At 33.4% G+C, this 72,089-nt stretch overlaps 1 protein-coding gene and 1 pseudogene across 1 annotated transcript; one reads left to right on the top strand and one right to left on the bottom strand.

The window, feature by feature from the left end:
• The first annotated feature begins 42,140 nt into the window (after nucleotides 1-42,140).
• Nucleotides 42,141-44,608, top strand: LOC139859391 (uncharacterized TPR repeat-containing protein At1g05150-like; annotated as a pseudogene).
• Nucleotides 44,609-49,094: 4,486 nt separating this feature from the next.
• Nucleotides 49,095-53,782, bottom strand: LOC139857905 (probable 1-acylglycerol-3-phosphate O-acyltransferase). Its single transcript, XM_071846756.1, has 9 exons — nucleotides 53,387-53,782; nucleotides 52,673-52,909; nucleotides 52,245-52,291; nucleotides 51,732-51,850; nucleotides 51,453-51,613; nucleotides 51,043-51,152; nucleotides 50,558-50,657; nucleotides 49,449-49,572; nucleotides 49,095-49,285 (listed from the first exon to the last, which is right to left on the bottom strand). Exons 1-9 carry the CDS (start codon nucleotides 53,626-53,628, stop codon nucleotides 49,160-49,162), a joined length of 1,266 nt encoding a protein of 421 aa, XP_071702857.1. The 5' UTR covers nucleotides 53,629-53,782; the 3' UTR covers nucleotides 49,095-49,159.
• Nucleotides 53,783-72,089: the final 18,307 nt, after the last annotated feature.

Below are 72,089 nucleotides of genomic sequence, written 5' to 3'. Positions count from 1 at the left end.
CGTGTAGTTCTCGAAAATGGAACCCGAATGGTCTTTCCCAAGCAGACCCTAAAGAACTAGTCTTCTCCCCCCATTCTGAATTTTTATTTTTTTTAGGTTTTTACGAAATGAAGACTGCCTGTGAACTAAACCATGGTCTAATGCTACACGCTTTGATCACTAAACGTAATAATGACACACTTCCGAGTGAACTAGTATCAGTAATCAGAAAAAGATTGGACGGAGTAGGAAAAGAATCCAGATGCGAAGATAATAAGTTACAATTTGGTAAAGGAAAATCAAAATCCGCAGCGAAAAGAAGAGCACGACACCTTGAAAGATGTCACAAATGCGGAAAATGGTCACATGGAGGTAAATGTTCAAATAATCAAACCTATTCAAATACCGAATTTGTTACTTTATGCAGAGACGGACCGTTCATATGTTTAGAAGAAAAAACACTGAATGCTCGAGGTTACGCCTATGTAGCTATGGAAAACCAATTAAACCGACTATCTTATGAATGGGATAGATCATATAACTAAGAATACTATCTCACAGGTAAGTCTGTACAGTTTTTATTTTTTATTTTTATTTTTAACCTTTTGATAATAAACGCTAATTTGTTCGCTATAAAGTATTAAATTGGTATTGAATAAAATTAGGTTTGGCGACCGAAATTATTGATATCATTCAAAAATTTATTACATCACTGCGAAATTTAACGTTTATTCTTAAGGTATAAATATCTTTAATCAATCAACCCAAAATATTTCAAAAATTCGTCATGAGTTAAATTAGGTCATGGAACTGAAATTACTTTACCGAAAAGAGGGGCGCATATTTTTGATAATATTTGATTGATTAAAGTGGAATAAAAGACCAAAAAGATTTTTAATTTTATTTTTACCATGTTTTAAAAATTAATATATAAAAATTAAAATAATATTGTAAACTTTTTAAAATTAATATATTTAAAATTGTAAATATTTAAAAAATTAATCTTTTTAATATAAGTTTGTATGTATAAAAACAAAAATATAATATAAGTTTGGTGTGAATTTATAATATATCAAATTAATCAAAAATTTACTTTATAATATAAATTTTTAATTAATTTTGGTGTGAATTTTTAATTTTATGCATATTTTAAATTTAATTTGTGTGAATTTAAAAACAAAAATTTACTTTATTTCGCTAAGTTAAAAATATGATTTTTAAAATTTGTCGTGAGTTGAAGACTAGGTCATTGAACCGAAATTGCTTTACCCGAGGGAGGGACGAGAACTTTTATTATCATTATTTTTAATCTTATTGAATTAAAGTATGCCAAAAACATTAAAAAATTCAAAAATCTTTACTTTTAAAACCGCGCTTTGATTTGACAAATTTTAAAATTTTTGTCAAGGGACAGACTAGGACAACGATCCGAAACGCCCTCGCTCCTAAAGGAAAACAAAATTTTTAGAATTTTATTAATTATATGTTTTAGAAGTTATAAGGTTTTGTAAAAAAAAAAAAAAAAAAAAAAAAAAGGGCCAAAACACTGTAGCCGGGTACCCATGCGATCGCATGGGAATCACCCTATTCCTCCATGCGATCGCATGGAGGCAAATTCCAGGCCTGATACATACAGACAGCGAGTCTGTCTTCCTCACACCAACACACATACAAACACGAAACTCTCTCAAATCTTCACCAAATTTCATCATTTTTCCACCGTAATTCATCATTTTTCTTGCTCTAATCATGCCTAGATTCTCATTCTTCAGTAAAATGGTAAAAATTACACCCCTAAACTCTATAAATTCCTAGTTTTGTGATAATTCCAATTTTTTACCTAATGCAATTTTGTTAATTTCTAGTGTAATTAGTGTTAAATTGTTAGTATTTTATGCATGTATAACCTAGATTGATGCTATTTAACATGATTTGAAGCCAAAAACTTCAAAATTTTTAGAAATCTAGGGTTTGTGTTCTTGAGCAATTTGGGGCTTTTTGATATAAACAGGTTATGGCCGATTTTCGTCATGAATTATTGCTAAATTGAGTAGTGTAACATGTTTAGATACTTAAATGATCCAAACATTGATCCTAAACATGATTTTTGGAGATTAAAGTGGATTTTTTAAGTCCAAAATTCATGAACTTGATTAATTTGATATATTTGCCATTTGAGACTTGTTTAATTATTAGTAATGACTATTTTGACATGTTATTTGAGTTAAATGCTTATGAACTTTGTATACATTTTCATATGTGCTTATTTGAAAAGTGTAGAATTGTGAAAAATTGTGAAAATGTGTATAAGTTTAATTTTGATTTAACATGTTATAGTGATTGTTTTAAGTTGTTATTTTGCTAACACTAATGCATATTTGGATGCACAAATTTTATGTTTAATGTGTTTTGCAGAAAGCCGATACTGGAGGTTCAGGAGCATCATCATCTAGACGACCAGCACCAGAACCAGAAATGCAACACGAACAAGAACCACAACAAGAACCACAACAACAGCCTGATCAGCACATACCTTATTATGATCTGGTACACTTTGTTGATGAATTCATAGTATTCCCAATGAGGCCGCCGGTAGAATTCCCAACGATTCCTGAGCACACTCTGCATCCTAATCTAAGATTTGATAGGAGATGGAGAGATTACGAGACATATCAAAGGAACAAATTCAAATTGGTAAAAAAAAATGTAGAGGTGCCAAGGGTAATCGATTGGGCCCCTTTGGAAACGGTCCATCTAGTTGACCGTGTTAGACAGCTTTTAGTTCAATGGTATGGCAGTTCTTCTTTTACAGATTGGGAACGTCTTTTCACCATTCGTAGACCTGTATATAAGGAATGGTGTGTTGAGTTGATGAGTACTGTATCACTTGATACAAATATAGTTAGATTAGATGATAGAAGATTTCTTAGGTTTATCCTTGGCGGTAGGATGTACAGAATGTCCATGCTGGACATGGCCAGGGCTTTACAGATATATACTCCTGGTGAGTTGCTACTACCCGATTGTACAAACTTGATTCATTATGGTGAAAGGGTAGATAGCAACTTTGACGCCGACGCCATTTGGAGGCGTATGTCACATTTTGATGTTTTTACACGAGCAGGAGGACACTCCTATACACATATTGACAGAGCCGAGCTTCGTATTATTCATAGATTTTTGGCTAACTCGATTACACAGTGAGGTCACAATAAAGCAAAAATTACCTTACATGATTTATTCTACCTAAAGTGTATTCGAGATCCTAGAAGCTTTGTCAATATCCCTTACTGTGTTGCTTTTTATTTATCTAAAATGGTAGAGGGAATGCAGAAAAGGAGTATAATAGGAGGAGGTATTTTTGTTACTCTCATTGGAGAGTATTTAGGTGTTGATAGGAACCAAGGGGGTCCATTATAGCTTTGTAGAGAACAGGTTGAGCCCTTAGGATTGAAAGTTTATGTGGGTGCTAAGGTATTGAAAAGTAGACGTAACTAGGCAGTACCCTATGAGGGATCTCATTCTCAGGTAGAGAGAGGCTCAGACGAGGAAATGGAGGAGGCGGAAGACATTAGGGATGTCTTTCGAGATGCTATTCTTGACGTCCACGTTCGTATAGATGAGGAAGCAATGACGAACGCGGCCAGACATAGTATGTATGAGCAGTGGAACTCCGAGCGAGTATACGAGGATTATAGGCGACGCCAACACGATAGCTGGTTAGTTCATCAGCACCAAATCATGAGCCAGCTATCATATCAGGTACCAAATAACTATGTACCTACTCGACCTGCTCATTTTTCGCCAAACAGCCCCGATATCCGACCACCCTTTAACCGGTATGACTATAACCAAGCCTATCAAAACACCTATAACCAACAATAGAACCCACCTGACGAGATGAATTGGAACCCATATCCAGACTGATTTAGTTCCATTTGGTTATTTATATGATTTTTATGTTTTTATCTTTTTACTTATTCATGTTTAAACTTATGTTATTGAATATACTTATGTAATCTTTATCATTTTTATTATTATTGTGTACTAATATTTCACATTTAGGATTTGAAAGTGGGATATTAAGTCCCATTTCAAATTGCCATGCATGTTTATATTTGTATGTATGTATATTGTAAATTGTACAAAACAGGGTAAAACAACGCATTTTCAAAGACTGGCATTAAGTTCAGCAAAAGCTACTAATTTTGACGACAAGATGACAAATAAATGTGATGTAACAACAGACGGAATGAACAAATGATATGCACCATTTATCATTCAGCAAACAAACGCCAATATGTTTGAAAACTTTGGTAAAATTTAATCATTTCTACGCTAATCACCCTCAATAATTTAAATTGTTACTGATTTCTTGCAAATGAGGGCATTGCAAGATCTTAAGTGTGGGAAGGGGTTAAATTCTTTCGGATTTTTTTTTTTTTTTACTTTAAACACTTGGTTACCATTAGAAATACTAGTAAAGTAGTAGTTGTATTAGAATCTAGTGCTCTCTGATAATAAAGAACAGCCCTAGTCTTATATACTGACTATCCAATTCTAGGAAAATTTTTCAAAATTTTCAATTAAATGAACTCAAAATCATGTTTATACATATTTATGAACGATAAAACTAGGTGTTACCACCGAAATTTTTGTTACCTCGGAAAGGACATAAATTGAGAAACAAACCAAAATGTTAGAATTCATTTAAAATGGAATAGAGGACAATAAAAAGGAAAATAAAATCCAAGTGTGGGAAAAATTACCAAGTTATCTTAAACATATGTCACATATTTCTGTAACAAATAATTGAAGATACTTTTGCTTTGGACTAAACTAAACTGTTTTACCCGATGAAAGAAAAGAAGAGATGGATCTACACGATGAATCAATTCCATCGTTAAAAGGAAGTAAAGTCTTTCGAAAAAGAAACGCGCTTCTTGATTTAGGTCATGAAGTTGTCGTCCAGACCAGCTGTAGGTTGATGAAAAATCTAGAAAAGTCATCTCTAAAATCAGTAGGAAATCCACGGACCTCAGCATCAAACAGGGTCGCCAAGTGGTCAGACTTATCCTAACCATGAGAGGATCTGTCTTGTAAAATGGGGAGGACACCGTGCAAATTAGCTTGATAAGACTAATAAATCAGACCTCCAGAAAGGATAATCTCCTTAAAGATTAAAAATCAGCTTTTAAGCCTGATATTACTCAATCCTTGAGATTGACCTTAAAGATTGAGAATTACAAACTCATGGAATTCAATGATATCTAAACTCGAGCTTGAACGAGAAAATATTTTGATCAAAATTACAAACCGATTTGTTTTCTGAAAACCCATTTTCATTGCGTTCATTACCATTGAACGTAAAATCCTAAGAATTCACCTGGAATCCATTAGGTCACCTGAACCAAATCGGGTATCAACCGTAAGAACGGTGGTTGCATAGCATTGTTAAAGACAGGACCTTGTGCCAGACCGAAAAATCATAAGGGTGAGCTTTACTATTGCTCCTACCAAGGATAGTAATTGCGTCCGACACGTTATAGACCATAATTAAAAGCATGTCAGGGGACATTGCCTTAACAGTTGCTTGTTCATCGCTTTTCTTTACAACCGGACGGTAGTTTACCGAAAGGTAATATACGGAGCAAAGTATACTGGACATGTTGCTTTCCTAATACAAGGTTAGCAAGTGGGTGACACAAAACCATAAGTTTTGAGCTAAAATTTTCAAATCTAAAACCCACCAAACCCACAAAAAGAATTTGCAAACACCGGTGAAGGGTTATTCCGGAAAACTTATCTAGGGTAAAAGCTAGATTTAATTTTCAAAAAAAAATCAAATGTTTTCATAAAGATCCAATTTCCTAAAGGATCTAAATTTTCATAAGTCGTGTGGGACTGTAAACCATATCGTTACTACCATTGTTTATACCACCGTATTGAAATCACTGATGTACAAAGTGTGAAGAATAAAGAAGTGATTCTAGTATTTCAAGACTATATTGCTTGAGGACAAGCAAAGCTCAAGTGTGGGAATATTTGATAATGCTAAAAACGAACATATATTTCATAGCATTATCCCTCAAGAAAGACAAGCTTTTAGTTGCAACTGTTCTATTTACAAGTGATATTCGTTTAAATAATAAAAGGTGAATACAAAAGACAGATTCGACGAATTGAAGACACAAACGACCAAAAAGATCAAAAGTACAAAATACAATCAATGAGGTTCCAATTATTGATAAGAAACGTCTCAAAATTACAAGAGTACAAGATTCAAAACACAAAGTACAAGATATTAAATTGTACGCAAGGACGTTTGAAAATCCGGAACCGGGACCAGAGTCAACTCTCAACGCTCGACGCAACGGACTAAAAATTACAAGTCAACTATGCACATGAATATAATATAATATATAATTAATAAAATTAATATATATATTATATTATATTTAAAAACCGTCGGCATAAAAAAACAAAGACTTTTGAGTCTCCCAAGCTGGCCATGCGATCGCATGGCCTGGAGGAAGAAACTCCATGCGATCGCATGGTGCACAGTTCCAGCCCACATGCCTATAAAAATCGAGCTTTGGTGTAACACAAAACACATCTTTTTCTTCTCCTCATTCAACGTATAATATTTATATTTATATTATAATTTTAATTTTAATTTTAATTTATAATAATAAGGGTGTGTTAGCGAATGTTGTAAGGGTGTAAGTCGAAATTCTGCCCGTGTAACACTACGCTATTTTTAATCATTGTAAGTTATGTTCAACCTTTTTAATTTAATGTCTCGTAGATAAGTTATTATTATGCTTATTTAATCCGAAGTAATCATGATGTTGGGCTAAAAATATTAAAATTGGGTAATTGGGCTTTGTACCATAATTGGGGTTTGGACAAAAGAACGACACTTGTGGAAATTAGACTATGGGCTATTAATGGGCTTTATATTTGTTTAACTAAATGATAGTTTGTTAATGTTAATATAAAGATTTACAATTGGGCGTCCCTATAAATAACCATATACACACGATCGGACACGATGGGCGGGGTATTTATATGTACGAATAATCGTTCATTTAACCGGACACTGGAATGGATTAATAGCCACTAGAATTATTAAAATAGGGGTGAAATTATGTACAAGGACACTTGGCATAATTGATAACAAAGTATTAAAACCTTGGGTTACACTCAGTCGACATCCTGGTGTAATTATTAAACAAAGTATTAAAATCTTGTTACATTTTAAGTCCCCAATTAGTTGGAATATTTAACTTCGGGTATAAGGATAATTTGACGAGGACACTCGCACTTTATATTTATGACTGATGGACTGTTATGGACAAAAACCAGACGGACATATTAAATAATCCAGGACAAAGGACAATTAACCCATGGGCATAAAACTAAAATCAACACGTCAAACATCATGATTACGGAAGTTTAAATAAGCATAATTCTTTTATTTCATATTTAATTTCCTTTATTTTATATTTAATTGCACTTCTAATTATCGCACTTTTATTTTTTGTTATTGTATTTAATTGCACTTTTCATTATCGTACTTTTTAATTATCGCAAGTTTATTTTATCGCACTTTTATTTATCGCAATTTCATTATCGTTATTTACTTTACGCTTTAAATTAAGTCTTTTATTTATTTAATATTTTACATTTGGTTTTAACTGCGACTAAAGTTTTAAAATCGACAAACCGATCATTAAACGGTAAAAACCCCCTTAAAAATAATAATATTACTTATATATATATTCGTATTTTTATAAATTAGACTAATATAGCGTTAAGCTTTGATTAAAAGATTTTCCTTGTGGAACGAACCGGACTTACTAAAAACTACACTACTGTACGATTAGGTACACTGCCTATAAGTGTTGTAGCAAGGTTTAAGTATATCCATTCTATAAATAAATAAATATCTTGTGTAAAATTGTATCGTATTTAATAGTATTTCCTGCTAAAATTTAATAGTATTTTATAACCCTTAGCTTTAACTATCACAACCAAATCTTGTTTTGATTCGTTAGAATAAAATAATCCTAAATCAGTAGTTCCTCGAAGGTATCAAAATATGTGTTTGATCTCATTCCAGTGTCTTTTGGTAGGAGCAGAGCTGAACCTTGCCAACAAATTAACTGCAAAAGAAATGTCAGGTCTTGTACAATTTGTAAGATACAAAAGAGCTCCAATTGCACTAAGATATGGTACTTCTAGTCCAAGAATATCTTCATGATCTTTACATGGACGAAATGGATCAGCTTCAACATTGAGTGATCTAACAACCATATGAGTACTTAATGGTTTTGCCTTGTCCATATTGAAACGTTTCAAAATCTTTTCAGTATATGTTGTTTGATGTACAAGTAAACCATTAGGCATATGATCAATTTGTAAACCAAGGCAATACTTGGTTTTTCCGAGATCTTTCATTTCAAATTCTTTCTTTAGAAGTTGAATGGCTTCACGGATCTCTTTATTTGTACCTATGATGTTAAGATCATCAACATAAACAGCTATGATCACATATCCGGATGTTGTTTTTTTAATGAAAACACAAGGGCAAGTAAGGTTATTTGTATACCCTTTGCTTATCAAGTAATCACTTAATCAGTTATACCACATACGTCCCGATTGTTTTAACCCATATAAAGATCTTTGTAATTTAATCGAATACATTTCTTTGGGTTTGCATTTGATGTTTCTGGTACCTTAAATCCTTCAGGTATCTTTATATATATATATATCACTATCAAGTGATCCATATAGATAAGCAGTCACAACATCCATGAGATGCATTTCTAAATTTTTAGAAAATGCCAGGCTGATTAAGTATCTAAAAGTAATTGCATCCATAACAGGGGAATAAGTTTCTTCATAATCAATTCCTGGTCTTTGAGAAAAACCTTGAGCTACAAGTCTAGCTTTATACCTTGTAACTTCATTTTTCTCATTTCTTTTTTGGACAAAAATCCATCTGTATCCTACAGGTTTCACATCTTTAGGAGTGAGAATGATGGATCCGAAAACTTTTCTTTTATTGAGTGATTCTAATTCAGCTCGTATTGCTTCTTTCCATTGAGCCCAATCATGTCTATTTTGACATTCAACCATAGATGTTGGTTCTGGATCATCATCATTATTCATGATGTCATATGCAACATTAAATGAAAATTTCTCATCAAGATTTTTCATTTCATTTCGGTTCCATAATATTTTTGAATATGCATAATTGATTGCAATTTCTGTATTGACATCATCAATCTCCTCTGCAGTAGGAGGACTGATTTGTGGTTCTTCTTGAACACTTTCTTTTACTTCATTATCAGCTGATTTTCTTTTTCGAGGATTTTTATCCTTTGAACCAATTGGTCTTCCATGTTTCTGACGTGGCAAAGATTCATGAGTGACGTTATTGCCAGCTTTTGGAATTTCAATTCGAGCTGGAGTATTTACTGCTGGTATATATGATTTTGTCACCATTTTTATATCTGTAAATGCATCAGGCAATTGATTTACAAGTTCTTGTATATGCATTATCTTTTGAACTTCTGTCTCGCATTGTTTTGTGCGAGGATCAAGATACTTTAATTGAGGTTCACACCATGAAACATCATTTTCTTTATTTTTCATTTCTCTCCCTAATCTAGGGAACAATGTTTCATTAAAATGACAATCAGCAAAACGTGTTGTAAAAACGTCACCTATCATAGGTTCAATATACCTTAAGATTGAAGATGTTTCATATCCAACATATATTCCCAACTATGATGACCCGAAAAATTTCGACTAATTTAAACCAATTCTCTATATGATTTAATATTATATAAATATACATATATGTATGTATATATATATATATATATATTATAAGATGTACAAGTAAAAACGACTTTCCTACAGTAAAACACTATTTGCTACAGTAAAAATGACTTTGCTACAGTAAAACACTATTTGCTACAGTGAAACCGTATTTTGCTACAGTGCTACAGTGAAAACCGTATTTGACTCAAAAGGGAAAGAAGTATGATTGGTCCACGGAACAGGAATCCTCATTCCAGTTATTAAAGAAGAAGTTAACGTCTGCACCCATTTTGTCATTACCGGAAGGAAATGATGATTTCGTGATCTATTGTGACGCTTCGCGCCAAGGTTTAGGATGTGTATTAATGCAACACACAAAAGTTATCGCATATGCCTCATGACAACTAAAAATTCATGAAAAGAACTATACGACGCATGATTTAGAACTTGGAGCAGTAGTTTTTGCACTCAAAATATGGAGACACTATCTATATGGCACCAAGTGTACAGTGTACACTGACCATAAGAGTCTTCAGCACATTTTTGATCAAAAACAACTCAATATGAGGCAACGTCGCTGGGTAGAGTTGTTAAACGATTACGATTGTGAAATCCGTTACCACCCCGGAAAGGCTAATGTTGTAGCTGATGCCTTAAGTCGAAAAGAAAGAGTAAAACCTCTTAGGGTCCGAGCTTTGAATATTACAATTCGTACTGATCTCACAAAGCAAATTCAAGCAGCACAGTTAGAAGCTTTAAAAGAAGAAAACGAAAAAGGTGAAATGAGCAAAGGGTTAGAAAAATAACTTGAAGTAAAAGCCGATGGAACCCTGTATTTTGCTGGTAGGATATGGGTACCAAAACATGGTAACCTAAGGCAACTAGTACTGGATGAAGCACACAAAACGAGGTACTCAATTCACCCAGGAAACGGGAAAATGTACCACGATCTCAAGAAGTTTTATTGATGGCCTAATATGAAGACAGAAATTGCTACTTATGTAAGCAAATGTTTGACGTGTGCAAAGGTCAAAGCTGAGCACCAAAAGCCGTCAGGATTACTGCAACAACCGGAAATTCCGCAGTGAAAATGGGAAAGAATAACCATGGATTTCATTACGAAATTTCCAAGGACTACAAGTAATCATGATACTATTTGGGTGATAGTTGATCGTCTAACTAAATCAGCTCACTTTCTGCCAATAAAGGAGACAGACAGTATGGAGAAATTAGCACGCCTATATTTGAAGGAAGTAGTTTCCAGGCATGGTGTACCTATCTCCATCATATCTGATCGCGACACCCGATTCACATCACGTTTCTGGCAGTCATTACAAAAAGCATTGGGAACTCGATTAGATATGAGCACCGCTTATCACCCACAGACAGATGGTCAAAGTGAAAAATAATACAAACATTGGAAGACATGTTACGGGCATGCGTGATTGACTTTGGAACCAGTTGGGATCGACACTTACCGTTGGCAGAATTTTCATACAATAACAGCTATCATACGAGCATCAACGCAACGCCATTTGAAGCACTTTACGGTAGAAAGTGCAGATCTCCTATCTATTGGAGTGAAGTAGGAGAAAGACAACTTACTGGACCAGAAATTATTCATGAAACCACTGACAAGATCATTCAAATACAACAGCGATTGAAAACGTCCATGAGTCGCCAAAAGAGTTATGCTGATGTAAGAAGAAAACCACTAGAATTTCAAGTAGGCGACAAAGTCATGTTGAAAGTGTCACCCTGGAAAGGTGTTGTATGATTCGGTAAACGAGGAAAGCTAAGTCCTAGGTATGTAGGACCCTTTGAAATCACCGAAAGAATTGGAGCAGTTGCTTATCGATTAAAGCTACCACAAGAACTTAGTAGTGTTCATGACACATTTCACGTATCAAATTTAAAGAAATGTTTAGCTGAAGAGGATGTCATAATTCCTCTTGATGAAATACGAATCAATGATAAACTCCATTTTATCGAAGAACCTGTTGAAATCATGGACCGTGAGGTCAAACAATTAAAACAAAGCAAAATACCAATAGTTAGAGTTCGTTGGAAAGCAAGACGAGGACCCGAGTTTACTTGGGAACGTGAAGATCAAATGAAGAAAAAGTATCCACATTTGTTCACTGATATCGCTCATGAAACAGGTACTACTCAAAATTTCGGGACGAAATTTTCTTTAACGGGGAGGTACTATGATGACCCGAAAAATTTCGACTAATTTAAACCAATTCTCTATATGATTTAATATTATGTAAATATACATATATGTATGTATGTATGTGTATATATATATATATATATATATATATATATATATATATATATATATATATATATATATATATATTATAAGATGTACAAGTAAAAACTACTTTCCTACAGTAAAACACTATTTGCTACAGTAAAAATGACTTTGTTACAGTAAAACACTATTTGCTACAGTGAAATCGTATTTTGCTACAGTGCTACAGTGAAAACGACTTTTCTGCAGTGATTTGCTACAGTAAAACACTATTTGCTACAGTACACTATTTGATGTCGACGAACTAGCAAACAAAAACGGAAAAGACGGCCATGCGATCGCATGGCAAAAACACTGAAAACCCATGCGATCGCATGGGTTACAGTAAACACTATTTGATGTCGACAAACTAGCAAACAAAAGGGGTTCAGGCGGCCATGCGATCGCATGGCAAAAGCACTGAAAACCCATGCGATCGCATGGGGACCAAAATCAGGAAACATGCCTATAAAAGGCCAGTTTACTCGACGTATTAATTACATTTTTTTTTCTTTAATCAATATTTATATTTATATTATAATTATAATTTTAAATTTAAGTTTAATAATAATAAGGTATATACAAGGGTGTTTTTAATTCGGGTTTCAAACCGCTTTAAGCTAAGGAAGTATTGGGTATTGTTCGGGGTATTGTTCTTGAATCCAAGGCCAACCATACAGTCGTCTACCATCATTACGTCTACACAATTTGCCTACAATATTGAGTCTCAATATTGAACAGTGAGTTTATAGTCTCCCTTTTTAAATACTTTAAATATTTTTGGGCCGAGAATACATGCAATTTATTTTAAACGCGATAAGACACAAGTACATACTAAATTCTACACTGAGTTAAACCGAAAATCCCTTAGCTTTGGTAACTAGTAGCTGCCAGTACATAGGATATGGACTGGTGGGCGTGAATAATTGTATATGGATCCATAGGGCTTGACATCCCCGTCCGAGCTAGAGCGCTAGCCTTTTAACGGACGTATGTTATTTGAGTTTAAGACACGTTGGTTTGCGTGTATTAAAATGAATGGGGTAATTATCACTATAGCGTTAAGTTTAGTTACCAGGGTGCTCTGTTACATAGAATATATTGATAAACTTTTGATGAAATCTTGTGGTCTATCTTTATATATGTTTATGACTCGAGCAATTAAACCTATAACTCACCAACATTCGTGTTGACTTTTTAGCATGTTTTATTCTCAGGTCCTTAGAATGCTTCCGTTGTGATGTGCTTGTTGCATGCATGGAGTCTCTCATGCTTTGTACAAAGTTTATTGCATTCAAAATAAAACTGCGTTGTGTAATAAATAATTGGACTGTGATGTCAACCTGTAAATTAAAGACTTATGTATTTCGGGGTTTTGCTTATACCTAAGCACTCGCCCACATGTTTATAACTTTCTATATTTAGAAAGTCACTTATTTTAATGAATGCAATATTTTATCAAAACGTATCATATAGAGGTCAAAACCTCACTGTGGAATCAATGATTAACGTGCCGCGTCAATAGCGATTTTGACGGGTCGTTACAGTTGGTATCCGAGCTTGAGGTCATAGGGAACCAGAAATTACATTAGTGTGTTTAACTGGTAATTGTTAGGATGCATTAGTGAGTCTGGACTATGACCATATCTGTTTTTACTGATTTTTGCTTATCATTTGGTCAAAAACATTATATGTGATATATTTATATGCTAACGTAATTGTTGTTTCAATTATGTGATAGATGACTTCTTCTAATCCTATCATTTTGTACGACTTGGAATCGGACACTGAATCTATTCTATCCACAACTGAAAAGGGCGTTACAATACCTATTAAAGAAGAAATTGTGTTAGCCGGGGAATCTCAACTCCCGGTAAACCCAGAGGAGGTTCCAGCTCCACCTAGCTTTAGTTTTCCGGAGCCACAGTATCGTTGGCATGGACCCATGATCCCTGGAGTAAACGAGGATCGTCCATTTCTAAACAAATATGGACATTGGTCCACATATACCACCGACGGGCGGGTTGTGCCGATTACGCCTGGCAGATTTTGGTTCATGACCACCGGTACATATTCTCGCAGTTCGTCATCATATTCTCCTACGCATGACTCAGACAGTTCGTCATCAGACGAAATCAGTAAGGAGGAGGATTTCGCTAATGAAATAAAAGAGGTCACTAAGGAGAAATTCCAACTTGCTATAGATAATAAAAACAACCACAATAATAAAAAATCCTTAATTATTAAAAAGGAACATGACCATTCGATCCGTAACCACCCTTATTGTATTAAACAAACTGAGGCAACGGGTACCTCAAAACCCCAACCAAAAATAAAATACACTGCCAGAATGTCTGTTGGACCATGTGCACACAAACAATTGGCAGAGAGAACTAAATGGGAAGAAGTTTCTGATAGTTCTGAATAAACGACCTCGCAACCATAAATCTTCCATGCGCTATTTTATTGCTTATGTGTGCTACTCTATCTTGTTATGTAAAATAAGCATATGTAAAATATCAGTATTGTATGGTATTGTATTATTTTGGTTTATTAATAATAAATGCATGGAATGATTATTTGTATTATTACTACTTCTTATTATTATTATTACATAATAATGTAGTAACTCGCTATAATTTTTCATAGTGGAATATTATTAGGATTTTAGTAGTTAATTCCTTGTACTAGCTATTATGTATGAACTTAACGGGTAGGTAATACCCTAGAAATAATTATAAAATGCTAATAAGAAGAAAAGGCTTTTATAATAATTGGTTCATATTATTAATATGCTACAATTAACTATTGACAACTCATTTTACCTGTAATATTCTATATGATTAAATTATCTCTGTTGTGTTTATTGAAGAAATATGTCTCAAATGTCGGATGCTGAGTTCGAGGAACTAGTCGAGAAACGTGTGAATGAAAGAATTGCTGCAGCCGAGGCAGCAAAAGCAACAGCCGAAGCAGCAGTCAAAGCAGCAGCCGTAAACACAAACTCACGAAACGGATGCTCATACAAAACTTTTCAAGGATGCAAACCACAGACGTTTAGTGGAACCGAGGGACCAGTCGGTCTAACCCGATGGTTTAAAAAGATGGAGTCCGTTTTCAAAATCAGTAATTGTGCGAATGGAGACAAGTCAAAGTATGCTTCGTGCACATTGCAAGACAGTGCACTTACTTGGTGGAACAATTATGCTAAAGCAGAAGGAATAGATACGGCATATGATATCTCTTGGGAAGAACTGAAAAAGATGCTAATCGAGGAGTACTGCCCTCGAAACGAGATCAGAAAAATGAAATCTGAGTTACGTAATCTGAAGGTTATCGGCACGAATCTCAATAACTATGAAAAGCGTTTCATGGAACTAGCCTTGTTGTGTCCCGAATTGGTGCCAAACGAGAAACGAAAGATAGAAATGTATATTGACGGTTTATCGATCAATATCAAAGGAAATGTTACATCGTCCAAACTGAATACGATGCAGGAAGCCATGACAATGGCACACCAATTCATGGACCAGATCACAGAGAGTTCTGTTAAGGCACCAATTACCGAAGTCAAAACAACTGAAGGAAAGAGGAAATGGGAAGACTATAAGGGCAAAAGTACTCACCTGAAGAAACAAGAAACTTTTAAAGGTAAACAAGATGGGGCAACTGCAAGTCCAAACTATAAGGGACATCATCTGTTCTGCAAAAGATGTTACACACATCATGCAGGTTATTGCCAAGTGGTCTGTGATAAGTGCAACAAGAAAGGACATGTGGCGAAAGATTGTTATGCCACCGTTTCTGAAGTAAAGACAAAACTGACCGATGTCAAGAAATGTTTTGGATGCGGGAAGTCTGGTCACTTTATAAATTAATGCCCTGATAAGGAGAAGAACAAAGAACCCGCACGTGGGAGGGCATTTAATGTTAGTACCAGTGAAGCACATGAGGATCCTAATCTTGTCACGGGTACGTTTACCGTTAATAATCAGCTAGCTTCTATTATGTTTGATACGGGTGCTGATAGAAGTTATATGTGTAAAGACTTTAGTTCTAAACTAAAATGTGCATCATTACCTCTAGACGATAAATATACTATTGAATTAGCTAATGGTAAACTGATAAAAGCCGATAAAATTTGCCATGGTTGCGAAATAAATCTCGCTGGTGAAACCTTCAAAATCGATTTGATACCCATAGAATTAGGAAGTTTTGACGTAATCGTTGGCATGGACTGGATGTCCAAAACAAGAGCGGAAGTTGTTTGCGCTGAGAAAGCAATCCGCATCCCTCGTAAGGATGAAACGTCATTAATGATTTATGGGGAGAAGAGCAACTCAAAGCTGAACTTTATCAGCTGTATGAAGGCCCAGAAACTTATAAGAAAAGGTTGTTATGCTATTCTGGCACACGTAAAGAAGATCGATACTGAAGAAAGAAGCATTAATGACATGCCGGTTGTAAGAGAATATCCCGGAGTATTTCCAGAAGAATTACCGGGGCTACCTCCACACAGATGTGTAGAATTCCAGATTGATCTCATACCAGGAGCTGCACCTGTAGCCCGATCTCCATATAGACTTGCACCTTCAGAAATGCAAGAATTACAAGACCAGTTGCAAGAATTATCAGACCGTGGATTTATTCGTCCTAGTTTTTCACCTTGGGGTGCTCCTATTCTGTTCGTCAAGAAGAATGATGGATCTATGAGAATGTGCATAGATTACCGAGAATTAAACAAATTAACGATCAAGAATCGGTACCCATTACCGAGGATTGATGATTTGTTTGATCAATTGCAAGGATCAAGTGTTTATTCCAAGATTGATCTACACTCCGGATATCATCAGCTGAGAGTGAAGGAAGAAGATGTTCCTAAAACCGCGTTCAGAACCCGTTACGGTCACTATGAATTTTTAGTCATGCCTTTTGGATTGACTAATGCTCCAGCGGTATTCATGGATCTAATGAATCGCATCTGTAGACCGTATTTAGACAAATTTGTCATTGTTTTTATCGACGACATATTGATTTACTCGAAGAACAAGGAAGAACATGAGCAACACTTAAGACTGGTACTAGAGATACTTAAGAAAGAAGAATTGTACGCAAAATTTTCGAAGTGTGATTTCTAGTTACAAGAAGTACACTTTTTGGGCCATGTTGTCAGTAAACATGGAATTAAAGTTGACCCTGCCAAGATCGAAGCCATTAGTAAATGGGAAACACCGAAGACTCCAACGCAAATCCGCCAATTCTTAGGTCTTGTTGGTTACTACCGAAGATTCATTCAAGATTTCTCTAGAATCGCCAAACCCTTAACTGCATTGACTCAAAAGGGAAAGAAGTATGATTGGTCCACGGAACAGGAATCCTCATTCCAGTTATTAAAGAAGAAGTTAACGTCTGCACCCATTTTGTCATTACCAGAAGGAAATGATGATTTCGTGATCTATTGTGACGCTTCGCGCCAAGGTTTAGGATGTGTATTAATGCAACGCACAAAAGTTATCACATATGCCTCACGACAACTAAAAATTCATGAAAAGAACTATACGACGCATGATTTAGAACTTGGAACAGTAGTTTTTGCACTCAAAATATGGAGACACTATCTATATGGCACCAAGTGTACAGTGTACACTGACCATAAGAGTCTTCAGTACATTTTTGATCAAAAACAACTCAATATGAGGCAACGTCGCTGGGTAGAGTTGTTAAACAATTACGATTGTGAAATCCGTTACCACCCCGAAAAGGCTAATGTTGTAGCTGATGCCTTAAGTCGAAAAGAAAGAGTAAAACCTCTTAGGGTCCGAGCTTTGAATATTACAATTCGTACTGATCTCACAAAGCAAATTTAAGCAGCACAGTTAGAAGCTTTAAAAGAAGAAAATGAAAAAGGCGAAATGAGCAAAGGGTTAGAAAAACAACTTGAAGTAAAAGCCGATGGAACCCTGTATTTTGCTGGTAGGATATGGGTACCAAAACATGGTAACCTAAGGCAACTAGTACTGGATGAAGCACACAAAACGAGATAATCAATTCACCCAGGAAACGGGAAAATGTACCACGATCTCAAGAAGTTTTATTGGTGGCCTAATATGAAGACAGAAATTGCTATTTATGTAAGCAAATGTTTGACGTGTGCAAAGGTCAAAGCTGAGCACCAAAAGCCGTCAGGATTACTGCAACAACCGGAAATTCCGCAGTGGAAATGGGAAAGAATAACCATGGATTTCATTACGAAATTGCCAAGGACTACAAGTAATCATGATACTATTTGGGTGATAGTTGATCGTCTAACTAAATCAGCTCACTTTCTACCAATAAAGGAGACAGACAGTATGGAGAAATTAGCACGCCTATATTTGAAAGAAGTAGTTTCCAGGCATGGTGTACCTATCTCCATCATATCTGATCGCGACACCCAATTCACATCACGTTTCTGGCAGTCATTACAAAAAGCATTGGGAACTCGATTAGATATGAGCACCGCTTATCACCCACAGAAAGATGGTCAAAGTGAAAGAACAATATAAACATTGGAAGACAAGTTACGGGCATGCGTGATTGACTTTGGAACCAGTTGGGATTGACACTTACCGTTGGCAGAATTTTCATACAATAACAGCTATCATACGAGCATCAACGCAGCGCCATTTGAAGCACTTTACGGTAGAAAGTGCAGATCTCCTATCTATTGGAGTGAAGTAGGAGAAAGACAACTTACTGGACCAGAAATTATTCATGAAACCACCGACAAGATCATTCAAATACAACAGTGATTGAAAACGGCCATGAGTCGCCAAAAGAGTTATGCTGATGTAAGAAGAAAACCACTAGAATTTCAAGTAGGCGACAAAGTCATGTTGAAAGTGTCACCCTGGAAAGGTGTTGTACGATTCGGTAAATGAGGAAAGCTAAGTCCTAGGTATGTAGGACCCTTTGAAATCACCGAAAGAATTGGAGCAGTTGCTTATCGATTAAAGCTACCACAAGAACTTAGTAGTGTTCATGACACATTTCACGTATCAAATTTAAAGAAATGTTTAGCTGAAGAGGATGTCATAATTCCTCTTGATGAAATACGAATCAATGATAAACTCCATTTTATCGAAGAACCTGTTGAAATCATGGACCGTGAGGTCAAACAATTAAAACAAAGCAAAATACCAATAGTTAGAGTTCGTTGGAACGCAAGACGAGGACCCGAGTTTACTTGGGAACGTAAAGATCAAATGAAGCAAAAGTATCCACATTTGTTCACTGATATCGCTCATGAAACAGGTACTACTCAAAATTTCGGGACGAAATTTTCTTTAACGGGGAGGTACTATGATGACCCGAAAAATTTCGACTAATTTAAACCAATTCTCTATATGATTTAATATTATGTACAAGTAAAAACGACTTTCCTACAGTAAAACACTATTTGCTACAGTAAAAATGACTTTGCTACAGTAAAACACTATTTGCTACAGTGAAACCGTATTTTGCTACAGTGCTACAGTGAAAACGACTTTGCTGCAGTGATTTGCTACAGAAAAACACTATTTGCTACAGTACACTATTTGATGTCGACGAACTAGCAAACAAAAACGGAAAATACGGCCATGCGATCGCATGGCAAAAACACTGAAAACCCATGCGATCGCATGGGCTACAGTAAACACTATTTGATGTCGACAAACTAGCAAACAAAAGGGGTTCAGGCGGCCATGCGATCGCATGGCAAAAGCACTGAAAACCCATGCGATATCATGGGGACCAAAATCAGGAAACATGCCTATAAAAGGCCAGTTTACTCGACGTATTAATTACATTTTTTTTCTTTAATCAATATTTATATTTATATTATAATTATAATTTAAAATTTAAAATTTAAGTTTAATAATAATAAGGTATATACAAGGGTGTTTTTAATTCGGGTTTCAAACCGCTTTAAGTTAAGGAAGTATTGGGTATTGTTCGGGGTATTGTTCTTGAATCCAAGGCCAACCATACAGTCGTCTACCATCATTACATCTATGCAATTTGCCTACAATATTGAGTCTCAATATTGAACAGTGAGTTTATAGTCTCCCTTTTTAAATACTTTAAATATTTTTGGGCTGAGAATACATGCAATTTATTTTAAACGCGATAAGACACAAGTACATACTAAATTCTACACTAAGTTAAACCGAAAATCTCTTAGCTTTGGTAACTAGTAGCTGCCAGTACATAGGATATGGACTGGTGAGCGCGAATAATTGTATATGGATCCATAGGGCTTGACATCCCCGTCCGATCTAAAGCGCTAGCCTTTTAACGGACGTATGTTATTTGAGTTTAAGACACGTTGGTTTGCGTGTATTAAAACGAATGGGGTAATTATCACTATAGCGTTAAGTTTAGTTACCAGGGTGCTCTGTTACATAGAATCTATTGATAAACTTTTGATGAAATCTTGTGGTCTATCTTTATATATGTTTATGACTCGAGCAATTAAACCTATAACTCACCAACATTCGTGTTGACTTTTTAGCATGTTTTATTCTCAGGTCCTTAGAATGCTTCCGCTGTGATGTGCTTGTTGCCTGCATGGAGTCTCTCATGCTTTGTACAAAGTTTATTGCATTCAAAATAAAACTGCGTTGTGTAATACATAATTAGACTGTGATGTCAACCTGTAAATTAAAGGCTTATGTATTTCGGGGTTTTGCTTATACCTAAGCACTCGCCCATATGTTTATAACTTTCTATATTTAGAAAGTCACTTATTTTAATGAATGCAATATTTTATCAAAACATATCATATAGAGGTCAAAACCTCACTGTGGAATCAATGATTAACGTGCCGCGTCAATAGCGATTTTGACGGGTCGTTACACCAACCTCCTTTGAGGACCCATTTTTGTACGTTGTGGTGTCGCAATTGGAACATACACTGCACAACCAAATGTTCTAAGGTGGGAAATATTTGGATCTTGACCAAAAGCAAGTTGTAGGGGGGAATATTTATGACTTGCACTCGGTCTGATGCGAATCAATGCAGCAGCATGTAAAATTGCATGACCCCATATAGATACAGGGAGTTTTGTTCTCATTATCAATGGTCTAGCGATTAACTGTAAACGTTTAATCAGTGACTCGGCTAAACCATTTTGTGTATGCACATGAGCAACATAATGTTCAACAACAATCCCTATAGACATGCAATAGTCATTAAATGCTTGAGATGTTAATTCACCAGCATTATCAAGTCTCACCCTTTTGATGGTGTAATCAGGAAAATGTGCTCTCAATTTAATAATTTGGATAAGAAATTTTGCAAATGCCACATTACGACTTGATAACAGACAAACATGAGACCATCTGCTAGATGCGTCTATTAGAACCATGAAATATCTAAATGGTCCACATGGTGGATGAATTGGTCTACATATATCACCTTGAATTCTTTCAAGAAACATTGGTGATTCTTTCTCAACCTTAAGTGGTGAGGGTCTAGTTATCAATTTTCCAAGAGAGCAAGATGTACATGGAACCATTGTATCATGATGGATTTTTCTATCCTTTAGTGGATGTCCATGAGTACATTCAATAATCCTTTTCATCATTGTTAATCCTGGATGGCCTAATCTGTTATGCCATAAATTGAATACACCAGGATCAATATATTTTTCATTAACTATCGTATGTGTTTCTGGTACATTTATATGTGTATAATGTAATCTAGAACTAAGTCTTGACAGTTTTTCAACCACATGACTCTTGTCAGTGATACTTAAATATTTCTCATTTTCTGTTGTCACTGACTGATAATCATACCCATTAAGGTATATGTCGGAGAAACTTAATAAATTTCTGCTTGACTTGGGAGAAAATAAGGCATCATTTATTAAAAATTTTGTACCATTTGGTAGTATGAAATTTGCCTTTCCTATCCCTTTTATCAAGTTAGCAGGTCCCGATATTGTATGTATAGTTCCTTCCGTTGGTTTTAGATCAATAAAATATTTCTCGGATTTAAGTATAGTGTGTGTAGTTCCACTGTCTGCTATACAGAGATCTCCACCACTTAATTGATGTTGTATTCCAGCAAAATTCATATTGAACTTCATATATAAGAAATAAATAGTGAGTACATTAATATTACACAATATTTTACACGCAAATAGATAGTACTGAAACATTTAGCAAACATAATGACAAAGACAGACGATATTAAATCGTTTATTTTTCGAAAGACACACAACAACTTAAACATTCAAGAAATCTTCATATAAATTAGATGGTTTCTCAGTGCTGTTGGATCGAGGTTATCCACAAAGTTTACTTCCTTTTCTTTATCTTTCAGCGAATCCTGATACATCTTAACAAGATGCTTAGATGTTCGACAAGTATTAGCCCAGTGGCCCATTCTACCACATCTGTAGCATGATTCTTCAGAATTTTTAGAAGAATTTTCTTCAACATCTTGTTTAGTGGGCTTGTTTTGTGGTTGATATTTATATTTTTGTGGATTATTATTTCTTTGACCACCACAGCCACGACCACAACCACATCCACGACCATTACCATTACCATAAGGATGGTTTCTACCATAGTTATGCCTTTTGGCATGATGATGGTGATGATTATTATAACCACGACCTTGCCCGCGTCCTTGTCCCTGTTTATAATTATTCGCAGTATTTGCTTCAGGGATTGCAAGTGTACTAGTAGGACGGGATTGCTGATTTTTCATTAATAGCTCATCATTTTGCTCTGCAACTAAGAGATATGAATTAAGTTCAGGATATGTTTTGAACTTTAGCATTCTCAAATTTCTTTGCACTGTGATGTTTGCAGCATTCATTGTGGAGAAAGTTTTCTCCATCATGTCTGCATCACTTATTTCATGTCCACAGAATTTAAGTTGTGAACATGTATTATACAGAGCTGAGCTGTATTCATTTACTTTCTTAAAGTCTTGGAACCTTAATGTTCTCCATTGTTCCATAGCAGCTGGAAGTAAAATTTCTCTTTGATTATTGAATATGCTTTTGAGACCTTCCCATAAAACATGGGGATCTTCTACAATCACATAATTATTTTGTAAGCATTCATCAATATGTTGATGAATAAAGCAACATGCCGTTGCTTGTTCTTTTTCAGAACAAGTGTTGTTTTCATTTATGGTTTCAAGAATGCCCATTGATTTAAGATGCATTTTTACTTTTATAACCCATGGCATGTAGTTGTTTCCAGTTGATTCTAAAGGAGTAAATTTAAGCTTTTCCAGATTCGACATTTTCTATTATCAAAAATTAAAACAAACAACATGATAAATTAGAGTCAATTTATATTCATAAGTATATAAACACTAAACATAAATTTAAGATAACATAATGATAAGTAGGCGACAGTGTCGACCATGTGTAAGCAATCATAAATAAATGTTATATAACATAAATATAAATATTAGTAAACATAAATGATAATTAGGCGACAATGTCGACCATATAAATGTTAGATAATAGAAATATAAATGTTAGAACTACCTTTATAATTCAGTATGCTTATAACTACCTTTAGTGGTTTGATTCTTGATGTTATAATTCAGTAGGCTTATAACTACCTTTAGTGGTTTGATTCTTGATTAAGAATACTAATAATGAAGTGTAAGAACAAAGATGATAATGGAGAGAAAGAAAGAAACACTTTGTAAGTGTGAGAAATGGTGCAAGTTTAATGCTTGCATTAATGGCTATTTATAGCAAAAATATCACAAGTTTAGTTAATACAATAATATTACTTTTGTGCATCAATAATTGACTATCCATTTATATAATATATATTCTATATTATAACAAATAAAAAGTTCATGGTGGCTAACGAACTGATGAATTTTGAGATGAGATGAAGGATAGCTGTACATTCAATAATTTTTTTTCATAATTCCCATTTAGAGCAGAATTCAAGGCAGGATAGAGAAAAAGATAGCTAAGAGAATGTTAGAAATCGAGTATGAATTGACTACCGGATTCGTTCTTGAATCGTGTAATCACTGTCTCTATAAAGTATTTCGACCCTACGATTGCCTTGGTTGCACGAAATCTTTACAGGGATAAGACAAGAACGCAATCAGTGTTTTTGGCAACGAAATCACTGATCAAATTGTTAGAGAATATGTGTGTGTTTCTGTTGGTTTGATGAATGCAGAATGAATGAACAAAAACGTCCATAAACTGTTGTAGGAAAACAGTTAAAACTGAAAGGGTGTAACCCTTCATATTTGGCTGGAAAATCTGTTGAATGACACCCTTTCAATAAAACGTATAGAGCGGGACCCCAGCCAGGGGCGCTGCCCCTTGGACCCCGCAAGGGGGCACAGCCCTCTTGACCCCCGCATTTTGCGCGACAGTTAGTAGCCAACTCTTACGGGCGTGTACTCCACACTCTCCGAACCCGTTGGTAAGTATAGCTAGCTAACACCTGCATTCAAGTAAATCGCAACCAACTAAAATGTACGTTGGATGACACTAAAATCACCAACGGAGAAAAAGATACAGAAGATGATAGGGTAGAAGCAATTGACGGGCGGCACGTGACGGCCAAATAGGTATTGGGATCAACCCGTTCTTGATACCATGTTAGACAATGAACACCCCGTGAATTATTATTCATTACTCAGAGGATATTTATAATACATAACGAAACCCTAATAATCATATAAACCCTAACGGACCCAAGTGCACATATAAGACTTGGACCTAACCTATTATCTAACAACACTAAAACCGTCTCTAACGGCCGCGTGCTGAGCTTGTTTTGGAACCAACACGCCACCCAACACGGGTTAGCGCGACATGCTGGGCTGGTGGGAGGCTCGCGTGCTTCAACCCAACACCTAAACATTTTGATCCGTGTTGCATGAATTGGTGACGTGGGAGGTTATATACCTTCCATTTTCAACGGATATAAACATATATTTATATTTTAATAAATTAAAAAACTTACTTTTTATCTGTAAATACAATATCAAACACAATTTCAAACACACTTTCATTTCTCTCATTACTAAACAATTTCAAGTTCTCAACAAATTATTACTCAAAATGGATGCCTATTTAAAGCTCGTCGACGATGATTTTTCGGACGATGAAATGTTATTAAGTGTTATGCGTTCGTGCGCCAAAGAGCTAGACTGAGAAGCTGGTGAGGGCTCAAGTCAGGGACCTCGACGACCTCCACGAGCCCGAAGCTATATTCCTAGGGATCGCGAAGGTGCAGCTGAAAGTGTACACAGAGACTATTTTGCTGAATCTCCTGCTTTTCCCGATAACAAATTTAAAAGACGTTATCGAATGCAACCGCAATTATTCGAGCGTATCATATTAGGTATACGTGACTGCACTATTAATCCTTTACCAACACACTTTGCATATTTTAGGCACTCATACGGTTATCATCTCGCAGACGGTATTTATCCGGATTGAGCTACACTTATCAAAGCATATTCATCCCCAACCGACGAGCCATCTGCAAGGTTTACACTGAAATGTCCCGTTCTTATTGATTAAAAACGTTCCATATTAATTGATTTCGTTGCGAGGTTTTGACCTCTATATGAGACGTTTTTCAAAGACTGCATTCATTTTAAAACAAACCATAACCTTTATTTCATCAATAAAGGTTTAAAAAGCTTTGCGTAGATTATCAAATAATGATAATCTAAAATATCCTGTTTACACACGACCATTACATAATGGTTTACAATACAAATATGTTACAACAAAATAAGTTTCTTGAATGCAGTTTTTACACAATATCATACAAACATGGACTCCAAATCTCGTCCTTATTTAAGTATGCGACAGCGGAAGCTCTTAACAATCACCTAAGAATAAACATGCTTAAAACATCAATAAAAATGTTGGTGAGTTATAGGTTTAACCTATATATATCAAATCATAATAATAGACCACAAGATTTCATATTTCAATACACATCCCATACATAGAGATAAAAGTCATTCATATGGTGAACACCTGGTAACCGAAATTAACAAGATGCATATATAAGAATATCCCCATCATTCCGGGACACCCTTCAGATATGATATAAATTTCGAAGTACTAAAGCATCCGGTACTTTGGATGGGGCTTGTTGGGCCCGATAGATCTATCTTTAGGATTCGCGTCAATTAGGGTGTCTGTTCCCTAATTCTTAGATTACCAGACTTAATAAAAAGGGGCATATTCGATTTCGATAATTCAACCATAGAATGTAGTTTCACGTACTTGTGTCTATTTTGTAAATCATTTATAAAACCTGCATGTATTCTCATCCCAAAAATATTAGATTTTAAAAGTGGGACTATAACTCACTTTCACAGATTTTTACTTCGTCGGGAAGTAAGACTTGGCCACTGGTTGATTCACGAACCTATAACAATATATACATATATATCAAAGTATGTTCAAAATATATTTACAACACTTTTAATATATTTTGATGTTTTAAGTTTATTAAGTCAGCTGTCCTCGTTAGTAACCTACAACTAGTTGTCCACAATTAGATGTACAGAAATAAATTGATAAATATTATCTTGAATCAATCCACGACCCAGTGTATACGTATCTCAGTATTGATCACAACTCAAACTATATATATTTTGGAATCAACCTCAACCCTGTATAGCTAACTCCAACATTCACATATAGAGTGTCTATGGTTGTTCCGAAATATATATAGATGTGTCGACATGATAGGTTGAAACATTGTATACGTGTCTATGGTATCTCAAGATTACATAATATACAATACAAGTTGATTAAGTTATGGTTGGAATAGATTTGTTACCAATTTTCACGTAGCTAAAATGAGAAAAATTATCCAATCTTGTTTTACCCATAACTTCTTCATTTTAAATCCGTTTTGAGTGAATCAAATTGCTATGGTTTCATATTGAACTATATTTTATGAATCTAAACAGAAAAAGTATAGGTTTATAGTCGGAAAAATAAGTTATAAGTCGTTTTTGTAAAGGTAGTCATTTCAGTCGAAAGAACGACGTCTAGATGACCATTTTAGAAAACATACTTCCACTTTGAGTTTAACCATAATTTTTGGATATAGTTTCATGTTCATAATAAAAATCATTTTCTCAAAATAACAACTTTTAAATCAAAGTTTATCATAGTTTTTAATTAACTAACCCAAAACAGCCCGCGGTGTTACTACGACGGCGTAAATCTGGTTTTACGGTGTTTTTCGTGTTTCCAGGTTTTAAATCATTAAGTTAGCATATCATATAGATATAGAACATGTGTTTAGTTGATTTTAAAAGTCAAGTTAGAAGGATTAACTTTTGTTTGCGAACAAGTTTAGGATTAACTAAACTATGTTCTAGTGATTACAAGTTTAAACCTTCGAATAAGATAGCTTTATATGTATGAATCGAATGATGTTATGAACATAATTACTACCTTAAGTTCCTTGGATAAACCTACTGGAAAAGAGAAAAATGGATCTAGCTTCAACGGATCCTTGGATGGCTCGAAGTTCTTGAAGCAGAATCATGACACGAAAACAAGTTCAAGTAAGATCATCACTTGAAATAAGATTGTTATAGTTATAGAAATTGAACCAAAGTTTGAATATGATTATTACCTTGTATTAGAATGATAACCTACTGTAAGAAACAAAGATTTCTTGAGGTTGGATGATCACCTTACAAGATTGGAAGTGAGCTAGCAAACTTGAAAGAATTCTTGATTTTATGTAACTAGAACTTGTAAAATATATGAAGAACACTTAGAACTTGAAGATAGAACTTGAGAGAGATCAATTAGATGAAGAAAATTGAAGAATGAAAGTGTTTGTAGGTGTTTTTGGTCGTTGGTGTATGGATTAGATATAAAGGATATGTAATTTTGTTTTCATGTAAATAAGTCATGAATGATTACTCATATTTTTGTAATTTTATGAGATATTTCATGCTAGTTGCCAAATGATGGTTCCCACATGTATTAGGTGACTCACATGGGCTGCTAAGAGCTGATAATTGGAGTGTATATACCAATAGTACATACATCTAAAAGCTGTGTATTGTACGAGTACGAATACGGGTGCATACGAGTAGAATTGTTGATGAAACTGAACGAGGATGTAATTGTAAGCATTTTTGTTAAGTAGAAGTATTTTGATAAGTGTCTTGAAGTCTTTCAAAAGTGTATGAATACATATTAAAACACTACATGTATATACATTTTAACTGAGTCGTTAAGTCATCGTTAGTCGTTACATGTAAATGTTGTTTTGAAACCTTTAGGTTAACGATCTTGTTGAATGTTGTTAACCCATTGTTTATTATAACAAATGAGATGTTAAATTATTATATTATCATGATATTATGATATATAATATATCTTAGTATGATGTATATACAGTTAAATGTCATTACAACGATAATCGTTACATATATGTCTCGTTTCGAAATCATTAAGTTAGTAGTCTTATTTTTACATATGTATTTCATTGTTAATACACTTAATAATATATTTACTTATCATTTAACATAATTAACCAAGTGTATCAATATCTTAATATGATTCATATGTACCTAGTAAGACGTTGTTATAACGATAATCGTTATATATATCGTTTTCGAGTTTCTTAAATTAATAGTCTCATTTTTATGTATATAACTCATTGTTAAAATACCTAATGAGATACATACTTATAATAAAAACATGTTAACTATATATATAACCATATATATGTCATCGTATAGTTTTTACAAGTTTTAACGTTCGTGAATCACCGGTCAACTTGGGTGGTCAATTGTCTATATGAAACATATTTCAATTAATCAAGTCTTAACAAGTTTGATTGCTTAACATGTTGGAAACATTTAATCATGTAAATATCAATCTCAATTAATATATATAAACATGGAAAAGTTCGGGTCACTACAGTACCTACCAGTTAAATAAATTTCGTCCCGAAATTTTAAGCTGTTGAAGGTGTTGACGAATCTTCTGGAAATAGATGCGGGTATTTCTTCTTCATCTGATCTTCACGCTCCCAGGTGAACTCGGGTCCTCTACGAGCATTCCATCGAACCTTAACAATTGGTATCTTGTTTTGCTTAAGTCTTTTAACCTCACGATCCATTATTTCGACGGGTTCTTCGATGAATTGAAGTTTTTCGTTGATTTGGATTTCATCTAACGGAATAGTGAGATCTTCTTTAGCAAAACATTTCTTCAAATTCGAGACGTGGAAAGTGTTATGTACAGCCGCGAGTTGTTGAGGTAAATCAAGTCGGTAAGCTACTGGTCCGACACGATCAATAATCTTGAATGGTCCAATATACCTTGGATTTAATTTCCCTCGTTTACCAAATCGAACAACACCTTTCCAAGGTGCAACTTTAAGCATGACCATCTCTCCAATTTCAAATTCTATATCTTTTCTTTTAATGTCAGCGTAGCTCTTTTGTCGACTTTGGGCGGTTTTCAACCGTTGTTGAATTTGGATGATCTTCTCGGTAGTTTCTTGTATAATCTCCGGACCTGTAATCTGTCTATCCCCCACTTCACTCCAACAAATCGGAGACCTGCACTTTCTACCATAAAGTGCTTCAAACGGCGCCATCTCAATGCTTGAATGGTAGTTGTTGTTGTAGGAAAATTCTGCTAACGGTAGATGTCGATCCCAACTGTTTCCGAAATCAATAACACATGCTCGTAGCATGTCTTCAAGCGTTTGTATCGTCCTTTCGCTCTGCCCATCAGTTTGTGGATGATAGGCAGTACTCATGTCTAGACGAGTTCCTAATGCTTGCTGTAATGTCTGCCAGAATCTTGAAATAAATCTGCCATCCCTATCAGAGATAATAGAGATTGGTATTCCATGTCTGGAGACGACTTCCTTCAAATACAGTCGTGCTAACTTCTTCATCTTGTCATCTTCTCTTATTGGCAGGAAGTGTGCTGATTTGGTGAGACGATCAACTATTACCCAAATAGTATCAAAACCACTTGCAGTCCTTGGCAATTTAGTGATGAAATCCATGGTAATGTTTTCCCATTTCCATTCCGGGATTTCGGGTTGTTGAAGTAGACCTGATGGTTTCTGATGCTCAGCTTTGACCTTAGAACACGTCAAACATTCTCCTACGTATTTAGCAACATCGGCTTTCATACCCGGCCACCAAAAAATGTTTCTTGAGATCCTTGTACATCTTCCCCGTTCCAGGATGTATTGAGTATCTGGTTTTATGAGCTTCTCTAAGTACCATTTCTCTCATATCTCCAAATTTTGGTACCCAAATCCTTTCAGCCCTATACCGGGTTCCGTCTTCCTGAATATTAAGATGCTTCTCCGATCCTTTGGGTATTTCATCCTTTAAATTTCCCTCTTTTAAAACTCCTTGTTGCGCCTCCTTTATTTGAGTAGTAAGGTTATTATGAATCATTATATTCATAGATTTTACTCGAATGGGTTCTCTGTCCTTCCTGCTCAAGGCATCGGCTACCACATTTGCCTTCCCCGGGTGGTAACGAATCTCAAAGTCGTAATCATTCAACAATTCAATCCACCTACGCTGCCTCATATTCAGTTGTTTCTGATTAAATATGTGTTGAAGACTTTTGTGGTCGGTATATATAATACTTTTGACCCCATATAAGTAGTGCCTCCAAGTCTTTAATGCAAAAACAACCGCTCCTAATTCCAAATCATGCGTCGTATAATTTTGTTCGTGAATCTTCAATTGTCTAGACGCATAAGCAATCACCTTCGTTCGTTGCATTAATACACAACCGAGACCTTGCTTTGATGCGTCACAATAAATCACAAAATCATCATTCCCTTCAGGCAATGACAATATAGGTGCCGTAGTTAGCTTTTTCTTCAATAACTGAAACGCTTTCTCTTGTTCATCATTCCATTCAAATTTCTTCCCTTTATGCGTTAATGCAGTCAAGGGTTTTGCTATTCTGGAAAAGTCTTGGATGAACCTTCTGTAGTAACCAGCTAGTCCTAAAAACTGGCGTATGTGTTTCGGAGTTTTCGGGGTTTCCCACTTTTCAACAGTTTCTATCTTTGTCGGATCCACCTTAATACCTTCTTTGTTCACTATGTGACCGAGGAATTGAACTTCTTCCAACCAAAATGCACACTTTGAAAACTTAGCGTACAATTCTTCCTTCCTCAATACTTCTAACACCTTTCTCAAATGTTCACCGTGTTCTTGGTCATTCTTTGAGTAAATAAGTATGTCATCAATGAAAACAATGACAAACTTGTCAAGGTATGGTCCACACACTCGGTTCATAAGGTCCATGAACACAGCTGGTACATTAGTTAAACCAAACGGCATGACCATAAACTCGTAATGACCGTAACGTGTTCTGAAAGCAGTCTTTGGAATATCATCTTCTTTCACCCGCATTTGATGATACCCGGAACGTAAGTCAATCTTTGAATAAACAGACGAGCCTTGTAGTTGATCAAATAAGTCGTCGATTCTCGGTAGTGGGTAGCGGTTCTTGATGGTAAGTTTGTTCAACTCTCGGTAGTCGATACACAACCTGAATGTACCATATTTCTTCTTGACAAACAAAACAGGAGCTCCCCACGGTGATGTGCTTGGTCGAATGAAACCACGCTCTAAAAGTTCTTGTAATTGGCTTTGCAGTTCTTTCATCTCGCTGGGTGCGAGTCTGTAAGGAGCACGAGCTATTGGTGCAGCTCCTGGTACAAGATCTATTTGAAATTCAACAGATCGATGTGGGGGTAATCCCGGTAATTCTTTCGGAAATACATCGGGAAATTCTTTTGCAATGGGAACATCATTGATGCTCTTTTCTTCAGTTTGTACTTTCTCGACGTGTGCTAGAACAGCATAGTGTCATAACCCGTCCTTAACCATAAGAACGTGTTAGATAACGTATGATTTCATTGCGAGGTATTGACCTCTATATGCGACATTTTTAAAAGAGAAACTGCATATATTATACATTACAAACCATAACCATTATTTTTGTTACAAGCTTTAGACAATAAAAAGATGATTACCGTTTAGCGATAATCTTCGACTTACAAACTTTACATATAATGATAACAACACGATTTCGAGCATATTTTACAACACAAATCCTTGGGTATGCAGTTTTATTTTTGACACAAATATGCGTACGCAAGATCCTGCTCAAATTCAACATAATGCAGCGGAAGCTTTAGTAATCACCTGAGAATAGACATGTTTTAAAAGGTCAACATAAAGTTGGTGAGATATAGGTTTAATGCCGGCAGCAATATATATATATAGACCACAAGATTTCGTATATAAACAGTTTAATAAAAATATTCTAAGTGGTTGAGCACTTGGTAACCATACTTAACATTTAATCACGTCGCATATTCCCTTTATTATGAAATCTTACTACACCGTACCAATTGTAGTCACGAAACGAAGTACTGTGCAACCGTTGAATACTGGTCGTCCAGTCCGGTTGGGGTTGTCAGGCCCGATAGATCTATCAACAGGATTCGCGTTTACAATACCGCTGTAAATAACAGTTACCAAGCTACAGGGAAGTATGCCAGTGGTACAACTCAACGTAGAATATATTTTTCAGTTACTTGTGTCCATAACGTAAAACATAAAATACATGTATTCTCATCCCGAAATATTTAGAGTTTAAAAGTGGGACTATATACTCACTTTCGTCTTGAAGATATATATATAATTTGACTTGGTCTCCGGTTGATATCACGAACCTATCCATATATAATATATCAATACCTTTTCTTTTTAAACAAACGTCACATATATATACTTGTTATACTTTTAATACTTTGAATAATTCCTTAGTCCGTAGTTAGCAGTTCGTTGTTAGTAATTCAATTTTAATGGTTCATTTTTAGATGTTTAATATACCCGCAATGAAATAAATAAAACCCCCAACGAAATAAATAAAACCCCATCGTATATGTATTGGTCGAGATTAATCTTGACCCACGGTACCGGTGTTGTCAAATGACGTGTTGCGTACATAAAGTACCGGTGTTGTCAAATGACGTGTTGCGTACAATCATGGGATCTTATGATTAATCTTCTCGTGTTGTTTACGGGTGAACCTGAACCATATAAAATTGAATTATAAGTACATATATATAAAATATCATGTTAACTTAAAAAGATGTGATTTATTTAATTTTTCCCAATTATTTTCGTGGCTAAACTAGTCTTGGATATCCGATTTTGTTTCGGTCATAGTTTCTTCGTTACAACTCCGTTTTCGTTGATTCAACTTGCCATCTCCTTGGATCGAGTTCCTCTTTAAGACTATGAACTGTAAATACCTTAGTTTGTATTCAAAATCACACGGCATAGGTCAAACTTTAGTGAAACTTATGAAGTTAATCATTTTCCATCATGTAAACAACCTTAAATGATTATTTTTCTAAAAATACTTATACTTTGAGTTAAATCATGAAATTTTTATGTGTTATCATATTCATAGTAAAAATAATTTTTCCAGAAAATAAACCTCCAATTCAAAGTTTAAGATGGTTTTTAATTATCCAACCCAAAACAGCCCCCGGTGGCACTCCGACGTCGTAAAAACAGTTTTTAAGATAATCTTTGAAAAACCAAGTTATACCTTGTTAAATTAGCATATATTTAAGTTATATTACAGGTCTTGGAGTATTTTAAAAGTTAAGTTAGAAGGATCTATTTAGTTTGCAAACAAGTTTGAAAACATTCAAACTATGTTCTTGTTGTTAAAATTTTATACCACAAAATAAGATAGCTATATATATATGAATCGAATAAGGTTATGAACATAGATTCTACCTCAAGTTCCTTGGACAAGGTTGTTGTAAAAGAGGAGTAAGAACCTAGAACCAAAAGGGTGATGGAAGTGGATGAAAGATTGGAAGTAAGTTGGTGTTCTTGGAAGGATTTCTTGAAGTGTTTTTGTAAGGTTTTCTTATGAGGTTTAAGTGTTGTTTTTGAAGCTAAATGATGGGGAAAATGCTTGGAGATGATCAAGTATGAAGTTAAGAGTATTTTGAGAGAGAAATGGAAGTGTAAGTATGAGAAAATGGGGTGAAGAAATGGTGTGCATGCATAAAAACGTTTTTAGGTTATAAAGGAAAAAAAAGATACCTAACTTTGTTTTCTTGCTAAATAATTCATGCTACTTGACAAATGGTTGGTTCCACATGTTTCTTAATCATTTAAGGCTGCTAAGGAGTAGATTTTTATTGGTATATACCAATAGTAAATACATCTAGAAGCTGCGTATGATACGGGTACATATACCCTAGGTATACGTATAGAAATCTTTGAGAAAACGGAACGAGGATTCAAATATAGCTATCTTTTGTAAATATACTTATATTGTTTTATGTATTTAAGTCTTTAAAAGTGATTAAATACATTACTTATACGATATATGTATAAACATTATAGGTCGTAAGTATTTAAGTCAAATAACGTTACGTATGGTTATCGTTTTGAAAACTTAAGTTAGTAGTTTCAAAATATACTTATAACTTATTGTTATTAATACAAAATGAGATATTAAAACATTCTTAGGTCATGTTAAATATGTATATATACATATATATACACAAACGTATAATTATCATATATTGTATAGTTCGTGATATCATCGATCAAACTAGACGGTCAAACGTTGTGTAAAACTCTTTTCGAAAAACATAAGTCTCGACAATTTGGATTGCTTATCATGTTGGTAAGGTTTAATTTATGTAAATATTAATCTTATAAGTATAGAACGATCGAAAAAGTGCGGGTCGTTACACATAGCAACCTTTTCTTATTAGTTTTTGTGCCTTCAAATTACTAATAAGATGTAGCTTCGTGTTGCCCTTTTCTCCGTACACCATTAAGGGTTTTCCTTTTTCTCGTATAATGCGAATTGCATTTTTGTAACAGACGATCTCTGCTTTCACTTCTTTCAACCAGTCCATACCGATTATCGCATCAAAACTCCCTAACTCTACTGGTATCAAATCAATCTTAAATGTTTCGCTAACCAGTTTAATTTCTCGATTCCGACATATATTATCTGCTGAAATTAATTTACCATTTGCTAATTTGAGTAAAAATTTACTATCCAAAGGCGTCAATGGACAACTTAATTTAGCACAAAAATCTCTACTCATATAGCTTCTATCCGCACCCGAATCAAATAAAACGTAAGCAGATTTATTGTCAATAAGAAACGTACCCGTAACAAGCTCCGGGTCTTCCTGTGCCTCTGCCGCATTAATATTGAAAACTCTTCCGCGGCCTTGTCCATTCGTGTTCTCCTGGTTCGGGCAATTTCTAATAATGTGGCCCGGTTTTCCACATTTATAACAAACTACATTGGCATAACTTGCTCCGACACTACTTGCTCCGCCATTACTCGTTCCGACACCATTTGTTCTTTTCGTTCTATTAACCCCTGGTCCGTAGACCTCACACTTCGCCGCGCTATGACCATTTCTTTTACACTTGTTGCAAAATTTGGTGCAGAACCCCGAGTGATACTTTTCACACCTTTGGCATAGCTGCTTCTGATTGTTGTTGTTGTTGCGGTTATTATTGTTGATGGGATGATTGTTGTAGTTGCTATTGTTGTTGTTGTTGTTGTTGTTGTTGTTGTTGGGCCGTTTGTTGTAGTTGCGATTGATGTTGCGATTGTTGGGATAATTGTTGCGATTATTGTTGTAATTGCTGCTGTTGTTGTATTGGTGATTCTTATCACCGTTTTCCTCCCACTTTCTTTTGACTTGCTTCACATTGGCCTCTTCAGCAGTCTGTTCTTTAATTCTTTCTTCAATCTGGTTCACTAGTTTGTGAGCCATTCTACATGCCTGTTGTATGGAGGCGGGCTCGTGTGAACTTATATCTTCTTGGATTCTTTCCGGTAATCCTTTCACAAACGCGTCGATCTTCTCTTCCTCATCTTCGAATGCTCCCGGACACAATAGGCACAATTCTGTGAATCATCTTTCGTACGTGGTAATATCAAATCCTTGGGTTCGTAACCCTCTAAGTTCTGTCTTGAGCTTATTGACCTCGGTTCTGGGACGGTACTTCTCGTTCATCAAGTGCTTGAATGCTGACCACGGTAGTACGTACGCATCGTCTTGTCCCACTTGCTCTAGATAGGTATTCCACCATGTTAACGCAGAACCTGTGAAGGTATGTGTAGCGTACTTCACTTTGTCCTCTACAGTACACTTACTTATGGCAAACACCGATTCGACCTTCTCGGTCCACCGTTTCAATCCGATCGGTCCTTCGGTTCCATCAAATTCCAAAGGTTTGCAGGCAGTGAATTCTTTATAGGTGCATCCTACACGATTTCCTGTACTGCTAGATCCAAGGTTATTGTTGGTATGTAGCGCAGCCTGTACTGCGGCTATGTTTGAAGCTAGAAAAGTACGGAATTCCTCTTCATTCATATTCACGGTGTGTCGAGTAGTCGGTGCCATTTCCTTCAAAATAGTCAAATGGAACAAGTTAATCATACAGAATATTAAGAGTAGTTAATAGTATTTCGTAGCATAATATGAACTCATTTATAAAAGCTTTTTCTTCATATTAGCGTTTTATAAGTTTAAATTCGGGTAGTACCTACCCGTTAAGTTCATACTTAGTAGCTAATATACAATTCAACTACTACAATTCTATATGAAAAACTGATTATAATAATATTTCGCGTTCAAACTTTTATACAATATTTTACAAACTTACAATACCGCTTATTTTACATAAAGCATGAAATATAGCTCACAATAACTTTGATACAAGATAGTTGTGAAGATAATTCTAGCTAGTACACAAGTCGTTCAGCAAAGGCAATAAAGACACGTAATTCATACGTCCAGAAACAAGTCATGCATTCTGGTTTTACTAGGATTACTTCCCATCCTTGGTCTTGTGGAACATAACCGTTATGGCCGTTGATAAGACAGCGTGTTGTAACGACGTCAAAGGGACGAGGGTTACGTAATGTCCAACAGTCCCGTAACAATCTAAAAACCTCATTTCTTACCCCAATTACCGACTCCGTCACTTGTGGAAACGTTTTATTTAATAGTTGTAGCCCGATGTTCTTGTTCTCACTTTGGTGAGAAGCGAACATTACTAATCCGTAAGCATAACATGCTTCTTTATGTTGCATGTTAGCCGCTTTTTCTAAATCACGAAGTCCAATATTCGGATATATTGAGTCAAAATAATTTCTTAACCCGTTGCGTAAAATAGCATTTGGGTTCCCCGCAATATATGCGTCAAAGTAAACACATCGTAACTTATGGGTTTCCCAATGTGATATCCCCCATCTTTCAAACGAAAGTCTCTTATAAATCAAGACATTCTTGGAACGTTCTTCGAATGTCTTACAAACTGATCTCGCCTTAAATAGTTGTGCCGAGGAATTCTGACCGACTCTAGACAAGATTTCATCAATCATGTCTCCGGGTAGGTCTCTTAAAATATTGGGTTGTCTATCCATTTTGTGTTTTTATACTGTAAAATAGACAAGAGTTAGATTCATAAAAAAAAATATACTTATTAATACAAGCAATTTTTACATATATCATAAAGCATAAACACACTATATTACATATATTACACCACACAAATACAAATATCTTATTCCGACTCGCTCGTTTCTTCTTGTTCGGTTTTGGTTCGTTTTGCCAAGTTTCTAGGGATATATGATGTTCCCCTAATACGAGCCGTCGTTGTCCACATTGGTTTAAAAAAAACCTGGTGGTTTAGAGGTTCCCGGGTCATTGTTACAACTTAAGGACTTCGGGGGTTGACGATACATATAAAGTTCATCGGGGTTGGAATTAGATTTCTCTATTTTTATGCCCTTTCCCTTATTATTTTCTTTTGCCTTTTTAAATTCAGTTGGGGTAATTTCTATAACATCATCGGAATTCTCGTCGGAATCCGATTCATCGGAGAATTGGTAATCCTCCCAATATTTTGCTTCCTTGGCGGAAACACCATTGACCATAATTAACCTTGGTCGGTTGGTTGAGGATTCTCTTTTACTTAACCGTTTTATTATTTCCCCCACCGGTTCTATTTCTTCTTCCGGTTCCGATTCTTCTTCCGGTTCCGATTCTTCTTCCGGTTTCGACTCTTCTTCCGGTTCCTCTTCGGGAACTTGTGAATCAGTCCACGAATCATTCCAATTTACATTTGACTCTTCATTATTATTAGGTGAGTCAATGGGACTTGTTCTAGAGGTAGACATCTATCACATAATATCAAACACGTTAAGAGATTAATATATCACATAATATTCATATGTTAAAAATATATAGTTTCCAACAAAAATGTTAAGCAATCATTTTTAAAGAAAACACGGTCGAAGTCCAGACTCACTAATGCATCCTAACAAACTCGATAAGACACACTAATGCAAATTTTCTGGTTCTCTAAGACCAATGCTCGGATACCAACTGAAATGTCCCGTTCTTATTGATTAAAAACGTTCCATATTAATTGATTTCGTTGCGAGGTTTTGACCTCTATATGAGACGTTTTTCAAAGACTGCATTCATTTTAAAACAAACCATAACCTTTATTTCATCAATAAAGGTTTAAAAAGCTTTGCGTAGATTATCAAATAATGATAATCTAAAATATCCTGTTTACACACGACCATTACATAATGGTTTACAATACAAATATGTTACAACAAAATAAGTTTCTTGAATGCAGTTTTTACACAATATCATACAAACATGGACTCCAAATCTCGTCCTTATTTAAGTATGCGACAGCGGAAGCTCTTAATAATCACCTGAGAATAAACATGCTTAAAACGTCAACAAAAATGTTGGTGAGTTATAGGTTTAACCTATATATATCAAATCATAATAATAGACCACAAGATTTCATATTTCAATACACATCCCATACATAGAGATAAAAGTCATTCATATGGTGAACACCTGGTAACCGACATTAACAAGATGCATATATAAGAATATCCCCATCATTCCGGGACACCCTTTGGATATGATATAAATTTCGAAGTACTAAAGCATCCGGTACTTTGGATGGGGCTTGTTGGGCCCGATAGATCTATCTTTAGGATTCGCGTCAATTAGGGTGTCTGTTCCCTAATTCTTAGATTACCAGACTTAATAAAAAGGGGCATATTCGATTTCGATAATTCAACCATAGAATGTAGTTTCACGTACTTGTGTCTATTTTGTAAATCATTTATAAAACCTGCATGTATTCTCATCCCAAAAATATTAGATTTTAAAAGTGGGACTATAACTCACTTTCACAGATTTTTACTTCGTCGGGAAGTAAGACTTGGCCACTGGTTGATTCACGAACCTATAACAATATATACATATATATCAAAGTATGTTCAAAATATATTTACAACACTTTTAATATATTTTGATGTTTTAAGTTTATTAAGTCAGCTGTCCTCGTTAGTAACCTACAACTAGTTGTCCACAATTAGATGTACAGAAATAAATTGATAAATATTATCTTGAATCAATCCACGACCCAGTGTATACGTATCTCAGTATTGATCACAACTCAAACTATATATATTTTGGAATCAACCTCAACCCTGTATAGCTAACTCCAACATTCACATATAGAGTGTCTATGGTTGTTCCGAAATATATATAGATGTGTCGACATGATAGGTCGAAACATTGTATACGTGTCTATGGTATCTCAAGATTACATAATATACAATACAAGTTGATTAAGTTATGGTTGGAATAGATTTGTTACCAATTTTCACGTAGCTAAAATGAGAAAAATTATCCAATCTTGTTTTACCCATAACTTCTTCATTTTAAATCCGTTTTGAGTGAATCAAATTGCTATGGTTTCATATTGAACTCTATTTTATGAATCTAAACAGAAAAAGTATAGGCTTATAGTCGGAAAAATAAGTTATAAGTCGTTTTTGTAAAGGTAGTCATTTCAGTCGAAAGAACGACGTCTAGATGACCATTTTAGAAAACATACTTCCACTTTGAGTTTAACCATAATTTTTGAATATAGTTTCATGTTCATAATAAAAATCATTTTCTCAGAATAACAACTTTTAAATCAAAGTTTATCATAGTTTTTAATTAACTAACCCAAAACAGCCCGCGGTGTTACTACGACGGCGTAAATCTGGTTTTACGGTGTTTTTCGTGTTTCCAGGTTTTAAATCATTAAGTTAGCATATCATATAGATATAGAACATGTGTTTAGTTGATTTTAAAAGTCAAGTTAGAAGGATTAACTTTTGTTTGCGAACAAGTTTAGGATTAACTAAACTATGTTCTAGTGATTACAAGTTTAAACCTTCGAATAAGATAGCTTTATATGTATGAATCGAATGATGTTATGAACATCATTACTACCTTAAGTTCCTTGGATAAACCTACTGGAAAAGAGAAAAATGGATCTAGCTTCAACGGATCCTTGGATGGCTCGAAGTTCTTGAAGCAGAATCATGACACGAAAACAAGTTCAAGTAAGATCATCACTTGAAATAAGATTGTTATAGTTATAGAAATTGAACCAAAGTTTGAATATGATTATTACCTTGTATTAGAATGATAACCTACTGTAAGAAACAAAGATTTCTTGAGGTTGGATGATCACCTTACAAGATTGGAAGTGAGCTAGAAAACTTGAAAGTATTCTTGATTTTATGTAACTAGAACTTGTAAAATATATGAAGAACACTTAGAACTTGAAGATAGAACTTGAGAGAGATCAATTAGATGAAGAAAATTGAAGAATGAAAGTGTTTGTAGGTGTTTTTGGTCGTTGGTGTATGGATTAGATATAAAGGATATGTAATTTTGTTTTCATGTAAATAAGTCATGAATGATTACTCATATTTTTGTAATTTTATGAGATATTTCATGCTAGTTGCCAAATGATGGTTCCCACATGTGTTAGGTGACTCACATGGGCTGCTAAGAGCTGATCATTGGAGTGTATATACCAATAGTACATACATCTAAAAGCTGTGTATTGTACGAGTACGAATACGGGTGCATACGAGTAGAATTGTTGATGAAACTGAACGAGGATGTAATTGTAAGCATTTTTGTTAAGTAGAAGTATTTTGATAAGTGTCTTGAAGTCTTTCAAAAGTGTATGAATACATATTAAAACACTACATGTATATACATTTTAACTGAGTCGTTAAGTCATCGTTAGTCGTTACATGTAAATGTTGTTTTGAAACCTTTAGGTTAACGATCTTGTTGAATGTTGTTAACCCATTGTTTATTATAACAAATGAGATGTTAAATTATTATATTATCATGATATTATGATATATAATATATCTTAGTATGATGTATATACAGTTAAATGTCGTTACAACGATAATCGTTACATATATGTCTCGTTTCGAAATCATTAAGTTAGTAGTCTTATTTTTACATATGTATTTCATTGTTAATACACTTAATAATATATTTACTTATCATTTAACATAATTAACCAAGTGTATCAATATCTTAATATGATTCATATGTACCTAGTAAGACGTTGTTATAACGATAATCGTTATATATATCGTTTTCGAGTTTCTTAAATTAATAGTCTCATTTTTATGTATATAACTCATTGTTAAAATACCTAATGAGATACATACTTATAATAAAAACATGTTAACTATATATATAACCATATATATGTCATCGTATAGTTTTTACAAGTTTTAACGTTCGTGAATCACCGGTCAACTTGGGTGGTCAATTGTCTATATGAAACATATTTCAATTAATCAAGTCTTAACAAGTTTGATTGCTTAACATGTTGGAAACATTTAATCATGTAAATATCAATCTCAATTAATATATATAAACATGGAAAAGTTCGGGTCACTACATACACTTTATCAAGAAAGTGCATGAAAAGATGTCGAGCGAACATTTGGTGTCCTTCAAGGTAGATTCAATATATTACGTGTGCCTGGACGAGCTTATATACTAAATGTCATCCGAAATTTGGTCGTTTTATTTATCAAAGAAGCAAAAACGACAAAGGTCTTACGAAGTTTTCCATACTTACGAAGAATTCATCGATTCCGATAAAGGTCTTAGTTTTGAAGGCATGTTACGGACTTACGACGAAGGTGCCAGTGATGTTGATCGTGATTTTGAAGCCCTAGGTCTTGACCTTAAATCCGATATTAACAATAACAATAACAATTAATAATAATAATAATAATAATAATAATAATAATAATAATAATAATAATAATAATAATAATAATAATAATGATGATGACAATGACAATGATAATAGTAATGATAATGCTGTTATTGTTGATAATAATAGTAATTATAATAATAAGATGAGGCTTCGGTTAATGATGTGAAGTCGTCGCCGGAGCCGCAGAGGCAGCTCTGTACGGGGTCAACGAATGACGGTATTGTGTTTGATGACACGTGGCAGCTTGTGGATGATTTAGAGGCTTTGATTAAGAGGTTGAATATGAAGCAAATGAAGGATTTGAAAATTAAAGGGGACAGTTTAGATGTGTTTTCGGATCCTGGGTGGTCTAGGGAGCTAGGTCCATCAATGGAGATGAATAAACAGATTGTGTGGGATGATACGAAACATGATTACGCCGTTTTTGTTAAGGATTTGGGCGTTTTGAGAAGTAGGGCAGATGGTGCGAGATCGAGAGAAGAAGCGTTTGATGGACACATGGAAATTGGTCGTGTTTTGTATGATCAACAGTTGTATAAAGAAGCATTAGTTTGTTTTAAAAGAGCTTGTGAATTGCAGCCGACTGATGTTAGACCGCATTTTCGAACTGGGAATTGTTATTATGTTGTTGGGAGATATAATGAAGCTAAAGATGAGTTTATTTTAGCTTTAGATGAAGCTGAAGTAGGTTGTAATCAATGGAGTTATTTACTTCCTCAAATTCATGTGAATTTTGGGATTTCGCTTGAAGGTAAAGGATTGGTTGTTAGTGCTTGTGAACATTATCGAGAGGCTGCGATTTTGTGTCCGACTCATTTTAGGGCTTTGAAGCTTTTGGGCAGTGCTTTATTTGGTGTGGGTGAGCATAAGGCTGCTGTGAAGGCGTTAGAGGAAGCGATTTATTTGAAAAGTGATTATGCGGATGCACATTGTGACCTTGCATCGGCTTTACACGCAATGGGTAGTGATGCTAATGCGGTTAAGGAGTTTCAAAAGGCGATTGATTTGAAACCGGGTCACGTTGATGCTTTGTGTAATCTTGGTGGGTTATATATGGATATGGGTCGGTATCAACGGGCTTCTGAGGTTTACATTCATGTTTTGGGTTTATTGCCTAATCATTGGCGGGCCCAGTTGAATAAGGCGGTGTCGTTGTTAGGGGCTGGGAAAACTGATGAAGCTAAAAAGTCTTTAAAGGAAGCTTTAAAGATGACTAGCAGGGTTGAATTACATGATGCTTTATCTCACTTAAAGCAACTTCAGAAGAAGAAATTTGACATTAATGGAAATGGGGACGATTCATTTATTGTGATCGAACCATCAAAGTTCAAAACTTTTAGTGAAAAAACAACTTCAAGAGAAGAATTAGCTACAGCTCTTGATATTCGGTCTTTTCAAAGGGTAACTCGGTTGTTTAGATGTGATGTTGAGCTTCTTATGAAGGAAATGAATGAAACTGATACCCCTGTTAGTTATTCTGGTTATGATCTCCCTGAAAAATCTATTCCTAAGGCTGCTTTGGAATGCGTTTTACGAAGATTACGTGGTTTCTTGAAAGCTGAGACGTTTGTAGGGGTGTTTAAGGCGATTAATCTCAAAATTCTTTCGGTTCTTGATGAATCAGAATCCGGGAGGGTGGATTTGGGTTTGTTTTTTGCAGTTTTAGCACCAATTTATTGTGGTACACCCAATAAACGAAAAAGGGTATAGCATTTGAATCACTTTTATGGCGTCCCGTTAATGAAGAAGGAAATGGAGGAAAGATCAAAAAGGTGGATGCTTTACGTTACATAAAGTTGTTAAATTCAATCTACTTTCATTCTCATTCAGTTATCGAAAATTTGGAGATTCATGATGAAACGGATTATTCACTAATATCATTTTTTTTTTAATAAAAAAAACAAAAACAAAGAAATACTTTTATGTTTGATGGTCAAGATTGAGGTTTCGGCGTAATGTCTACTTTATCGAAGCTTGACATGAGTGACAGAAATCGACATGGAAAACATACGTGTTCGGTTTGTAAATACCCGATAATCGGGTCTCGTTTTAAGGAGATAAAATCAAGATTTAGTCTATGTAGTCAATGTTACAGTGAAGGTGAAGGTAAAGTAGCTCCTGATTTTAAGCAAGAACAGTATAATTTCAAAGAGTATATTAATGAGAATGAAGCAGTTAAAGATAAGTGTATGTGGTTTTGTTTATCACTAACCTCTAAAAGCTTATCAGGTACTACGAATTCATAGTCTTGTAAAATGAAATTATTTTATTATATCGTTTTTATTTTTTATGTGTGTTGGTTGTTAGAATGTGTGGTGAATGTATGATCAATTCCTTTTTAAGCTAATCTTGTGATTGTGATATGATCTCAATAATTATTATCTTTTTTGATGTTTCTTGCTTAAAGTATGGATTAAATGATTAGTTGCATAATGCATACCTTTATTGTTTATGCAACTGATAATGTGCATTTGATCATTGCAAATTGCAAAGTAACCATATATTGCAAAAGTTTTAAACTTTGAAGTGCTGGGGGTTTAAGCAACTGTTGGGGCATAATTTAGGGTAGTGGGGTGGGGCAATAATTTGGTACCAGGACTCCAAGAGACATAAATAATCTGTTGGCTGGTATATAGTAAAAGAAAAAGGAGTAGGGACCAATTTTATAAATAATCTGTTTTCTCTACTTTTGTGAGTGTTTCACTCTGGGTGGAGAAATGACTTGTTTTTATTCTCGGATAGGGGAAGGATTGTCTACATCTCACCTCCCCATACACCACTCGTATCGAGTTTTTTTGTTGTTGTTGTTGTTGTTGTTCTTGTATGAATGGGTTGTATGATTATATCTTTGCTTTTAGCTTTTTCACAATTCTTTAAGCTTAATTAGCACCCTTGATTAAGGAACTTGTCTATTTGTCCCCATCCTTACATTGTTAAAGTTTGTTTGATGAAAAAGCAAAACTTGACATTCGTGTGATTGAGTTTTTTTTGTTATAATATGTTATGTTTTACGATTTGTACTGTGTCGATTTAGGATTTTTTATAAAACAATTTTGTGTTTAAATCTCATGAGGGTTAACTTGTTTAATTACGAAGACTTGTAAGATAAGAAGAATGTTTGATTGTTGTTATGGTACATCTAAAAGTGATTTAATCTAAAGATAGTAGCAAACGTAACTTAACCTTTAGAGGTTGATTGATGATAAAAATAGAATCAGTCATTGTTTGTAATGATAGTAGCTTGTTTTTTTACCAACTAATTATTCATGGTTATTGCAAAATACCAATTAGTGTAAATACCCTTTAATTTAAAATTTATTTAGTGAAATTAATTAATAATATAGCTACCATGATACTGATATACAAAACTATCGAATGTATCTTGTTGTATGTGGTGAGTGTGTGTGGGACTGTGGGGTAATGCATTTCCCGAACCATCATTTACGGTGTCTGAAATATGAAGCACTTGAATTGTCAAAATCCAAAAAAGTAAATATAAATATTTTTTGGTAATATATGTGTTCTTAGTTAAAAGCACACTTTTTTCATGCTATAGATGTTTTTAACGAAAACTTATATGTTGTCGTTACTCGTTAAGGTGGTTAAATTCATTGTACATAAATGTTTATATGTTAATTTTAACAACGTTATATGTTGTCGTTAAATTAGAATAAACAATAATCCTTGGAAAAAGGTTTCTTTGGAACGGCAAATCTATACGAAAAAACGCCTGGCAAGGACCTAGGAGAAAAGAATTACAAGTGAAAAAAACAAAAAATTACAAAGGGTACATAAGCCAATCATTCCAACTCGTAGTGATTTTGCTATGGGACTTTAAACAAGAGAATGCGGATAATCTGATAGTATCATAGATCGCACATCTCTTGATCGAGTTAGCACCAAAAACAGTCTCGAACCTGAATCTCCAAATTCACCAAAAAGCAGTAGAAACAATACAATAAATATAAAATTGGGACGGGACGAGTACTCCGTAAATACAGTCTTACAAATCGGGGAGCGATCGATGAAGACGTGACACACCGTATTAAAGTAGGGTGGATGAAATGGAGGGCAGCGACTGGGGTCTTATGCGACAAGAAGATCCCTCTAAAGCTGAAAGGGAAATTTTACAAGGTGGCAATTAGACCTGCTATGCTATATGGATCAGAATGTTGGCCAATGACGAAGGCACAAGAGAGAAGGATGGAGGTGGCAGAGATGAGGATGCTGAGGTGGATATGCGGTAAAACAATGCTAGATATGATCCCAAATAGCGTTTTTAGGGAGAACCTGAAAGTCAGAAGCATCATCGACAAGCTAAGAGAAGAACGACTTCGATGGTTTGGACATGTGAAGAGGCGACCCCCTACTGCACCTGTTAGGAGAATCGAGGCACTGACGGTTGACGGAGTAAGGAGAAGGGGTAGACCTACTCGTAGGTGGGATGATAGAATTAAGCTCGACTTGAAGGAACTTTTATTGACCGAGGACATGACTTCTGATAGGCTTACGTGGAGGACTAGAATTAGAATAGACGAGTAGGTTGTTGTTTGTTTTGCGTTTGTGGGTCTGTGTGTTTGTGTGTTTACCTGGACCTCTTCTTGGTTTTGTGTATGTATGTATGTGCTGGTTCGTATGAGTTTGTTTGGTTGTAGGGTATGTATGTTTGCTTGTGTTGGTTTGTTTGCATGTTTATGTTTAGGGTTTGGGTTATGGTTGCTAGCATGTGATGTAGGTATGTTTTTGGGTATGCATGTTTATGTTTGTTGGTATGCGTGCTTTTTTGTTGGCCGTCATGTCTATGGTTGTATGCTCGTATGTTCTCGTATGTATGTATGCGTATGCAGGTATGTTGGTATGTAGTGTAGCATTTCCCGTCATCCCTTGAGCTTCGCACGGCAGTCTAAGGTACGTTCCCATATATATATATATATATATATATATATATATATATATATATATATATATATATATATATATATATATATTTATATTTTATGGCTCTACTAAGTGAGTCAACGGCAAGCATCGATTTATTGGCGACTTTACCGCCACTTAGAGCCTAAATTAAACCCCAGGCATGATGTAAAACCCATGAAGATTTGATCTCACCATTTTCATGGCGTCTCGTTTGTATCGTTTTTTTTTTTTTTTTTTTTTTTTTTTTTTTTTTTACTTTCTGGCCGGAGGTCCCTGGAAGCAATCTCTCTATCTGACGAATATAGAGAGAAAGGAATTTCTCTACTCTTGGGAGTGTTACACTCGGGGTGGAGAAATGATCGCTCTTTATTCTAGGATAGAGGAAGGATTGTCTACGATCAACCTCCCCCATACCCCACATTGGTGGGATTGGGTATTGTTGTTGTTGTTGTTGTATTTCTATAAAACAAAAAAAAAATTGAAATAAAGTTATCTACTCCTCCGTATCCTAAAAATGGAGTTTTGAAAATAAAAGAAATATTAATAATAAAAGAAAAAAATCTATAAAGCTAAAGTCTAAATTCGTGCCCTCAAATATGTTGAATAAGATGAGAAACAGGCGGATGATCGAGGGCGGACTGAGCACTGATTGCTACTATCGGCGTAGCGGAGGGCAAGAGGGCGGCCACCAAGTTTCACCGTTGTGATGGCCTTATAATACCAACGTTTTATTTTGTTTCACAAGTGTTTTTTTAGCATAAATTAGGGGATTGCCAATATTACAATACCAACGTTTGATTTTGTTTCACAAGGGTTTTTTAGCATGTGCTTATTAGGACTGTTTTTTAACAATTTTAATGTATGAATTGTATCAATCACTACCACAAAAGGCTCAAATCTCCGGCAGCTGCACAGCAGGGCCTTTTACTTGGGAATAGAGAGGGGAAACATAGCACGCGATAATAGAACACATTTAAGGGTGTTAACAAACAGCCCTAAGGACCGACATTAGTAAAATCCAAGAAATAAAAACGTAGTTAGTTGATGAGTTAATATCTAAATTTATTTGAATCGTTAGAAAATATTTAAATGATGGTTGCAGCAGCTTGTTGATCGACTCCACTGTATTCATCTAATTAGATGTAGCTTTTGATTTTTATTTGGCAACTATTTTAATTCAGAATGTAATAACATTATTGCACGATCATCTTGGGTGAACAAGAACTGGGAACCGAATGCGAGCAAAATTCCCGCTTAATCCTTATTGATGCTTAAATGGGGATTATAAGCCATCCACATATATTATGTATTGGTTTTGTAGGCATCCATTTTTTAGGTAGGTCATTCAAATTCACACGTTGTTTCACATATATCAAATTTGACTGAAATGTGGTCAGAAAAATATAAAAGAACGTATATAATATAAAAGAACGTATATACTCGTGTGTTTTGAGGGAAAAAACTAAAAAATTATGGAACATACATGAAGATTTCTGTTTTTTATTTTTTTCTAATGAGTTTTCAGACGGATTCGCTATACATGTGACATGTAGATTTGGGGATATGGGTGGCAAAAAAACAAAAAGGTGACCCTCCAAATATATAATCCCATCTTTCATCTTTTCTTTCTGGTTCGATAGCAACAAGATCAAGCAATATTTACTAATGAACTTAAATCGAATTTAATTGCAGTATATCAACCCTTGAAACATTAGCATATAAATACATATGTGTGTGCCAATAGGCATCTAATCATTGCTAAGATACAATCTACCCATTTGCAAAACAAGGGTGTTTTATTATTATTATTATTATTTATATACTAATATAAATATAAAATATAAATAGTGTAAAGGACAATTTGACATAAATTAATGTTATACCGTTGTGATGCCTTCCCCTAGAGGATAGTTAGTCGGATGTGGTGAAAGAAATCTACGGCAAGCATGCAATACCGCCGAATGGAATCCTTTAGCATTTTCTAGAAACACAAAATGACCCGCCTGCAAATCATGATTTTAGATAAGCCTATAGACTATCATCATAATCATATCATATTTCAAAATCATTTCATATCATTCATCCATATTATACAGTATAGTATCCTTGAATGTATCTATATCAGTCATTTGTGTATGTACAAAAGGATGGTTTCGAGAAACAGACCTGTGGTATCCTTATGATTTCGCAAGGGACTTTCATATTTTTTCGTGCTGCATCTGCCTCTAAGTAATCCATCCAATCATGGAAACCATATATAAAGGTTGCTGGCACTTTCCACTCACAAGATCTGCACTAGGAAGAGAAAAGAGGAGTGATGTAGTTGCCATTTGTGCCACATATATCAGCAACAGTAGAGACTGCATAATCTAGAGGTGGCAAAATGGGCGACTCGGGTAATGGATCGAAAACGAGTTAAAGTCAAAGGGTGTGTTTGGCAACATCATTTTTTGAGGGATTCTTAAAGATTGAGATTCTAAATTTTAAGAAACTCCATCTACAATCCATGTTTGAAATACATAAAAAACGGAGATTCTTGAAAAAATAGTCCCTTGAGATAGAAATTCTCGAAATTAGCATCTAAAATAATCTCCATCTCCATACAATGTTGCCAAACACGCCCAAGATGTGTAAGTACGGATAAGAATATATCGGTCAGGTTGGGACAACCCACAAGTTCACAACACCTATTTTAATTTTATGCACATTTTAAGGGAAAAAAAGTTATATATAATGTGCAACAACACCCAATCCCGCCATTGGCGGGTTATAGAAAGTTGGGATGCAGATAGTCATACCTCTTACCTCTATCCGAGTGCAAATACAAATAATGTGTTATATATAAATACATAAACTATACTGTTAAAATAATCTCAATTTTTATTTATTAAAGAGGTTTTCTGCATTTGAATACACCACGGATGAATTACAAGTTAGAAATGAAATAACCCAAATCAACCCAATTATAGGTAAATGAGACGACATTGCCATCTCTAATAACATAAAGCACACCATCTTCAATTCTACTGATGGTATCTTCCGTAGCTTGACCTTCTAGGCCAATACATATGTTCTTTTTCTAACTTTTATTCAAACTCTATATCTATCTATTGGTAGTTGAACTAATCAAATTTAGTAATGTAAAACATATGTGAAATAAAAGGGGCATGCTACTATTTGTACTAAACCAGCAACTCACAAAAACTATTCACATTCATATAATAAACCAGATTTAGAACGTGAAAAGAATTTTAATGATCTATGAAAAAACACACCTTTGTGATAGAGGACTCCGAGCAAATGCCCCAAATGAAAAAATATGCTTCAAACATAGTTCTCCACTTGCCTTCGCCACCGAAGTGTGGTACGCGTAATCTTCAATAAGAACGTCCAATATAAAAAATGTTCCTTCCGAAATATTGATATATTACAAAGCCACAAAGGTAGCAAGATGAGTGGTGAAAGGGTAACAGTTCAAAGACGTCACTTTTAGGCAAAGGTTGGAACACGCAGGGCTGGGTTAGATAGGGCTGAGCAGCTGACACTCTTTTTGTCCATTTTTATCTTTTTTATGTACGAAAATGTGATAACAATGATTAGAAAATCAGACTCTAGGCAACTTCCAACTTGTTTGACCCATTTGTGTTTAGCAAAAAGAAAAGATATCCATATGAGATAAAACACAGCACCAGATCGACCCATCCATAAGTAATGGTCAAAATTACCCATTTGATAAGTCAAATATGGTCACGTTAATCACCTGTGAGTAGCCTGGACTCTTCCTCAGACAACGCATCACCAGCTGAATATCGGCTAAATCTTGCACTTGTATACTTGTGGACAATATTTGGACCATAGGGACCTAAACCTCTGCATTATAACAGCCAAAATACAACACATTTAAATTGACTAGATATTGTTTATTGAATTAGATAGAGCATAAATTGATGTTTGTTATGCCATGATTGAAATCAGTTTCGGGTCAAATAGGAAGAACCATGTATGAAAAATTATTTTTATGAAGCATTGAATCCTATATGACAGTTCAATCCATTGTTGATTTATACACATGCAAAAAACATAGTAACAATTGGTATATTTATTTTAAACTTTACGTGCATGCAACCACACAACTGATGACTTAGTGGCATAAGATGAATATTTCATTACCTGACAACCTTCATAGGAGTAAAATTAGACTCCCATAAATGATTTAAAATGGCACCTTTCCATGTTGCTTGAAATTTTGCAAATCGCTCTGATTTATTTTCATTTTCTGATGAAACCCCAGCAGGTCCTACCAAAATCAGATGTTGTACGTGCTCCGGATGCTTCAGTATTTTCAAGAAATCATTAATGGAAAAATGGATAGTTTCACAATATTTCTCTTAGCAAAAGTACGTTAGTTTTGTTAATTATTATTAAGTAATTTATCGGCAGGAAGCTAACTTTCAGAGCGTATTTAGCTGCAATGTACCCTCCAAATGAGTGCCCAAGTAAAACAAAGTTGCTAAGGTTTTTAGCTTTGCGCCATTCCTCCAAGGAATCAACAAACCAAGCCTCAGTTTCTGCAGTACGGAATCAAACTGTTGAAATATACCATTTGATTTGAAAATTTTTGTATTCCTGGTGCAATTTATGTGTATTTTTTGGATTAGCGACCCCCTATGAACGAGCACATTGGTTTCCCGATAGAGGGTAAACCTCGGGTAATCAAGCCCCCCGAGCGCCATACCTGGTACCGGGTGAATTGTGTATTATGCGCACCCTCTGGTCACACTCCCTTTCTGAACGATTTGACATAGCCAGGAATCGAACCCGAGTGGTGTGCTTCATTGGGCAACTCGGAAATTTATGTGTTTTGTACATAAAAAAAAAAATTGAACTTCACCAAAAAAGGTACTTAAAAGCTGGAAAGAAGTAAAAGGTAACTAGCGTGCAAGTACAAGCCAAAATAACAACCTTCAGTACTTGTGCAAGTGAAGTCGGGCCTGCTAGATCCACCCCAGCTGTCAAAAAAGAAAACAATCGGAAGAAATAAGCTAAAATTTTAAAATTCAAGATTAGGATAGTAAAAGATAACGATGACCTAAAATTATATACAAGAAAAATAAGTGTTGTCATCTTTTTACTAGCACTAAATCATGACTCAAGAGACGACTTATTGTAAATGTCTTCATCGAAATTGATCTAAGGTACATGAAAGCTCATGTGATACAAGCATGGCTCTCAAGTTCTTGTATTATATCGTATAAATATACAATGACATTTCCGTTCACCTTAAACAAATGAAACGTACATAAATCTCAGGCATCATTTGTAGGGAAATTATACGAGGCATGTTACAAAATATCTAAAAATGGAAACCAAAAAATGTGTAGTGAACTCACCCAAGCTGATCGATTGCAATCACCTTAAAGTGTTCAGCAAGAGCATCAAAATTTCTGAAGAAGAAACCTTGAGAAGATGCATATCCATGCACCATTACAAGCGTAGGAGATCCCTCTTTGCTATCGAACGTAATAGTATTGATAAACCTTGGTTCATTACTGGCAGAACGAAACCAACTGACTTTAGACCCTGGTGGACCAGATCCAATATTAACTAGCTCTTGAGTATACGGCGTCCTGTTATTTAATCCGATAATAATTATAATGATCTAAAACAACAATAATCATAAACAGGTGCACAGATGCCGCTTGTCTTTGATTCAAATTGCACATTATACAATTAATATGCACAATCACTTCCACAGTTAAACTAGTCATGAGTTGTTACCTAATGCATATCACATTTCAAATTATAAAATACTGAATAATTAGTTAATTAGAGACTAATTGATTGATGTTAGACCAAAAGCTGCAGACAATAGATCTCATCTGACTCAAATTGAAACCTAAATGATTCACATACATACAACATATAACAATTAATTATTAATTTACAATTATAATTATAATTATAATTATAATTATAATTATAATTATAATTATAATTATAATTATAATTATAATTATAATTATAGATGATAGATATTGTAGCAGTTAAGTACATAATAACTAACAGAACTCAAATTGTTAAATAAAATAGAGGCAGGTGATTACTTTACAAGAGATAAAAGGCGTTTTTCAGCGGATATAATGTGATCAGCTGAAGTAGGAATCCAACGAAGAACAGACGGCCATAGCAATTTCTTCGTTGATGGAGTTGAGCTTAAACTGGAAGCTGTCGCCGTCAAAGTTGCCGTTACAGTTGCGGTTGCCGGTGCCGATGAATTAATTTCCTCCGCCATAGCTTTTACAGGAGAACTAGAAATGGAACGGCTCACGCTAATTCTAGCACTCATAGGCTAGATTCAGTAATCCTTTATTACTTATATGCTCGGAATCGGAATTGGAATTTCAACAGGTAAATATTGTCGGCGGTTAACAGCGATCGGAATTTAGACTTGAAAGAGAAGAAAAGAGAGGGGGAAACGAGTATCTGAATCCAAATTTGCCACTAGATTTGAAGTAATAGTAATTGTGTTATAAGTCCCTTGATTTGAAGGACGTAAGTAGGATTTGAAAGACTCCCAAATATATAAGAATGAGAGGTGATATATCAATTTTAATTTGGGATTTGAGAGTGATGATCACATACTACTTTCTTTTTGTTATAATTCAGTAGGCTTATAACTATCTTTAATGGTTATAAGAACAAAGAGAGAAAAAGAGAGAAGAAGGAGAGAAAAAATATTGATATTAATATTTCAAGAGAAATGGTACACCTTAAATGGTTACCATACATGTCTATTTATAGTATAAAATATTACTATGCAAGAAATATAATAATAATAAAATTAACATCCAATCTAGATATTTTATAACACAATCTAGATATTTTATAACACTCCCCGTTGGATGACAATTTTATTAGAGAATAACTAGTACTGCCTCGTTAAAAACCTTGCTAAAGAAAACTCATTGGGATAAAACTTTAGCTAAGGGAAAAAGAGTGCAGCATAAAGTTGACTCCCCCTCAAGTAGGCAACGCCTGAGTTGTTACATCTTCTGAACATGCCTCATGCCAATATTATGAACGTGTGTTCTGAAAATAGCAGTTAGCAGTGCTTTGGTATAAAGATCAGCAGAGTTGTTGATTGAACGTATCTCATTTTAATCTGGTTGTCTTTTACGATATCTTGAGTATATGAGAAAAATCTGAGGTTTTCATCTGAAACTGTATCATCTAAATCTTTTATGTACAAGTTTGGCCCTCGTGATTTGTCTACAGTCTCCTTCATGGTTTGTTCAAACCGTTGTTTCAGTTCCTATTCCCTTTCAGTCTTTTTCTGAGCCTTACCAATATACCATTCTTTTCCATCAAACTTATGACCGTTAAGACCGTTTATAGCTTTAGCGCCTCGTCAGCATTTATGTTTTGTTCTGTCATTTTTGATACTCTTCTTTCATTTGTATTATGTAAGCTGTATTATCTTCATAGATAGTTGTTACGCTTTTATAGCGTTCTAGTCCACAAGAATCAATAATGATTTGTATCATTGATCTTAACTAAAATCATTCCCGAGTAGCTTCATGTAATGCAATCACTTCGGCATGATTTGATGATGTTGCAACAAGTGTTTGTTTTGAGAACGTCATGATATTGCGGTGCCTCCATTTAGGAATACATATACAGTTTGAGATTTAGCTTTATGTAGATCGGATAAATAATCTGCATCTGTATAACCAAACAAATCTTGTTTCGAGTTGTTAGAATAAAATAATTATAAATCAGTAGTTCCCCGAAGGTATCAAACTATTTGTTTGATCCCATTCCAATGTCTTTTGGTAGAGGCTGAGCTGAACCTTGTCAACAAATTAACTGCAAAAGAAATGTCAGATCTTGTATAATCTATAAGATACATAAGAACCTCAATTGCACTAAAATATAGAACTTCCGATCTGTTAAAATTTTCATGATCTTCGCAGGGATGAAATAGATCAGTGTCAATATTGAGTGATCTAACAACAATGAGTTTGTCTTTAAAAAAAAAATGTTATAAAATCTTTTCGGTATAAGTTGTTTGATGTACAAGTAAACCATTAGGCATATGCTCAATTTGCAATCCAAGGTAATACTTGGTTTTTTTCAAGATCTTTCATTTCAAAATAATTCTTTAGAAGTTGAATGATTTCATAGATCTCTTTATTTGTTCATATGATGTTAAGAACATTGACATAAACAACTACGATCTCATATCCGAACATTGTTTTTATAAAACATACGTGCAAAATAAGTTTATATTTATACCCTTTTTTTTTATCAAGTAGTCATTTAATCGGTTATACCACATACGTCCCGTTTGTATAAACCCACTTAGAAATCTTTGTGATTTAATGGAATATATTCCCTTGGGTTTTACATTAGATGCTTATGATACCTTAACCCTTTAGGTATATTCATATATATCACTATTAAGTGATCCATACAGATAAGTAGTAACAACATTCATGAGATGCATTTAAATAACTACCAGGTTGATTAAGTATCTAATAAGTAATTGTATCCATTACATGAGGATAATTTTTCCTCCTAATTCATTTCTGGTCTTTGTGGAAAATATTGAGTTACAAGTCTAGTTTTGCCTTGTAACTTCATTTGCACATTTCTTTTCGGATAAAAATTCATTTGTATCCCATACGTTTCACATCTTTAAAAGTGATAACGATTGATCCGAAAACTTTTCTTTTATCGAGCGATTCTAATTCAGCTCTTATTGCTCCTTTCCATTGAGCTCAATCATGTCCATTTTGTATATTCAATGACAGATTTTAGTTCCAGATCATCATCTTTATTCATGATGTCATTGTAACATTATATGAAAATATCTCATAGAGATTTTAGTTTCATTTCGGTTCCATAATATTGCATAATTTATCGCAATTTTAGTATTTACATTTATCAATATCCTCTGCAGAAGGAATATTGATTTGTGGTTCTTCTTGAACACTTTCTCTTACCTCATTATCAGCTGATTTTCTTTTTCGAGGATTTTTATCTTCGGAACCAATTGATCTTCCACGTTTGATGCGTGGCAAAGACTCAACAGTGACATTATTGCCAGCTTTTGGAATTTCAGTTCGAGCTGGAGCATTTATCGCTGGTATATATAATTTAGTCACTTTTTTATATCTGTAAATGCATAAAGTAATTAATTTGCAAGTTCTTGCATATGCATTATTTTTGAACTTTCGTTTCACATTCTTTTGTGCGAGTTCAATATACCTTAATTGATGTTCACATCATGAAGCATCATTTTATTTTTTATTTTTATTTCTCCCCCTAATCTAGGGAACAATGTTTTATTAAAATGACAATCAGCAAAACGTGCTGTAAAAACATCACCCATCATGGGTTCAATATATCTTATGATTGAAGATGTTTTATATCCAAAATATATTATCATCTTTCTTTGAAGAACCATTTTATTGTGTTGTGGTGATACAATTGGAACATACACTGCACAACCAATGTTTTAAGGTAGAAAATATTTGGCTCTTGGCCAAAATCAAGTATTAAGTGAAAATATTTACGACTTCCACATGGTATAATGCGAATTAATGTCGCAGCATGTAAATTTACATGTCCACATATAAATATTGAGAGATTTGTACTCATTATCAATTGTCTAGTTATTAGCTGTAAGCGTTTATCTATTGATTCAGCTAAACCAATTTTGTGTATGCACATGAGCAACTGGATGTTCAACAACAATCCCTGTAGATATATAATGATCATTAAATGCTTGAGATGTTAACTCACCAGCATTATCAAGTCTCATCCTTTTAATGGTGTAATCAGAATAATGTGTTCTCAATTTAATAATTTGTGCAAGAAACTTTGCAAATGCCATATTACGGCTTGATAACATACAAATATGAGACCATCCGCTAGATGCGTCTATTAGAACCATGAAATATCAAAATGGTTCACATGATGGATGAATTGGTTCATATATCTTACCTTGAATTCTTTCAAGAAACATTTGTGATTCTTTTTCACAATATACTTTTCATTAATCACCATATGTGCTTTCCATTAATCACCATATGTGTTTTTTTTTTTTTTTTTTTTTTATAAATCACCATATGTGTTTTTTTTTTTTTATCATATATCCTTTTCACCATATACGCTTTTAATCATATGCGCTGTGTTTTTCACCATATGCGCTTTTAATCATATGCGATTTTCATCATATGCGTTGTGCTTTTCATCATATTCGCTTTTTATCATATGCGCTTATCATATGCGATGCGCTTTTTATCATATGCGCTTTTTTATGTGAATAGTAAATTAATTAATTTCGTTTTACTATTCATATGAATTAATTTAGATTTACTATTTTGTTAATTGAGTAATATATATATATATATACATCATATACTTGTGACTCCGAAGGCTCAAATGAATTTGACCATATAGTTATACGTTGTACCTTGCACATTAATTTTCAGTAGAAGCTTTAGATGCATATTATTTTCAGTAGAAGCTTTAGATGCACTTTTTTTTTAATCACCAAATACCACAAACACTTTGTTTGCGTTTGTTCATAGTCATCAATGAAAACCATTTTCTTTAATTTTATTTTATACAATAAAATTAACGCATCATTATTCTTTTCAAAAACAATAATCTATTGTTATTGTTCACTTGTGCCATGTTTAACAACAAAAGTCAACAACCTCTGTCTTGTTTGTTGTGGCAACCAAAAACAACTTTTGCTTTTGTTACGGAGAATCCAAGACCAAAAAACAATTAATTTTTAATTAATCTTTTATCAAAACCATAAATGATTTTATTGATCTACGTTGATATGGCCATAAAGAATTGACGGCTGACCTACTTTTGTAAGTGTATTTCGGCTATCATCCCGAAAACGCACAACGACCTTTTTTTTTTTTATGAACTATTTGTTTCATATCTAGCTTAGGCAATTATTGTGAACATTTGGTCCCTATAAGAGCATTTATTTTTTAGACTTTTAGTTGATTTGTACTTGTCACAATTATGGATAGCACCCGCGGGTCGTGGATGCGGATCCATTGGATCCATCACCCGTACCCGCGGATTTTTTTTTAAGAGACATCCAATTGAACCCTTGTTCGTTGAAACAATTTGACTATATTTTTACTCCCCATTATTAAACGGGCCATTTTGATGCACACTCTTAAAAAAATAATTTGTTTTTTAAGTTTTATTATTCAACCTCCTTTTTTCAACGGTCACGTTTTTAACAAAACATTTGACAAGTTTGGAAAAAAGTTTTTTATTGATTATCATCAAAAGTTTTCTATTGTCACTCTACTGGATGGAATTATGGCATACAACCAAAATTGCAACCCAACACTACATAAGAACAAAAAGGTTGTTTTTAATTAACATATGTATATGTGTTAAACTCGGAATAATAATAACTTATTTTAGAAAATTAACATAAGACATGTTGAAACATTTTTGTCACATTTAGCTCATCAAGTCTAATACTTATCATTGATAGATTTTATCACGTCTAGGAGATGTTTACTTTTTTCTTGTATTAAGTCCTACTTTCATTTACCTTTGTTTGGAAAAAAGTTTTTTTTTTTTACTTTGCTTTCCCCCTTTCTGTAAAACCCATTTAAACACTTTCTTTGTTTTTTTTTTTTTAAAAAACTTCCTTTTTTTTACGTTACCCGTAAATTATAAATATATAAAAAAAAACTTTTTGTTTAAATTTTTTTTCTAGTTTTTAAAAGGCCACTTGACCAATTTTTTAATTCTTTCACAACACCTGATATCGTGATCGTGACCTTTCACCAAAGCAAGAGATATTCTTGATAAACTAAACACGGACTCGTGTTTGAAATTGTCGGTCACAAAAAAATTCATTTGATAAAAGTATATATATTTTTTTTTAGTTATAGAAGGAGACCACTTCATTTTCAATACTTCATTTTTGACAAAAAAACTATTCCATTTTACCATCCCCTTTTTTTTCTTACTTTAACTTTTAAGATATACTTTTAATAAAAATACAAACTACTTTTTCTTATTTTAACTTTTAAGATTTACTTTTAATAAAAATACAAACTACTTTTTGTATTTTTACTTTTAAGATTTACTTTTAATAAAAGTACAAACTACTTTTTCTTATTTTAACTTTTAAGATTTACTTTTAATAAAAATACAAACTATTTTTTTATTTTAACTTTTAAAATTATAAATTTAAGAATAAACATTAGTATGCATGAAATAAATAATGATTAATTGCATAAGTAATCATAAATGTTAGATAACATATAAAGACCCCGTCGTATTCGTATTGATCGGAATTAATCTCGACCCATGGTACCGTGTTGTCAAATGACGTGTTGCGTACATAAAGTACCGTGTTGTCAAATGACGTGTTGCGTACAATCATGAGGTCTTATTAACATAAATATAAATGTTAGTGAAGTTAATAAGAGTTAGATTACATAAAATATAATTCAGGTGGTATAACCGACCATATATAACTTAAATAACATAAATATAAATGTTAGTGAAGTTAGTAAAAGTTAGATTACAGAAATATAATTCAGGTGGTATAACCGACCATATATAACTTAAATAACATAAATATAAATGTTAGTGAAGTTAGTAAAAGTTAGATTACAGAAATATAATTCAGGTGGTATAACCGACCATATATAACTTAAATAACATAAATATAAATGATAGTAGTCCAAAATTTGATATATTCGAGTCTGAAAATTATTAATAATTTCATACCTTGATTAGTGATTCGTGATCGTTTGAGATATCTTTTAATTACACTAAGCTTTTCGTGCTGATAACGTGTTATAATTCAGTAGGCTTATAACTACCTTTAATGGTTATAAGAACAAAGAGAGAAAAAGAGAGAAGAAGGAGAGAAGAAATATTGATATTGATATTTCAAGAGAAATGGTACACCTTAAATGGTTACCATACATGTCTATTTATAGTATAAAATATTACTATGCAAGAAATATAATAATAATAAAATTAACATCCAATCTAGATATTTTATAACACAATCTAGATATTTTATAACACTTTTTTCTTCTTCTTTTTTTTTCTTTTTTTTAATATATGTACACCTAATTATATTTTTAGCTATACTTTATATATATATATATATATATATATATATATATATATATATATATATATATATATATATATATATATATATAAAAGAGAGTTTGAAAAACATGACATGTCATTACCACCTTAATTGTAGCTAATTATTAGTGAAAAATCCACATGTATATTCCATAATTATTCAAAAAATAAGGAGCTAAATAACATTTATTAATTTAATATTATTACTTAAATAAAATTAATTAATAAATATGCGGTATATATATTGAAACGGGTTTAATTTTAACCCAACCTTTTATAAAGCTTGAAAAAAGTTAAAATACTTGGAAAAGTCAAAATCAACTTCATCTTTTTTAAGAAACGAGTGTATCTCCATTTATCTAATTATTCAACACTCATCCTTCTTATCTAATTATTGTTTAACAAAATAGGTGGTATATGTATATGTTCAACACTTGAAGCGACCCGTCCTAATCCATCTGGACGAATACATTACATTTGGTTACATCGCGAGGTACTTGACCTCTAAATGATACATTTTACAAACATTGCATTCGTTTTTAAAAGGCAAACTTTCATTACATTGAAAGTTGACGGCATGCATACCATTTCATAATATATCCAACTATAATTGACTTAATAATAATCTTGATGAACTCAACGACTCGAATGCAACGTCTTTTGAAATATGTCATGAATGACTCCAAGTAATATCTCTAAAATGAGCAAATGCACAGCGGAATATTTCTTTCAAACCTGAGAATAAACATGCTTTCAAGTGTCAACCAAAAGGTTGGTGAGTTCATTAGTTTATCATAAACATTCATTTTCATCATTTTAATAGACCACAAGATTTCATATATTGACACGCGTAACTCGCGAATTAAAATTCATTCATATGGATTGAACACCTGGTAACCGACCTTAACAAGATGCATATAGAATATCCCCATCATTCCGGGACTCACATCGGACATGATAAATCGAAGTACTAAAGCAGTTCAAATTCTCTTACTGGGACTTGTTAGTGCCCATAGATCTATCTTTAGGATTCGCGTCAATTGGTGACAATTATCATAAACACCAATTCTTAGGCTACCAAGCTAAAAAGGGGCATATTCGGTTCGATAATCCAACCATAGAATGTAATTTAGATTACTTGTGTCTATTTCGTAAAACATTTATAAAAGCAGCGCATGTATTCTCAGTCCCAAAAATATATATTGCAAAAGCATTGAAAAAGGGAGCAAACGAAACTCACTATAATGTATTTTGTAGTAAAAATACATATGACGTCATTGAACAAGTGTAAGGTTGGCCTCGGATTCACGAACCTATATTATTCATTTATATATTAAAACGTATACTGGAAATCACATAATTTCATTTATTAATATATGTTATTTATGTAGTTATGGTTATATAAAATTTATACTAAATTTCATTTAAAAATTATATATTTATATTGTATTTCAAATTATGTGTTATATATATTTATTTTGTATATATATCTAAAATGATAATTATAGTTATATTAGTATCTATATCTATTTAGTATCATATTAAAAATACTTAGTTTGTTATATGTAACTATATATATATAATGATAATATGTTTCTCATATAGTTATATGGAATATCAATATAATTATAGTGTATATAATAAGTGTGTTTTTATGTACAAAATATTTATTTGTTAAAAATGATAGTTTTGATATTAATGTTTTACTAGTGATAATAATAATAACTTTATTAATAATGATAATATTAATAATAATAATGATATTGTTAATAATGATACTTATGTTAATAATAATCATAATAATCTTAATAACTATAACAAAGATATTAATACTAGTATTAATGAAAATAATAAGGTTAATTCCAATACTAATGTTAGTAATAATAATAGCAATACTTTTACCGGTCATTTTTAATACTAATGATAATAATTTTAATAGTAATAATAATAATAATAATAATAATAATAATAATAATAATATTTTTAATATTAACTTTAATCATCATGTTAATAATAATATTAATAAGGGTGTTTAGAAGATAATTCTAATACTAATATTAATAATAATAATACTTAGTAATAACAATAGTATTAATAACATTAATTATATTAACGATGATAATAGTCGTATAATTAGTAATAATAATAATTTATATCATAATAATAATTATTAAAAATGATAATAATAATAATAATAATAATAATAATAATAATAATAATAATAATAATAATAATAATAATAATAATAATAATGATAATAATAATAATAATAAAATAAAAGTCATAAAACTACCTTTAAAAGCCATTTCAAAAAGAAACTGCCCCTAGCAGGGATTGAACCCAAGACCTCTTGAAACCCGACACACCCCTACACCAGCTGGGCTGTTGCCCATTTTCTGTATTTATACTCGACCCGTTTCTATTTAATCTGTATTTATTAGTTCTACTTCTTTATCTTCTTCTTTTGCATTGAAATCGACTGGAATCCCCTTAATCATATCAACGGATTATTGTTTAGTTTTTAGGACTTTCAAATGAAAATGAAATGATTTAATTGTGATGAACTGATTTAACAGAAAAGAAATAAAAAAAAAATAAGCAGCAGCATCTTTTGTGAAGAACACGAGAACCCAGATGGTGATTTTGAAATTAAGACAGTTTTGGCTTGTGATTATAAAATGAAATCGGTCATAAATCATTCATGGAAACTTTCTGAATTATTAATTTAACTTGAAGCAAGGAGTAAGAGCCAATGCTTCGCCACAGGTCACACTGTGAGAACCTCCTTTACGACTAACCAGCCACACATGGGCGTGGTTATACCAGCTCTGATACCAACTATAACGACCCGTCCTAATCCATCTGGACGAATACATTACACTTGGTTACATCGCGAGGTACTTAATCTCTATATGATACATTTTACAAACATTGCATTCGTTTTTAAAAGACAAACTTTCATTTCAATGAAAGTTGACGGCATGCATACCATTTCATAATACATTCAACTATAATTGACTTAATAATAATCTTGATGAACTCAACGACTCGAATGCAACGTCTTTTGAAATATGTCATGAATGACTCCAAGTAATGTCTCTAAAATGAGCAAATGCACAGCGGAAGATTTCTTTCGTACCTGAGAATAAACATGCTTTCAAGTGTCAACCAAAAGGTTGGTGAGTTCATTAATTATCATAATCGATCATTTTCATCATTTTAATAGACCACAAGATTTTTATTTCCATTTCTCATAAATATACGTCCCATGTATAGAGACAAAAATCATTCATATGGATTGAACACCTGGTAACCGACATTAACAAGATGCATATAAGAATATCCCCTATCATTCCGGGACATCCATCGGACATGATAAAAATGAATTCGAAGTACTAAAGCATCCGGTACTTTGGATGAGGTTTGTTAGGCCCAATAGATCTATCTTTAGGATTCGCGTCAATTAGTAGATCGGTTTACTAATTCTTAGGCTACCAAGCTAAAAGGGGCATATTCGGCTTCGATCATTCAACCATATAATGTAGTTTCGATTACTTGTGTCTATCTCGTAAAACATTTATAAAAGCGCATGTATTCTCAGTCCCAAAAATATATATTGCAAAAGCATTTAAAAAGGGAGTAATGAAACTCACTATACTGTATTTTGTAGTAAAAATACATATGACGACATTGAACAATGCAGGGTTGGCCTCGAATTCACGAACCTATATCAGGTTTATATATATATATATATATATATATATATATATATATATATATATATATATATATATATAATGGCATTCATACAAGGTTATACTTATTAATTATTTAATGTATTATTTATTTAAAATAGTAATGTATTTATTATTTCCAAGGTTATATATATCTATATATGTTGTTTCTATATTAACATAGTAAATTAGATATACTTATGATATAAGTAATAAATATATTTCTATATAAATATCTTTTGTTTGTAAAAATAATAATTATAATAATATTAATAATATTAATAAATAAAAATAATGATAATAATAATAGTAATGTTAAAAATAATAAAAATAATGTTAGTATTAATAATAATACTAATGATACTTTTAATAATAATAATTTTAAATGATAAGTTTAATAGTAATGATAATTTAGTAGTAATGATAATAATAATAATAATAACTATAATACTTCGTTTAAATTATATGTTAATTATCATTTGTATTCATATCCTTTAATTCATACTTTTAACAACATTTTTTAACTAATACATTATATTTAGAATTTTTATTTGTAATCATAGTGTTAATAACATATTTAACAAATCATAATAATAATAATAATAATAATAATAATAATAATAATAATAATAATAATAATAATAATAATAATAATAATAATAATAATAATAATAATAATAATAAAAACTATAATAAAAAGACTACCTCAATGTATCTAGGCTTTAAAAACAAATAAATGTCGCTGCCTGGGCTCGAACCCGTGACCTCTAGTTCCCCAACCAGACGCCCATCCATCTGTTCTGTCCATGCTTTTCTATTTTTATTCAACACTTAATTATATTAACCTATCGACCTCGCTATAGTCCATCACCATAGGAGCCCAAAAGGAAACATGAGTTGGGTCACGGCCCAAGTTTATTTCGGCCCAACAGAAATGGAATTATAGCAGTCCAACAAAACAAATATAGTAGCCCAATTTACACTAATCCAAATATATAATCGTGTATCTGTTGTTTGGGGTTCTTGCTATCGTGGATATGCGAAACAGAAACGGTAACAACATATATTATTATCATCTCGATCATCATCATAACCTCCGTAAACTTCATCATCTATCATCGTTCATAATCCAATTATCATCTTGTATTCACTCTTAAACATCATCATCATCATGTGATCTAGTTTCTAGCATCATCATTAATACATACCAATATTATTAAACATGATCATCTTCCATGATTGTCACCATAACCTTCATCATTATAACCATTATAACCTCACGATCATCATCGACTTTGTCATGATCATAATCATCATGATTCACGATATCATCCTCCGTATCACTTTGATCATTATGGGTCGTGGGTTATGGGTTTTAATCGGAGCAAAATAGACGTGTAAACACAAGTTTACAGCAGCAGCAAGATTCGTCAAACAACAAGGATTAGAGCCGAATTAGAACCAGTTTTAAATTTGGTGTGTAATGGGACTTCGACCCATGCTGAGGTTCCAGCCCACCACAGGCCCAAAAGTTTAAGTAACCCAATTAAGAGGGAAACTATCTCGGCCTAACAGTAATAACATAAACAGCTCGATAGTAGGCCCTATGCTGGATTAGTTTACGTTACACTTGAAGAAAAATCAGAATAATTTGGTTGTATTTGTGGGGTCTTCCTCATCAACTTGCATAAAGCTTGTTGACGACAATTACATACACATAAAAGTACTAACTTTATTGGCATGCTTTTGTTCCAAAGTAATTCGGTATTAGCTGTGTAACTTCATAATTGATTTACATTGGCTTTTGTATCGGCAATATAACAACAATCGATATATAATCTAAAATAACTTGTGGGTGGGTTATGAGGGTTTTCATGGTGGTTGTAGGGTAAATGGGTGCAGCCGTAAGAAAAGAAACAAAGGAGGTGGTGATCGGTTCAGAGGGGATGATGTTCACGGTGGTGTTTGTACCATTTCGGTGGTGGTGAAAGGTGATAGCAATTGTGAGAGTGGTGGTGTTTATTGTAGACAGCAGAAATAACAAACATGATGCTAGTTGTGATGGTTTCGATGGTTGTAGCAACAGCAACCTTCAATGGAGGTTTTGTCTTTTAACAAGAGGAGAGGGAGAGAGACGATGGAGAAGGGTGGTGATAGGGTGATTGGAACAGTAGTAGTAGGATAATTCTTGGGTTGTCTAGTGATGAAAGATGAAGTAGTACAAATGCACAAGAACTCGATTGTAGATGTACTAGAAATTGGGTTTTTAGTTGAGTGGTTTAAATCTAACCAACAGAAAAAAATATAATATGTAAACATCTTCTCACCTTCCTTTTTCTTCGAACAACTATAGCAATAGAATCAAAGAAGCATATGATGATGTTTAAGCTAACCGGACAGAAAGCAGTAGCAAGATAGACGATTAGTAACAGTGGTAGTTGCAGGTTTATGATGATGGTTTGATGATATATAATCACAAACAAACAGAGAATGAATATGTTGATTTGGTTATGGTGTCATGGTGGTTGATCGAAGGTGGCAAATGGAAGCGGTTCTAGGTGGTGAAAGGTACTCGGTGGTGGTGGTGTAGGGTGAAGAAATGTGAAAAGTAGGAAAATTGAGTGATCGATAGATAAGGATGTAACCTTCCTCAATTGTAGTTGAAACATAACATATATAAATTGTTTATCATATGCAAGTGGGTAATATGATAATAATACATAAAGTAATATAATACATAAAGTAATATAATATTTAATATATATAATTTTAAAACGTGCTTAACCTTAGCTGCCGGTCTACTATTGTTTTAATTTCATTTACGGACTGGATTTCGTGCTTCATTTGTTAATCAGTGGCGGAAAAAAGTCTTCGGAAAAATCCCAAATTTTTAGATTAACTATATTTATTTATTTTGGTCATTATGGTATAAAATTCGATCTTTAATTTGTTAAATAAAAATTATATTAATTATTCACTCTCAACCCCAAGTAAAATATAAAAAGTTTTAAAATTCAACAAATAGTTCCTTAATACATTTTTAATAAGCCTAAAATTTATAGAACTCATTTTCGTATTACCGTTTATTTTAAAATCATATAAGTCTGAATTTAACTTGTGTAATATCGATCGACTGACAAACGAGTGTTATTATTGTTTACTAATTAAATTTGAAATCATATAAATATACATTCAATATACCTTACATATATATATATAGATTTATTTTAACATCATATATTATTTTATTTACATAATTAATTAACTCATATAATATTTTAATTTATAATAATTAATATATATATATATATATATATATATATATATATATATATATATATATATATATATATATATATTTACACATAATGGTTCGTGAATCGTCGGGAATAGTCGAAGGGTAATTGATTACATGAACACAATTCAAAGTTTTTGAAACATCAACATTACAGACTTTGCTTATTGTGTCAAAACTATATAAAGATTAAGTTTAAATTTGGTCGGAAATTTCCGGGTCGTCACAGTACCTACCCGTTAAAGAGATTTCGTCCCAAAATTTGATTAGGATGGTCATGACTAACAATAAGTATGTGTTCATGACGCATACGAGCTAGAAATTAGACTTTTATCATCATTGAGTAATATGGATAAACCATTCATTTATGTGAAGAGTACGAGTGAAGCTATCACGAAAGAGTGAAATGAGTAATTGTAGGTTTGTCTTAATCGGTGACGTAGTCACGGTTGATTTCCGGAATTCAAGGAATTTAGAGAAAATCTTCGTAATAAGATTTGATTCTCCGATAATTAAGGAAATTAGGATCTCCATTGATTAAATGCAATAATCTATTTCGATTGCCCTGTCAGATATTTCACTATAATTCTACTCCTTTCGTTTCATTTATATTTTGGAGTTCCATACTTTTGTTTTCCTTTTCCCGACTTTAAGTCAAGCGAATAATGGTCCAGAATTCGTAGGTATGAAGTTTTGAATGAACATGACTAATATTCTAAGAGAGATTGTAATAACACGATCTTGATTTGGTTAAATTACCAGAATTCAAGAGAAAGATAGAACTATCAGGAAGATATGTTCTCGATCTGTTTGGAGATTTGGTAGAATGTAAGAGTCGTGTAATATGGCACATGATGACGTTATGATCTGTGAATCATCACGTTCCATTTAGAAACTCAGCATGAATTGCTGTAATATAATTACGTTGATCAAGTGTCATTATATTATACTAACTCATGCTTCAGTTCCCAACACTACTTCAAAAACATTCATTGTTTAAACTAGAAAGTTTACAGAATATAGAAACTAAACAGTTTCTTATATGATGTAACACTGACAACGTGAAGAGATAAATAATTTCAGATAAGAATAGTTATGAAAATATCTTTAGAAATATGGAGGATATTTATAATGAAAGGTACGATAATGTCTTAGAATTTTAGAATCAAATTGTGATGAAGAAATTCATTCACAATGATTTAGAGCGATTAAGGAGCAAGGTATTCGCTAAATATTTCATCAGAAACAGAATCATCAGGATTCTTTATGTACAAGTTTAGTCCTTGTTATTTGTTTAGAGTCTCCTTCATGGTTTGCTTAATTTGTTTATCAAAATCTTTGAGCTTTTTCAACACTCCAATTTTTATCATTAAACTTTCGACTGTTAAGGAAGTCTTCAGTTTTCACTGCTTCATCAGCTTTTTCAGAACTCAAAGATCTGATTTGTAAGCTAGAGTTTTTTTCCAGAAATTCATAGATTCCTAGTTGAAATTCATCAGTCCAGAAGATATAAGTTATATATAGATATATAACTATTGACGTAGGAATGCTGTGAAATTCGAGAATATCGATTGATGCCTCCCGGTATTTGGTATGGTAATTATCGTTACAAGATGCTGATGAGTTCATGAATAGACTTCAATAGATAAATATAGTGATTTGTCGAGGAGATTTAAGCCAAGGAGCAACGAGGTTGCCGGTAAGTTTACTGCTAATGTGGTGGAATATAACCGGTTCCTCGGTAACGATGACGAAAGGCAATCTTATATATCGAGGTTATAATAAAGCTAATTCGAGTGGAAGTCGAAGTTGATTTGCTGAAGCTGTGACAAAATTGGCTACTTTGAAAAGGAAATGCAAAGTTATTTTCGGTAATAACAACGCCAAAGGAGCTAGCACAGATAAGTGTTAAACGTTTACTTAGGTTCCGAGTGTTTTCAGGTGCATAATTATATGCATAAATCTTTTCTTTCGTAGATGAAGTGTGGTTGGTTCATCCTCTCGATTGAGATGTTTTCAAGAATCATGAAAGGTTTGAACGTAGTTTGTTATCGTCAAGATACAAATGAGGTTTAAGATGAAATCAAGTGGTAAACTTGAAGATTTGTTTAGTTTCGTATGTTATAATCAATATTTTAATTCATTTATTATCCAATGTTGGCAGTCCACAGTTAGCAGTCCACAATTAGTAATCCAATAATTCATATATAGTTTAATATATAATATTCAAATTAATTAATACGTATTCGTGACCCATTGTATACATGTCTCAGACAAGATCACAACTCAAAGTATATATATTATTGTAGGATCAACCTCAACCCTGTATAGCTAACTCGAACATTACTGCATACAGAGTGTCTATGGTTATTCCAAATAATATATATAGATGCGTCGATATGATATGTCAAAACCTTGTATACGTGTCCCGATATTTAAAGTGCGTAAAATAAATAACAGAAATTAAATGACAATAAATAAAATTGCGAGAATATAAATGGCGATAAATAAATTGCGATAAATAAAATGTAATCAGTTAGCTAGGAATAGTTAGCTAGGATTTTGTTAGCGTGGATTCTTAACAAAATTTCTCATAGTTAATTTGTTTGTTTCTAACAAATTTTATTTTGTCCAATGTTTTCTTCATTATGCCACTTGTTGGATTCTGATAAGTCAAAATCAAAATATGAAATTGTATGAAAATGGTTATTCTGTAGTAAACGAATACGTATATCGGTGGATGTAAGTAGAATAGTAAATGACTGTTGAATCAGATTCGAAGAATGTACAATGTAACTTATTAATGTGAAATCTAAATATTCCTCGGGTATTACCTACCCGTTAAAATATTTTCACCATTAAAAGTTTGTACGAAAGAATTTTTAATTACAATCTTTATGAAAATATACTTACATATATATTTTTCTTCAGATATAATCATAGATTTAATGAGTTAATATAATATTAATCTCATTTGATTTACCGTTAGAACTAGAATACATAATCTCTAAAACATTAGAGATTACATAATCGCCATAAAGAACGAAGATAATTGATGTAGAACGATACGTAGAACGATGGTTATGCTCGAGGTACATAATGAGATGTTGAGGCGTGTGATGTTGAAACTTGGATTGTTGGTGCCGGTGATGTTGTTGAAGCTGGTACGTTTTGCACCATATTTTTCAAGGCTACAACTTGGGCGTGAAGCTCGTTGACTTCTTCTATTATACCTGGGTGATTGTCGGTTCGGACGAGCAGATAAATAAGATCTAGAATTTGGTATAGTATATAATCATGACGAGATACTCTGGAAATGAGAGAGAAAATGGTGTTTCGAACAGGTTCACCGGTGTGACAACCCGGAAATTTTCGACCAAATTTAAACTTTTATCTTTATATATTCCCGACACGATAAGCAAAGTTTGTACGTTGAATCTCAAGAATTTTAAACTGTGTTCATACATTCATTTAACCTCGACCAAATTACGACGATTCACAAACCATTATTTAATTAGATATGAATATGTATAGGTATATGTAAATATAACAGTTTGAGAATGTTAACAAAATATTAAACGTATAATACTTTATATGAACGTATTTGTTTCAATATGATTAGCGATAGAATTAGAAGATAATATCAAATGATTGATTTATCAGATACATTGAATTATGATCACGAGTCCCTATTGAGAGGTCCACTTTGATTTAGAAAACCTTTTTAACGATATTCGGAATAAATGGTAAAGTGATCTTCGAGTAAGGACAAAGTGTCAAGTAGCGAGAGCAAGTCAGATTGGTGGAAATTTCTGTTAAATTCCAATAGATACCTTACAATAATTGCCTCGTGACTGTTGATAAGATAAATTAATTAACCTTCATATTAGGTATTGTGAAAGTGAAATTAGGGAATATAGGTAAATTAGAAAATAGATATTGACAAGTTAAATAGATCGATGTTTTACATTAAGATGATTACATACGTTTGATTTTCCCTTAGACTTAATCCTACGAGTCATGATTAAAATGGAAATTTAAAACCTTGAAACTTGATATGATTCATATATAACATTACTTTCTTAAACGAAAACGTCTTTTCGATATAATAGACTTTTATTATCAAAAAACGTCTTATGACATAACAACTTCTATTATTATAACCTTTGTAATAAAATAATTTTTTTTTTGTATATAAAATAATTTTGATTATTAAAATGTTTTATGAACGTTTGTATATAAATGAACTATATCAATTTTTAAACTTTAAAATACAAATGTTAAGAAATAGTAATTCTTAATATTTAAACAATTTCTAAATATATAAGTTTGGAATGACATTAGTTTTGAAAAACTATATTATGTAAATAGTTCAAATTTATATTTCAAAATGAAAATATAAATATATATAATTTAGTCATAAAACGTCCTGATTTAAACTAATATATTTTGACAAACAACGAGCCACTGATTTATAGAAGTAAATGACCACAACGCTCAATTTTATAAGTTACATTTTTTATAAGGTAAATTATTGATGAGTAAGTCAAATTATTAATAAAGGTACACGTCGCATAACGTAAAAGGCTAGTTTTCTAAACGTACGAA

This window comes from Rutidosis leptorrhynchoides, chromosome 7 (assembly GCF_046630445.1).
Source record: "Rutidosis leptorrhynchoides isolate AG116_Rl617_1_P2 chromosome 7, CSIRO_AGI_Rlap_v1, whole genome shotgun sequence".
In the NCBI taxonomy this organism is placed as follows: Eukaryota; Viridiplantae; Streptophyta; class Magnoliopsida; order Asterales; family Asteraceae; genus Rutidosis; species Rutidosis leptorrhynchoides.
The sequence above is the reverse complement of the archived record's forward strand: the minus strand, read 5'-3'. Positions and strand labels throughout refer to the sequence as shown.

Coding starts and splice junctions, on each gene's coding strand:
- LOC139857905 (XM_071846756.1), bottom strand. CDS start 53,628: ATGAGTGCTAGAATTAGCGTGAGCCGTTCCATTTCTAGTTCTCCTGTA. Junction 51,153..51,452: donor ACTCCTATGAAGGTTGTCAG/GTAATGAAATAT, acceptor GTTATAATGCAG/AGGTTTAGGTCCCTATGGTC. Junction 50,658..51,042: donor AGAGTCCAGGCTACTCACAG/GTGATTAACGTG, acceptor TTCTTATTGAAG/ATTACGCGTACCACACTTCG.